At 43.5% G+C, this 72,089-nt stretch overlaps 3 protein-coding genes across 3 annotated transcripts; 1 reads left to right on the forward strand and 2 right to left on the reverse strand.

Annotated features, from left to right (window-relative positions):
* Positions 1-7,935: 7,935 nt before the first annotated feature.
* LOC309559730 (THAP domain-containing protein 5-like) lies at positions 7,936-30,529 on the reverse strand. The gene is made up of 4 exons (XM_082263152.1): positions 30,379-30,529; positions 25,977-26,166; positions 17,196-18,182; positions 7,936-8,465 (listed from the first exon to the last, which is right to left on the reverse strand). Exons 1-4 carry the CDS (start codon positions 30,441-30,443, stop codon positions 8,325-8,327), a joined length of 1,383 nt encoding a protein of 460 aa, XP_082119278.1. The 5' UTR covers positions 30,444-30,529; the 3' UTR covers positions 7,936-8,324.
* Positions 19,365-21,494, reverse strand: LOC309559725 (zinc finger protein 862-like; the record flags this gene model as incomplete). The annotated part of the gene is made up of 1 exon (XM_082263143.1): positions 19,365-21,494. One exon carries the CDS (start codon positions 21,492-21,494, stop codon positions 19,365-19,367), a length of 2,130 nt encoding a protein of 709 aa, XP_082119269.1.
* Positions 30,106-41,481, forward strand: FANCF (FA complementation group F; the record flags this gene model as incomplete). Its single annotated transcript, XM_082263153.1, has 2 exons — positions 30,106-30,115; positions 40,436-41,481. The coding sequence occupies exon 2, from the start codon at positions 40,444-40,446 to the stop codon at positions 41,479-41,481; it is 1,038 nt and encodes a 345-aa protein (XP_082119279.1). The 5' UTR covers positions 30,106-30,115; positions 40,436-40,443.
* Between the last annotated feature and the right edge of the window lie 30,608 nt (positions 41,482-72,089).

Consider the following 72,089-nt stretch of genomic DNA (forward strand, 5'->3'; position numbering starts at 1 on the left):
TGCTAGTCTGATGTGGAAAGTGAAGAGGGTTTTTTTTTCCATACAAATTTTCCCGTACAACAGAATTCTACTTCAGAAGTGATGTCATGTGTTGGATTGTTTTGTATGTGTTCTTTCGTCTCTGAGCATGCCTGGTCTTGCTCTTAAGATTTTTTTCCGTCTAAATCTGTACTAATGAGACGAAAATCGGACGTTGTATTACGGACAACAAAAATTTTATAGCCTGCACATCAGGATTTTGTCAGACGAAAAGTCGGAGTCGGCTGTCGAAAGCACCATACTAACAACCCGAAAATCGGCAGATCGGTCGCCGGACGAAATTTCCCTTCAGATTTTCTTATCGTGTGTACGGGCCTTTAGCCACTGCACCTAAATCAGAAGCCCACTAATGAGTAGGCCAAGATGCAATTTCTGTGTTATCCTAAGACAATACTTTCTTCTGGTGGATACGTTACTACAGATGTGTTGCATGCCTTACAACAAATGTATAAATGGATCAGAGGCGTAACTAGAACCTTCAGAGCCCCAGTGCAAGAAACCATATAGCCCCCCCCCCCCCTCAAAAAAGCATGATTTTTTTATCAGTCATTGGCAGTGGTGGTAGGGGATGGAATCAGTCAGAGGCGGTGGTGGTGGGTCCAGTCAATCAGAAGCAGTGGTGGTGGGATCACTGGCACTTACTTGTTCCATGTCAGTCGTGCCTCCAGTGATGCCTCTCCCAACATTGGGACTGCACACAGCAGAGAGCTCCTCCCCTTCACGCTATTGGCCATCAGCTGACTTTCTCCTCCAGTTTGTCTCATCCCAACATGGCTTCTGTCTGCAGCAGTAGGGGGAACTGCAGCATACCCCTCGCAGCTAAATAAAGTGGCCATCGCCCCCCACACTGGCGGAATTCCAGGACCTGGATGCAAGTGTGTGACCCTGATAGTTCCGCTACTGAAATGGTTTTTGCTTTTTCAACAAGGTCTTCTCTTTATAAGATTTCAATAGTGAACAACTGAGACATTAAAGGGGAAAAATAATTTTATTTTAAAACAAGGATTCAAGTTTTCACAATCAAGCTCAAGTAGTATTGCACATAAATTAATAGCAAATCATGAAAAAAATTATATATAAATCAAAAATGTGTTCTGGATCCTCAGGTTACATTATATTTACTTTACAAAAATCACACTGGACTAGTGGTTAGAGTAATGAGCAGTTTTGAAAAGGATCAGTTCACCCAAAACAATTTTAAATTTTTGGAAGCTTACTAAACCCAGGACCCTGCAATTCACTATATCTGGTCTCCCACAGAGCATGGAAATGCAACTATCTTAGTAAATATCAACTGCTAAATACCTTTTTTTAAATCAGCAATATATAGCAGTCTTGTGACTTCTATCAGTGTCCGGCCAAGCACTGGTTATTGTTAAGAGATCTTCTTCTCTTCTGACTGTCCTATGAGGCTGCATGACCCCTGACTTGGACAGCGCTGATTGGCCCTGTGCTGATCACATGCACCTGCCCAAAAAAATAAAACCCTCTAGCCAATACATAAATTAGGCATGTGCAGAGCTGCAGGCTCTCTATGATCAAAGGGGGGGGGGGGGGGGGGGGATTAGTGAACACTGGAGCAAACATCCTTTTTTCACATAATGCAGAGGATTAACACCATAGGTTCCACAGGGAGTATAACAAGCATGCTATACTGCATATACAGACCAATTTTACTGTTGTGGGTTTAGTAACACTTTAAAGGGCAAGCCCAACTGATAGGTCCGTTGTAGGTGTAGTATAGTGGCTTGAGTCACTTGCTGCATCATTACACATTGATGCATCATTACACATTGATCACAGCTAGCCATGCAAGCATTGATTTCTCTCATTCAGCCTTCTAATAGGTTCCACCATCTATGCTATACAGCATGGATGAAGGACTCTCCCTGCCAGCTATTGGCTTTAGATAGGGCATTCAGGCAGCTGCAGGTGCTGTGGTCAAACAGTAACTGGATGCAGTTGCTGTTCAGATCTCAATTCTCCCACAGCTACTTTAATTTTTCAATCAAGGAACAGGCCCGAAATTGGAGCTATGCATTTTTAGCTTACAACAGATGTCCCTGTCATATTGTTCCTCTATTACGGACTGTCCTCACACCATGTGTTTAAGGACCCCCAACAATCCACCAGCAATTTTGCTTTGCTGATGACATTTTTTACAGCATGTGAAAGTTGGAAGGCAGTACCAACGCAACAAAACCCCAAAACATCCAGGAGGCAGCCTGTCACCAGCTCTGAAAACTGCCTGAACGAGGCCTAAAACAAAAAAAATAAAAATCTTGCTAGGCTAGTGGGAACCCCTCTAAAAAAGGCCATAAAAAATACAAGTGCAGAGAGTCCCTGAGAAATAAATGAAACATTAGGTGAACAAAAAAAAAAAAAAAAAAAGTTTATGTACATTGAGTACCCCGTGGTGGGATCTTGCAGCCTGTCTCCATACCCACAGCAGCAATAAAAAAAAAAAAAATAGACAGAAGAGATTTTTTTTTTTTCTGAAAGCTTAGTGAATGACTAAGTTTTGGTCTCAAGGAGTAGATTTTTAACAGTTAAGCTAGAGATAGGGCGTTGGGAAGGGGTAAAGTTATAGCATGCTTTGAGTTCAAATGCTGGGGTTTAAATTGTACTGAGAAAGTATGAAGGCTGTCAATGCTGACCGATTCTTCTCAAAAATATTTTCCCATTTGTTATTCGGGATTAGTAGGTTTTCCAGTTCCACAACCCAGATAAGTGAACGGCTATAGGTATATTTTAAGGGTTAAGTGTGGGGGGGGGGGGGAATTTATATATATATATATATATATATATATATATATATATATATATATATATATATATATATATATATATATATATATATATATATATATATATATATATATATATATATATATATATATAGTTTACTTGCAGCAGACTTTTCCCTCTAGAGTCTTTGTAGCTGGCAGGGGAGCAGCCAAGGAGACACTATAGAACCTTAACGACAAGTCTGAGCCTGCCGATAAGGCGACATTCAGGCCATGCCTGCACAGGAAAGCGCTAAGTGTGATCCTGTGCGATTCACAATGCATTCAAAACAGTCTAATTGAAATCTGCAGCAGGTGTCAATAAGTTAAATGACACCCCATACGCAGGTAGCAAATGCAGTGAGTTTGCACCCAATGGATCACATGGTATAAAAGTATGCAATACAGTTGCAGTGTTTCTAAAAGTAGTGCATGCACTTTTTTTGGTGCAGTGCGATTTTAGCCCAAATTGAAGTCGCACAGAACTGCATGTTAATCCCATAGGAACGCCTAGTGTGAACCAGCCCTTAACAGATAAATGAAATGCAGAAGTTAATTTAAATATTCACAATGTGAAGATTGAAATTAATAAAAAGAAAAAAAACAAACAAAAACCTACAGATGACGTGTTAATTCAGAATTACATTTGCGATGTCCCTTCCCCTTTTTTGCAGTTTTGTCACAGAACACAGACAGAATATTGTTAATGTGTAGCAAAAAACTTTCATCATCTACTGAAGAAAATACAGTAAGGGGAATTCAGACCAGCTTTAGTCGTCAGATTCCTGATTGGTACTGCAACCAAATGACCATCAATTAGATATAGATAGTGCAAGTTATAGAACAATGGATTTCGGTGTTCCATAAGAAAACACAGACTTACCTAGGAATTAGTACATTTATAAAAAGGACAGAGAATGGATAGCAATCATTCGGAAAGCTTACTGGCTCTGGTTAGGCAGCTCACGTGCAAACAGGGCTACCATCAAATTGGTACCCAGAAAGTCACTGAAAGCCTAAACCAAATAGAAGGCGCTCCAGCCCGAAATAAGAGTCCAAATCGCTTAAAGGAGTTCTATGATCACAGCATACATTTCCATTTTAGAGCATCAGCACTATAATAGCAGTGCAAACAGTTGTTTGTGAAAATCCAATATAAGCCTACTTGAAAATACTCCTCTCATGTTCTAAGTGCTGCCTGTCTGCTGGCCATCTCTCGCAACTTTCTGTAGTCCCTGCATGCTCTGAGGCTTCTCCTCTGCTCAGTTTATAATATCCGAGGACTACACGTCCCATGGTACCTTGCAGCCTGCAAGCAGTGATGTGGTGGGTTTTCTATATGGACTGTGCCTCCTCTCAGCACCTCTAGTTCAGAAGGCAGGCTTTGTGAAATGGGTGAATATTCACAGGGCATAGTGATTTAAAGGGGTTGCAAACAGACTTTTTTTACTGTTAAATGCATTCTATGCATGAAGATAAAAAGCCTGTGTGCAGCAGTTCCCCTCTTACCTGAGGTCCCTCAGCGATGTCCAGGAGATTCTCTCCGATTGGCTGAGACAGCAGCGGTGCCATTGGCTGCCGCGGTTATCAAAGTCAGCTAGCCATTCAGGGGAAAGAAGGGGCGGGGCTGGGTCAGGACTCCATGTCTAAATGGACACAGGGAGCGGTGACTTGGCTCGGGTGCCCCCATAGCAAGCTGCTTGCTGTGGGGGCACTCACCAGGAGGGAGGGGCCAGGACCACAGAAGAGGGACCCCAGAAAAAGAGAATCTGGGTTGCTCTGTGCAAATCCACTGCATCAGAGCAGATAATAGGGAGTAGCCCGTAAATAATTGAAATGCAATTTGAAAATGGACTATATACGATTTAAACTTTTAACTTTAGTTACTCTAATTGGTTCACCATAAAAACAGCCCAAGTTTCAGTAGCCAAAAACCTCCCCTTTCATTGGAAATACAAGAAAGTAATTTACAGACGTACTGTTCATATTATATATAGTATTTTATACCTTTTTTGTAGCCCTGATGAAGGTGGTTTTTGTCTCCCAAAATGCATGAGTCTTATTATGGGCCATTAAAGTGATTTGGAATCTTACAATTTTAGTCTGGTGCTCCTTCTGTTAGTAAATGCTAATGAATATGTAAGATTGTCTAGTATAAAAAGGGAAGATAAATCGATTACCTTACCTAAATAATAAGCAAAAGTAAATCATGAAGCCAAAACAAACGTATCTAGACCCGTGGTCCATTTTCCAGTGGCAGAAATTTGTATAGCTGCCAAGGCTCTGAGTGTCATGATAAAGGAAAGGTTCACCTTTTAAACAAGTTACACTTGTATTTAGGGTGTTACCTGTTCAGACCCTCCCTTCCCTGTGACAGCGGATCTGTGAATGAAGAAATTACAAGTCTAATTTGTCACCGCAGCAGACTGCTTGTAGTTCTCAATGGACTGAGTTACCATCGTAGGTTCATTGACACAGGCTCCTGCAGACAATGTTGGGAAGCTGGAGAAGAGCAATCCCCTGCTCCAGGCTGCAATGCTATGGAAGCTGCGGTGCAAAAAAATAAAATATTGCACATATTTTTCTTGCAAAATATGTGCATTTTTTTCAGAAAGGTGAACTGAGCCTTTAAATTCCAAAACACTATCAAATGAGCTCACAATCCTGTGCTGGAGTTACAATAGCTAATGATACACAGCTCATTAACGCTATAGGATTTACTATACTTATGCAACGGGGGGGGTTAGATTCTGCTGGAAAAGGTAGGGCTCGAGTCCCCTCCTATCTTTACTGCTGCCTGTACCAAGGCTTTTAAAATCTCAGCCCGCCTTCAGAAAGCAAGGAAGATCAGCTCATATAGCAGCAAATAAAATTTGTGGTTGATTCAGATGCATCATTTCAGTACAATCTCGGCACAAATATTGTAAGGTTGGGGCACTGGTTCTATGCAGCACCAATAAGGCAAGCAGGTAAACAGACTGTTTTTATTTAAGTTAAAGCAGGGATTTAAAGTGGTAGTAAAGACTTAATTATGTATACCTACAGGTAAGCCTATAAAAAGGCAGCTGAATTACCTGTAAGTACAGTAAATATCTCCTAAAAAAGGTGCACAGTTTAGGAAATCTTTACTTTAGCAGCTCCAGTGATGTCACCGGCGCATGCGCACTGTTCTCTAAATGGATGGCGCGCTTTCCATAGAGAGCCATGCTGCGACTGACTCCCACGAGCATAAGAGGGAGTGACATTGCGGCTCCACCAATTAAACAGTAGCTGCCCACGAACCCAGAAGAAAGACTGAATGAAGATGAAGACTTGTCAGCGGGGACAGCGCGCCACTGGAGGCCTTTGTTTTCAAGCAGGTTTTTCATAATGTTCTAATTTGTGATAAATACTAGCACATTTTGACACCAATTTGCAGAAGTTTTTTTTTTTTTTTTTTTGTGGGGGGGGGGGGGGGGTTGCGGTTTACTACTGCCGCCTTTTAGTTTCAAAGTTAAGGGTTCATTTCAGGGGCCAGGTTCAGTTTAAAAATGTCAGTTTGGTAATCATCGCGGCTAGATTAGAGGTTGGTAAACCCCCCCCGTTTATTTATTTTTCCTTTTAACCCGAATGCCCCAGTGGCTTCTAGCGCTGAAGCCAAATCCAGCATACCACACAGCACAGGCCAGGTTAAAAAAAAAAAAAAAAAAAAAAAAAAAACAGGGGGGGGGGGGGGGTTAAGGGACCAGGATAACCTTTCCATTAAAGTGATACTAAAGCCAAAAACATTTACCTTTCTGCATTCCTTGCATTAAAGCGTAGCTCCACCCAAAAAGGTGGAAGCTCCGCTTGTTTGCACCCTCCACTACCACATTTGGCCCTTTAGGGTTTTGACAGGTACCCGCTCCCACTTACGGGTAAAAGATTTCTGGCCCCTCCTCCTTCCCCCCCGCTGCCTTCTGGAACACACACACACACACACACACACACACACACGTGTCCCCGGAAGAAGGCAGGACCATTCAGAAAGCGCATTGCGACAGGAAACTGGCTGTAAAGCCTGAAGGCTTCACTGCCGGTTTCCCTTACTTACAATGCCGATGCCTGCACCCAAAGTCAAATGGGGTGTTGACATCACAGGATCCCTGGACAAATATATACATACACACACCCTTTTAAAAAGGTAAAAAGTTTACCATTTCTCTGACCCCCCTCCTCCACCTTCTATGTGCAAGGGAAAGAGGGGAGAATAGATTCAGCAATGTGCATGGCTGTATTCATTCCTCTTTTACACTTTACTCAAGCAATCAAATGCAGTCAGGAGGAAGTGGGGGATGGGGCTAATGCTGGCCACACAGTTTTTTGGACGAGAATGTTCATACGAACATTCGATGAGTGAACAAATGTTCGAAAATTGTCTTTTGCTTTTAAACATTACATTTTAAAATGAATGTAATTTCTGAGCGATAACCACATACCCTTCATGCCCCTTCGAATTTTCCCATCACTGCAGTCAAAAACAGATATCTATTTGCTCCACTAACGATAAGAAAATCAAACAAATTTTTCCTAAATTTTTTCAAAAGAAAATCAATACGTGTATGGCCAGCATAAGTTTCGCTGTGTAATGCTGGCCATACACGTATAGAGATTTTCATTCAAAGAAGTTCTTAAAAACTAAAAATTTCAGATTCTCTAATAGTTAGTGGGATCATATCTATGTTTTCAACTGCAGTGACGGGAAAATTCTCCCGAACATCGAATTTTCAGGCAGTGTATGTGGTTATTGCTCAGAAATAACATTTAATTTTAAAATGAAAGTAATTTTCAAACGACATTTGGCCATTCATTGAATGTTCGTAAGAACATTCTCGTCCAAAAATGTATACATGTATGGCCAGCATTAGTTTATGGAGCACGGCTCCATTGATTTACAGCTCGGGAGTGTGCAGACAGTGTGTCCCCATAGCAAGCCGTTTGCTATGGGGACACACGAAGAAGAGAAGGCAGTGTCCCCACCGGGGAGCCTGAGAAGAGGAGGAGGAGATGACTAGAACATGTTTGCTATTTTAATAAGAAAAATAAATCAAACCCTGCTTCTCTTCAAAAATTACAAATTTTTGGTCAATGTTCCAATGAGTCTGCATCTATAAACAAGACACCGAAACCACAGAGCTCCAATAGTTGCTGTTTGCCACATGTCAAAAATCTAGACCAAAGTGGATTTGTAAAACTATGGAGCAGTTTTCCACAACAATCTGCCAGGTACAGCGTGCAATCTAAATGCTGAACCTGGGTTGGTTTTGTTCCAGTTTTCAAAACTCAAAATCTAAACTTGTTACATTCTCAGCTAGGACTACAGTTTGAAACAAATGCTGGAAAAAGAAAACAATTTGCATGGATATGCAAAAACCTGTTAAACAGCTGTAGTGCTCTGCTCGATCTGAATGGCAGGGCTATCCTGAAGCAGATGGGATAAGGTCAAGCGAAAAACGAAGAACAATTGGGTAACATTTCTGATCACTGTTCAGTAATATGAAAGACTCTCCGGTTATCAGCCTGGAAGGGATATGTATACACCAAGGGTTGGCTGTCTTCTTGACAAACTATTGCAATTGTGTCGCCATCTTCTGGTGCAGCAGAGGGAGCGTTTAGAGATGCCTAGAAAGAAATACAGATCATTAAAATTACTACCACCTACAAAAGTTGAATATCCAAGCAAAATATATGATACCTATGATTTAAAACACCACCACTTTTGTTGGGAAAAAAAAAAACCCCACACACCAGATCCCCCCTTAGGGTGATCTTTATACAGTGCTAGAATTTTAACAAAATGTATTGCAGATTCCTAAGGCCCCTTTCACGTGGGCAATCCGATCTGCCTGTCAGTTTTTCAGGCGGACCTGATCGGATGCTCCATGTATCCCTATGGAGCAGCGGGTGTCAGCGGATACCCGCGCTGCTATCCGATCCTGTCCATGAAATCAGGATGGATGGAAACCCTATTTTCCATCCGTCTGGAGGATCGGATGGGATGAGAAGAGACAGGCAGTCCGTTCTCATCTAATCTCCCTATAGAGGACAGCGGTGATCTGACAGCACCCATCTCTGCACACAGAGCGGAGACTGAGCTGTTATCCGCCTGCTCAGCGGGGATCGGCAAATCGATCCCCCCGCTGCTGAGCAGTACGGACTCCATTAGGTGATGCGCCTGTGTAAAAGGGGCCTGTTATTCTGAAGAAATCATAATTTTTTTTTCATAATTATCAATCAGGTGCAGCACCTGCAGGGCTCTGAGGAAAATTGCAGGGTCTGCATCCCTTTAGAAGTGATTTCCTATTGGGGAATATCTTGCCGAAAAAAAAACAAACAAACACACGACATTTCTGTTGCAGGGGAAGCCTGAAATCTAACTTGTATCTTAAATGCAGACTTCTGGGTAAAATCAGTGAGCCAATCACAAAAGCAGGAAAAAATATATCTGGGAGGGCGTTCTGTACACATTCTGTGTACATAACTTCAGGTTGCCATATTGCATTTTACTGAAAAATTACAGAGCTGCAGACTGAAAAAGAAAGGTATTGAATTCAGACATTGACATTCAGTTACAATATGACTTGGGACACAATTGCATATACACTTTATTTTTATTTGCCTTTTTTTCTCCACAAGAGCGTTATCCTTTAATGATGCAGACATGACTTCCCAAGCCTGGATTTCTAATCAGGTCAACATGCTATTTCTCTTTGCAATAAAAAAAAAATAATTCCCGTCCGTTTACAAAATTTTATTGACAATATAGGCACTTGCGAGGGTCTTCTGCATTGCAAGGGTTTAAGAGTAACTTTTTTGACACACAAACACACACACACCTCTGGGTGATTAGCGTGCATTGCAGGGATTTTAAACTTGTGCTGCAGACTTCTACCCGTTTCTGCAGATATGAATTGGAGTGACTTTTTCGTTATTAAATCTGATGCACTTGCGGTGTCCTAATGAGGAAAGCTGCAGGGTTGTTATCCCTTTACAATAGCCCATTGAGAGTAGCTCACCAAAAATTGGATCTTTAGCCTACCGTTAAATCCATTTCTCTGATGTTCATTGACAGACAGCTCCTGATCTTCTTAACCATTGGGTTATACTGCCCCCCTACAGGAGTAGGATACTAGGCAGAAAAAAAAAAAGCTTGACTACGCCTTTGGGCAGTCCCAGGGGGTATACTCCCACTCTCAGCTTTTAGGCACTCAGAAGTTACAAGCAGTGTCAGAAGAAATCCCAACTCCACAGAGGGGTGGCTGCTGTGTCCATTAATGAACATCAGAAAAATGGCTTTTACGTTAGGACAAAAATCCCATTTTCTCTAGCGTTCATTGATGGACACAGCTCCTGATCTTCTAAACCATTGGGACATCCCAAAGCAGTGTTAAATATGAGGGGTGGGAACAGCAGAAAAAATTCCACAAGGCTAAACCATAGCCAACCAGGTAACATGGAGCTCAAAGAACTAGAGCTCACATGAAAAAAAAACAAAAATACATCCTCAAAGAGGACCAGGTCCTCAAAGAGCAGCCTGCAAAACTTTGCAGCCAAAGGAAGCATCCGCAGATGCGCACAAACTACCAGGTAGCCGCCTTGCAAACCTGCATCACTGACGCCTGATGACGATAGGCCCAGGAGGCATTAAGTGCCCTAGTAGAGTGCGCCATAACAGGGAAAGGAGGAACCTGACCCTTAATTAAAAAAAGGCTTGAAAAACCGTCTGTCTGATCCATCGGGAAATGGTCGCAGAGAAAGCGGACAACCTGTTCCGAGGTCCATCCGTGAGCAAAAATAGTGAGTCTGAATTCCTAAAAGACTCCGTAGCCGCCAGGTACACCCTAATTGCCCAAACCATATCAAAGGAATGCAAGGCAATTTTCCTAGGATGTTTTGGCCTGGGACACAGGGAAGGCAATAAAGGGTCTTTATTCAAATGAAAATCAGAGACAACCTTTGGAAGGACTGAACCACCACTTTATCTCTGAACCACTAAGTAAGGCGAATGACAAGACAACGCCGCTAGCTCCCACACCCTATGTGCAGACGTGATAGAAGGCCACCTTCTGGGATAAACAAGCAGGGGAACCTCCCTAAGATTTTTGAGAGGAGGTTTCTGGAGGACTGAACGCACCAAATTGCGGTCCCAAGGTGGCAATGGAGACCACACCGAAGAAGCCAAGTGTCAGACTCCCTGGCTAAAAGTACGCACTAGAGCTGCACGATTCTAGCCAAAATGAGAATCACGATTTTTTAGCTTGGAATAAAGATCACGATTCTCTGTGTAACAAAAAAAAAAAAAAAATTGGGATAACTTTAATGAATAAAAAAAAAAAAAAGTAACAGTAAAGTCTATTAATTGCGTTTGAAAGACTGCTGTGCAAATACAACAGTGTGACATAAAATATTACAACAATCGCCATTTTATTCTGTAGGGTCTCTGCTAAAAAAATATATAAAATGTTTCGGGGTTCCAAGTACTTTTCTAGCAAAAAAAACAGATTTTAACTTGCAAGCAACAAATGTCAGAAAAAGGTCTAGTCTTAAAGGAGGTTAAACTTCCTTTCTCCCTGGCAGAGGGAAGGAAAAGATACAATGTAATCATTTTGTTTATAGTTACTGGGAGACTAATTGCCCGTTCACATACGAGCGACGCTACTTCGCACCGCGACCTCGGAGCGGCTGCCACGGACTTCATAACATTGAAGTCTATGGCGGTCGCCTCCTGGTCGCCCCAAAGAAGCTCCGGACCCTTTTTCTAAGTCGGAGCGACTTGTGTCGCTCCTATTAGAACGGGTCTGCAGCTTCTCTATGGAAGGCGACCTATGGCGACCTGTGAGGCGACCAGGTCGCCCCAGTGTGAACGGGGACTTAATGCTGATAGGCGTTTTTGTTTGTTTGCAAGAGGCTTTTTTTTTTTTCACAGCTGTTCTCTCTGCTTCCTCACAGCTATGCAAAGAATCGAGCATATGCCAGGTTTAGATCGTCGGGGGGGGGGGGGGTGAATCGAGATCGCGATTTTCATACGATTAATCGTGCAGCTCTAGTACGCACCAAGGAAAAAGGTGGCCAATGGTCGTTGAAAGAAGACCGCCAAAGCTGAGACCTGGCTCTTGATACTAGTACTCATCCCTCATGTTGAACACTGCTTTGGGACATCCCAACGGTTAAGAAGATCAGGAGCTGTGGCCGTCAACGAACGATAGAGATAAAACCCCTAAAAATGTTCCGAAGTTGGAACCAGGACAACCACCCCTTGGCTCAGCAAGTCTTGCACTGCCCAAATGACTGCGTAAGCGGCCTGGGGACAGGCACAAATTGGAGGGAAAAACATTTCCGGACAGTAAGAATGAAACTTTTGTACCTGGACCAGGGAGATCCACAGGTTCAGAAGCCAGCAAAGGCATTCCCCACCCCACATACAGATGAGGGCGCCCCTTCATGCTGGGGGAGTTTTGTTCGCAGAAGCCTGCTCTTGGCTTGCCAGACCAGGTTCGTTCAGATCCGGAGGAGGCCCTGAACCCCCCCACATATACATATACACACACACCAAGAAGGATGGACCACATCTACGACGGGGCTCCTTGCCCTCACTAGCTTGCGGAAGAAAGGTACTCTTCCCCCATGAGACCCTTAATGATGTCATCCAGGGAAGCACCAAACACGCAATACCCTAGGAAGGGGAGATCAGATAAGGCCTTCTTAGAAGTCTGGTCCACAGACCAGCATTTAAGCCCAAAGACCACTGCTGAGACAGACAGCCTCACAATCAGAGGAGCCGCATCCAAAGAGGCATCAGACAAGCTGCAGCCCCTGGACTAACTGGTCCGCCAGCTCAGCAAAAGCAGGGGGGAAAACTGCTTCCCCTCCAGGTCCCGGCCTAAAAGCTTGGCCAACTCAGTCAGTTTGCGACACTAGGGCAATAGTTAAACCAGAATAAGTGCCAAAGCAGCCACAGCGTACATATGGTGGGCCACAGCCTCCGCTTTCCTGTCAGCCGGGTCCTTAAAGGCAGAGGACTCCTCAACTGGAATCGTGCTTGCTTTGTTTAACCTAGAAACCAGAGAGAGTCAACCACAGGGGGACAGTCCACTTTTTAAGCATAAGGGTACCGCATAGGAGGGGGGAGGAGAAAGGAAGGAGGGGGGGAAAAAAAAAAAAAGGGAGGAGGGGGGAAAAAAAGGAAGGAGGGAGGAGGGGGGGGGGAGAAAAGGAAGGAAGGAAGGAAGGAAGGAAGGAAGGAAGGAAGGAAGGAAGGAAGGAAGGAAGGAACGAACGAACGAACGAACAATCAGGCACACGCATGCGGCGATCAAGAAGAGGAAGATCCAGGAGTCAACACCAGGGGATATAGGAGGGGCTCCAACCACCAAAATCACTCCCCATATATGTTTCAGTCATGCCCACTGCTATTAGCAATGAGAAACCACGAGAAAATGGCTGCCGAGGCTACACAAACATGGCCGCAGAATCTGCTGCCCCACATAGCACCTCTCAGCTACAAGAGCCCCGAAAATTACACCAACAGGAAGATGGGCCGTAGCAGCAGCCCCCCACCAGGTACAGCCCCCTCCCAAAAGCCGATTGTACGATTGCCGGTGCCCCCCCCACCCCCAATTGTCAGCTCAGCATCCCAAACCCACCTGAAAAGTTGGTTTTCATGGGGGAAGGGGCGAAGTGTCCGCAGGGAACGCGGCATGGGAAAGAGGAGAACCTGGGGGTCAGACGGTCACAGGAAGGGGCCCACATCCACCCCAAAAGCCTCTAGGGGGAGGGGGGGGGGGGGGGAAGACAGATACTTAACATACCAGGAACAGGGTGGGCACCGCTCAAGACAGAACCTCCTCTCCATCGAAATAGGGGTGGGTTGTGGGGGGGCTGTCAGCCAGGTGGAACACTGCGACTCAGGCTGAGGCCAGGTTGTATGCGACCTTGCAGGCTAGCCCCCGTCCAGTGGGATTATGTCCGGGCCGATCTAGCATGGAGCCGAGACCTGCGTGCGCTGGCCAGACTGGGGCGACCACTGGATTTTAAAAAATGTACAGCACGTCGCCCAGTTCAGCAGATGACTGTGGATTCCCACAGGAAAAAAGAAATAAAAAAAGGGGGAAAAAAAATTTCCATGACCGAAGATCCAGCAAGTAACTAACTAGGTCCTTACTCCTGACCAGGCAGAAAAAAAAAAAAAAAAAGTATACCCTCTGGAACTGCCTATAGGCATAATCAAGCTTTTTTCTGCCTAGTGCCCTACTCCTATAGGGGGCAGTATAACCCAATGTTTAAGATCAGGAGCTGTGTCCGTGAATGAACGATAGAGAAATTAGGTTTTTGATATGGGGGGTTGCTGGTGCCTCAAACCAGAGAGTATGGGACTTTGTGGGCAGGTAGATGGTTTGTACAACCAATGAATCGGATGTGGTATAGGTAAAATAAATAAATAATTTATTACAGAAAAAAATAATATTACAAATTGTAACAAGTATTTGGGTGAACAATGTGCTTGGGGAGAGAGACCCAAGTGTGAAAAAGGTAGAAGTGATTCAAAGGAATCGGTGACAATGGTGCATCTGGTGACATTTTAGAAGGATTTTCACTGTTTTCCAATAGATGTTTAATGGAAGATTATTCCCAGGAAAATCCCCAGTCGCTGACGCGTTTCGGCTCTATCACGGGCCTTTATCAAAGCGTTCAGTCACTCAGTCAGAGTAAATCTATGAGAACAATATACAGGATTATTTAAATCCTCTGAATATGTCATATAACATCATTAAATACTTCAAAACGCTTAGGGGGTACATACACGGGTGTAGCCACTATTCTGCGCAGAACTCTCATCACCGTTCACAGTCACAGCGAGAATCGTATCCTGCATGTAGCCTAGGGGGGGGGGGATTTTGCAATGGTATTAATTTATAGTGTAGCTTGGTACTATCAAGGTGATGAAAAGGCAAGGCAATATCTTGAACTTACAGTTTGGTAAGCTGCTGGGGAGGTAGGGGGGATTTTTTCTTCCCTTTCTTTACCACCAGGTCCTCAGTCTGCGGTATAATAGGCCTGTTTTACAAGTGTGTACCATGGCTATGTATCTATTATTAAAGTGCCAGTAATCCCAAAAGAATGTGGTTTAATTTTTATTTCAGGTGCTTGTAACAGTAAATTCCGTGACTGTGTCATGGTTGACTGATCCACGTTCCAAAGGAACACTTACGTTTTCACAGTAGTCCTTAAAGGCTGGCGCAGGTCTGGTCTGTCCTCTCTCCTCTCCTCTGCTTGAGAGGAGTGAGGGCTGACTCACGTCGCAGTACACGCTGCACGTAAGCGGACTACGAGAGCGTTGACGTGGCACTCGTCTCTGCGCCGAGTGGATGCGCGCGCAGGTGCAGGCCCGTTGTTAGGGACGCTCCTTCAGGCCGCCAGCACAGTGGGAGGGGCCGTCCTCTCCCCGAAAGGGATTGGTTCGTCCCGAGCAGCCCCTACGCGATACACGAAGGGGCTTACCGTGCTGGGTGTGACTGCGGGGACAAAAGGGGAGTTCTGTCTGCAAAAAACAGAGCTGGCATCCGTGTATGCAATGAACACACATATGTCGGTATTGTAACATGGGTTTAAATCCATGAAGATAAACATTCATATGGCATATATCAAAGATGCAATAATGGAAAAACAAAACCAAAATAGGTAATATTATTAGCAGCAGTCATACAGTACCCCACATAAGGTATTGGGGGAGGGGGGGGGGAGGGGACGGTCCTGATCGCTGGGCAATACCCCGGATCATGTTTAGAAGAAATCGGGTTCTGGGCACTACTTTTAAAGGTTATTTAAAAATAAACTGCAGATGTATCAGATTATTATTGCCCCTATATAGGTAGGGACCAAAAGGAGAAGATAAGGAGGGGATGGTGGATACATTAGGTAGGGGGGACTGTTTATTACGCAGATGGATGGATCAATCAGTTTTGCCTGATGCAAAACCCTCAAGAAACGGGCGGAAGCTCTCATTTTCATTGAGTCCAGGTGGTTTAGTCGCCCGAAGGAGTCTGATCCACCTCATTTCCATTTGTAGCAGTCTCTTGTTAAAAAATTAGGTTTTTGATGCAGATGCCTTAATTCTGACTTGTATCTTACGGCAGACTTCTGGGAAAAATCAGTGGGCCAAACACAAGCAGGAAATTACATTCGGGGGGGGGGTTGCCATACTACACTTTTTTTTTTTTTTTTGTAAAATTCAAACAGCACTGCAGATTCAGAGGAAAAGGTAATTTTTAACCCCCACAAAATTGGTGTTGCCCTTTAAATGCTCGATTTGTTCGGGGGGGGGGGGGGGGGGACATTAAAACCCCCCTTTTCTCCATAGCCAACAGTTTGCTAAAGTCCTTGAAATGTTTAGAATTGGGAGTTCATGGGGGGAGGGGAGAGAGAAGATCCCCGCTAGCTGTCAGATAAGGGAATCAGAGGGGATTCAGTGGGGTGCGGAGGTGGGTCCGTTCATAACATGTTACACCTTGAATATGGCTATAACATGTTACAAAAGGTGACTTCTCCTTTAAAGCAGGGGTGGGGAACCTATGGCCTGCAGACCTTATGCGGCCCCCGAAATCATTTGGTCCAGCCCGTCCGAGCTGCTTGGTGTGTCCGTCTAAACTGAGCTGTCAGAACAGAGCCAATGTTTCCTGTATAGTTCCGGCTCCGTCCTGACAGTCCAAGTGAGTCACAGGCGAAGGGATATCAAATGCAGACTGACCGAGATAAAGGAAACATCTCCTCTATATTCCTCCAGCACGGCGCAGCTCCTGAGTCTTTAGCCAGCATTTCCCGCCAGCAGTACCAGCCAGCACTATCAGCCTGAGCCAGCAGTACCCACAGCAGTTCTTTTCAAAACTTACCACCGCAAAGAGTTGACTGCGCTCCAGACAGACCGCAAACCTGGAAAACCAGTTGCGAGTAGCAACATCACCAATACCAGCTAACATCACACACCTCACCATAGAGAAGCAGATCCAGCCATTGCAATAAGGGTGAGTAAATTAAATGTTTGACCAAATATAATAGGCTAATTAAGTAGATTTTGTACGGCCCCCGAATGATGTTATGAACATCCAAATGGCCCTAGGCAGAAAAAGGTTCCCCACCCCTGCTTTAAAGGCACAAGCCAACCAAGCATTTAACTCATGCAATACAGACAGGACCACACTGAATAGGCGCATTCAAAAGCAGGCCAGAGTTGGGCTTTAACAGATTATCCCTAGCAGCACATGGAATATGAACATTACTAATGAATTACTACATTGTGTATGGCCAAGTCCATCCTTCTAATGCCAACCTAAATTAAGCATTACATTTACCACTTACCACTTCCAGGAAATTCAGCTTCTCTTCAGAAATGAGATTTTCATTCTTCAACTGTTCCACCACACCTTCCATGACCTCTATCTTGGAGCAGTGCTTCTGATGTCTCTGCTTAAGAGATCTGACTTTCTGCTGTAGGTTCACCACCACCGACACCAGCTCTGCATTCGTCAATGTTTCAGAGAGTCCACCTGGCTCCTGAGTTGGGTTTAAGCATATCTGCTTGGTTACATCAGAGGTGACTGCTTCTTGACTGTGCTCTGACACAATGGGTACTGTTGAAGGTATGGGTCTGGTTATAGAAGCAGATAAAACGGTTTCGGTCGATGGTGGCAGAGGTGGTAAAGGGCCTGTGGCAAGTGTAGGGCCAACTGTGGCTGTCTGCATAGTTTCCAGATAGGAAATGACATCCTCCGATGACATTGTTACTGGTTCTGGTGTTGGCAGCCCTGCTTCAAAGAATGGCTCTATAGCGATGTTTTCAATGACTAGAGCCCCATTATTAGACACCTCATTCACTTCAAGAAAGGTGGGATCTTCTACTCCTGACTGCAAGACCTGACGGTCATAAAAGTCTCGCTGTAATGTGGCAGAGGCAATGTGCTCCTCTGACAAGATTGTAATGGGTTCGACCAATGGAATTTCATGGGTTTGTTGCTGCCCAGTCACCTGAATAGGTAAAGCTACAGAAGTAAACCCTTGAGGGGGAGCCAATGCCAAGGACAACCCATCAAATGACTCAACAATATGAACCAGTGGTACCAAATTCACAGCACCCATCATTGTTGTGGGATTAGCCAGTGCATCAGGATCTGTGACCAACACCTCCGTTCCATTCACAGACATCTGACCAGCAGCGAAGCTGGGATCTAGGGTAAAGGTCAATGGCTGAGCCTCAATGCCCAAGTGGGAAACGGAAGATATGCAGAGCTCATTGTTTACACTCTGCGCAGAGTTCAGTGTCCTGGTCTTTACTGCATGTGCCTTGTTCTGAAAGACAGAAGGACATGTTAGAATATTTATTACCAACGTTTGTGCAATAATGTGAACAGCTGCAAAAACAGAAATATATAACCGTAAAAATGAAAGAGTGAAAGCAAAAATGGAATCGTATAGTACATCATTTCTACCACCAAATAGTTTTGTTTGTGCACATGCATCGCTCTTATTTTCTTAAAACTGAAGTTTCGTTTTCCATATCTTGCATTTCCTGATTCCTCTCCATCCCCCACATCAACATGCTAGCTAAATTTTTACCCAAAGCCTTTCCAGTTCCATAGCATACCCCATTTTAGATCCAGTGAGGTCATGCCTGGGTCTGTGCAACACAGAAGATCATAGCTGGTGGAGGGCCGGTGTTCTGCCCAAAACTCCCACCATGTTGGATCCAGTGTCTGTACAGCACAAATAATTGGAGATTTGGACCACTTGGTGTTTTAACAGAACAGCGGCAGCCCTTACACTCCAGTACATGCTATAATGAGTGGACATTGTTAATCCGCCCTCTAGTTGTCGCCACCTTGGAGGCGGTCACGTTGTTGGTTACTAGAGGACGGAATAAAAAATGTTTACTCAGTGTGCACAGGAGTGTATACGCTGCTGCCTGCCTGTTCTCCGAAAACATCAAGCGCTCAAAATCTCCAATTATTCCTGGTGTAAAGTCACCAGAAATGACACGATTGGAGTTCTCAGCAGAACACTGCCAGGGTACATGGCTTCCTGAAAATTTACAGCGCCCTGCCTCAGCAGGATGGATGTCAGTCTGGGGAAGGGGCTAATCCTAGGCAGGTTTAATTGCATGTAGACTGTTCTAGGTACCGTACACACGTGATGCTTAGCCATAATAAATTTAAGACTTCAGTCCAATAAATGAATGGGCTGGAGCAGTAAGGCTAAGGAGGAAAGGGGTAGATGATGGTGGACAGTCTCCAGTTTTGGAAAGGGAGGAGATGGATTAGAACAGGGCTTGACAAAATTTGTTTGGAATCTAGGAGCCAGCTAAAAAAGTTAGGAGCCAGTTTTTTTTTTAACAACAAAGCTTTATTTTCAATGATGAAAATAACCGATCTTAAATTTAAACATAAAGACGACTAGAACCAAACATCATAGGCATTTAACTTGTGTAGATAATGAATATATTCTGATGTGACACACCAGCTGTTTAATGCAATGTCATTTTTTTTCACTTGGCTTTTTGTGGCCATGAATATGCCTTGTACTTTTGCAATTAAAGTACCAATGGTCAACGGCCTTTGCAGGATCAAAATCCTTCACTGATGGTCCATTCATGTTGGTCATCAGCAAATCGCCTAAACTTTCTTGCTGCATTAAAGATCTGAACTTATTTTTTACAAAGTTCATTAAGCTGAATCCTCTCTCACAACATGCGGTTGAGACAGGCAACACAGACACTATAGACAACAAATTTCCCAAAACTGGAAATCTGTCTGTGTTGGAGAGTGCCAAATCCAGAAGTTCACTAAGTTTCTTTCCTTTTCCAAGGACTTTAAATTCATACCACTCATTGTGGATTGCATGCATGCATTTATCATGCATTTCAGGCAGTGAGAGTTGTTTCTGGAAATGCTGAGCCAATGTTGTAATGTCATCAACACCATAGTCTTGTAGTGCTTTTCCCGATGGCCAGGCAAAGGTATCAAACACTGCAGTGGAACGTTCAATATTCCTTTGAATGATAAATCGCTCTTCTAGATATTTTACACCACACTGAATCAATTTGTCCTTTTCATGCTGGATCAAAGAAGTTGCAGTATTACTGAGTCCATGCAACTGTACATCTCGATACTGTCCTTTGAGTGATGTTCCAGTTAGAAATCTCTCCTCATACTGTTGTGGCACATCTTTGAGAGATTTTAAAGAAGAAATAGTGTTTTTCACATGCAACTCAATTGTGCTTAAGAAAAGCTCTTCCCTTTGAAATAAAAGGGAGAGGTTCTTAATAATTTCTAGGTAGTCAAGCAGAAAATGGAGCATGTGAACAAATTTAAAATCAGTTAGTTTTTTCAACAAACCATGTGCAACTGCAGAAGCAGTGTCTTTTTCTGCAGCAACACTTTCCAGGTGGACTGTCACACATTTCCAATCTTTGACAAGTGCAGAGAGAGCACTAACTTTGCTTGACACCCATCTTATGTTATGCAAGTACTGAAATTTCTGGATTTTTTCATGAAAACTTTCAGCTACCTGCTTTAGCTGTCGCATTCTCTTGGGTGAATGCTGGTAAAATTGGTACAGCTTCTTTAAAACAGAGTCAAGGTCATCAATGCATTTTCCCTCTTTCACAGAGCTTAATACACTTAAATTTAATCTGTGTGCAACACAGTGAATGCCAATGACATGACTGAGATTTTGACGTACTTTCTGTACCAGTCCATTTTCAGCTCCAATCATGCTTGCAGCACCATCTGTACCAATTCCAATCAGCTGGTTTGAAAAAAGCCAGTCTAAAAGACCATGTGTCTTCAGCTGTTTAGTGATGGTTTCTAAGTACCCATCTGCAGTTGCCATTTCAAGAGGTAGGATTGATAGAAATACTTCTTTGATCCTATTGTTCTTGATGTATCTGACATATAATATTAATTCTTCTACTCCTCCTTTGTCAGTTGATCCATCTAGCATCAAGCTAACATATTTCGCCTCCTTTAGCTCGCAGATGAGTTCTTTCCGGATTACAGTTGCAATATGGGAGATGAATTCCTTGCATCTCTTGTCATTTGCATACTCCTCTCTCACATCAACCCCTAGTTTCCCTGTTAGCTCTAACAAACCTTTAAAGTCTGTATATGGCTTGTTGTTTTTTGCAATATAATAGGCCACATTAAATAGAACTTTCATGTGGTTGAACATCCCTTGGTCCATTTTGTGAATGCATACAGCCAATGGCGTAGCTTCTGGCATGCATTTTTCATGCTGGAGTGACTTTCCATGTTTCTTGAAGGTCTCCAGTTTAAATGGTCCTGAAAACCCTTTCGCAATCTTGGATGTGTGGTCGGCAATGCCAGGGAAGGAGGCACAACACTCACATATGGCTATACCTGTGTTATAGTCATATTTAAGCCATGTGAGTTCTTTGCACCAATCTTGCTTAAACTTCCTTCTGCCATCATTTTGAGGGCGACTTGTTGAAGGGGACTCCTCTGCTGGTTGTTCTTCTCTTGAGCAGTTTGATTCTGCAATAACATTTTGCACTGCACTTTCTGAACAAGAAGTCTTTGCAAAGAAATTTGTCATTCGCAGTTGCTTGGTATCTTCTGACGTCACGCCTTTTGCAGCACGTTTCATTTCTTCTGAATTCACAAACAAAGATGTTTTTGTTGAAATCCCAATAAGTAAAATAGTCTACAAATTATGGTGTGTATATATACTGGAGTTATTTGCTTTTTTTTTTTTTTACACTAGTAATGGCGGCGATCAGCAACTTAGAGCGGGACTGCAATAGTGCGGCATACTATCTGACAATGACACTGGGAGGGAACTAACTGCCACTGACATCTAAAGTGACACTAATACAGTGACCAGTGATAATATACACTGTACTAATGACACTGGGTAGGAAGGGGTTAACACCAGGGGCAATCAAAGGGTTAACTATGTCCCTAGTAGCGTGTAAGGGCTCTTTCACACGGGCGATCCGCCTGTCAGTTTTTTAGGCGGATCTGATCTGATCCTCCATGCAGCTCTATGGGGCAGCGATTGTCAGCGGAGACACCTCCGCTGACACCCGCTGCCATCCGTATCCGATCCTGTCCGTGAAATCTGGACGGATGGAAACCCAATTTTTCCATCCGTCCAGGGATCGGATCGGATGAGAGCGGACAGGCGGTCCGCTCTCATCCGATCCCCCATAGAGAGCAGCGGGAGCTGTGACACCTCCCTCTCCGCACTGCAAGCGGAGACGGAGCTGTCATCCGCCGGCTCAGCAGGGATCGGCGGATCGATCCCTGCTAAGCAGCACGGATCCACCTACGAAGTGTTTACTATGTGTTGCTTTAACTAAGGAATGTGACTGTTTTTATTTCCTGCTTTGCAGGACACAAAACAGCACATCCCTGCTATTAATTTACCAACACAGGTCTCTCTACTGTCATCCGCTCCACCAATTGATAGGCCGCAGTGATGAATCATTGGCCGGGCCCCCTGATTGGCATGTGCTGGAGCTGGAAGTGCCAGATCGCTGCTTGCCCACAGCAGGGATAAATGTAAAAAACACATGGCTGGTGCTCAGAACTGCATGTACTGGGCGTTGGGTGATATAGTTTGCACAACCCTGTGAAAGGAATGGCAGGCACAGCACTTCTAGCCCCCAGCCACAAACCAAACAGCAGAAGGCATGTGGACCATCCCCAGTAGGTCAGAGGCCCAAGGCAGAAACGCAGCATCACAGCCTGTCCATCACTAGGCCATGTAAAGCCTTGTACACACTATCTTTTTTTTTTCATTCATCCCAACAGGTTTAAGGAAAAAAACTAACAGCGCAGGTCTGAGCCACTGTACTAACAATCTGATGTTAGTACAGCGATCTCCCCTGCTGAGCTATTGTGTTGTGACAGGGGGACAGCCATTGGCTGAGAGTGCTGATTTTATAGCATACTCATCTGACAGAAGCCAGCCCAGCTGCCATACACACGGGTCGAAATGGCAGCCAGTTTTTATTGAGCTGGCCGATGTTGCCCGGCATTTGGCCCATGTGTACGGGGCTTGATGGTGTGATGTGCAGGGGCTCACTAGGGAAAAACAGTGCAGCAAGGTTGGGGCGATAGGAGATCCAGTGACCAAGAGTAACATATGCCACCTTATGCCCCTTTCACACGGGCACCTACGCTAAGCAGAATCCGCATGCTCAGTGGGGATCTCTCTGCTGATCCCCCCTGAGCAGGCGGATGACAGGTCCTGTCCGCTCTGCTATGCAGACACAGCCCATTCTCCTCTATGGGGCAATCAGATGGAAACGGACCGTCTGTTCCCATCCGATGCCATCCAATCCGATTCACTGGACGGATGGTAAATAGAACCACCATCCGTCTGTTTTTGGCGGACAGGATCGGATGGCAGCGGCTTGCCACTCCATAGAGACTGAAGGGTCCGATCAGGTCCGCCTGAAAAACTGACAGGCGGACCTGATCAGAAAGCCAGTGTGAAAGGGGCCATCGGCTGTGTGGCAGGGCAGGGAGATGATGAAAAATAATATATATATTTATATATATATATATTTTTTTTCTCCATAAAAGATTCTTATTGTGAACTAGGGATTATAATGCAAAACAAAAGATCAATACATTGCAAGGAGATTACAAAATGCCATTTTTAAAGTAAGGCCCCTTTCACACGGTCCGCATTCCATTGCGGACCGTGCTCTGCTCAGCGGGGATCGATCCGCCAATCCCCGTTGAGCCGGCGGATGACAGCTCCGTCTCCGCACTGGGAGGTGTCAGAGCCCCGCTGCTCTTTATGGGGAATCGGATGAGAGCGGACCACCTGTCTGCTCTCATCCGATCCCCAGGACGGATGGAAAATAGTGTTTCCATCTGTCCGGATTTCACGGATCGGATACGGATGGCAGCGGGTGTCAGCGGAGGTGTCACCGCTGACATCCGCTGCTCCATAGGACTGAATGGGGCATCAGATCAGATCCGCCTAAAAAACTGACAGGCGGATCTGATCGGACCTCCCGTGTGAAAGAACTAAGGGCTCTTTCACACGGCCGCTCCGCTTGTCCGCAAATCATCCTATTTTTTTGCGGATGATTTGCGGACATAATGTAAGTCAATGGGATTGCGGATGTCAGCGGAATACCATCCGCTGACATCCGATTTTCTTCCTTTCAGTTCTGTTCCGTTTTTTGGAATGGAACAGAACCCTATTTTTTCATCCGTTCAAGAAAACGGAAAGGATGCAAAATCGGATGTCAGCGGTGTCATCCGCTGACATCCGCAATGCCATAGACTTACATTATGTCCGCATATCATCCGCAAACGGATGGGATGATATGCCGGCATATGGAGCGGATGACACAAATGTCATCCGCTCCGTGAAAAAAAAAAAAAGTCCCACAGCGGAGAAGAAATCCGGAGTGGCCGTGTGAAAGAAGCCTAACAAAATATGTAGAACACATTATCCTTGAACTTCCATGAGACAACAGTGTAAAATGGGATATAAAAATAAAAATAAAATAATAACCATACTCCCCTGCACACTTACCTTTTAATCAAAGGGCGCCAGATGATGACTGCAAAAACTTCCGTCTCTCCACCTCTAGGGAAGGAGAAAGGCGGGCATTCAGAATAAGCAGTAGAAATTCCTTGCAGCACGGTTAGTTACTGCTTGTTGCAATACTCCCGGCCACCACAAGAGGCCGCCAGTTCCCCATTGGCAGCATCTCCATGAAGAAGGCCCAAAAGCCGGGGACTAAATTTTCGGATACTGCGGTAGTTCGAGCGCTCGGGGGGGGCGCAAAGCGGCGGGACATCTCATGCAGTGCACCCCAGGCGCCAGGTCGCTAATTCTAGTCGCAAATGCGACCTGGCGCCCGGGGATTGTCGAACCCTGGATTAGAACCTGTCAGTTTTTATTGCTGTGCGTCCCTTAAGGAGATCCCCCCCCCCCCTCTTTATTTGTCCTTTTTACCATCATTGGATGTTAAAAAAAAAAAAATTTTGGCTAGTCCCCAGAAAATTTACAGAAGGGAAATCTTCCAATGGGAACACTAGGTCTGGTGACCTGGGGGCCCCAAGGGATTTCCTCACTTCTTGTTTGGCTCCAAACCACGGCTCTTTGCTTGCTTTATCTGGCCGGTGGGCACATTCCTCCCATCGATACCAAACAATAGGACACTATTACGCCACCTAATACCAATCATGGGGCATTGTTTAATCCCACTGACAAAAGGACATTTTCTTCTCCCACTGGCCAGTCTGGCCCACCCTAAAGTTTGAAGGACAGTAATCTGGTCCTTTGTTTAGAAAGTTTGGAGACCCCTGCTCTAGATCTCCCTGCTCATCAGTCCACGGATCACAGCATAGCTGTGCTGGGCATGCACACGCACCCCCTACCCAGAAATGCAACAATCACACAAATATATACATATGCACACACACGATTCTGCGCAGAGCGGCCACCCTGTAGGAGTAAAGCTACAACAAGGCAGTCACTAAGTGGTTAATTTACATAAGCAGTAGAATGCAAATGTCATCCAGATCATCATTGTTGGGGCTTTCTATTCATTTTTGGAGGGAATATGTTATATATATTGGCCACCAACAAATCAGTATAGTAGTGATCTGCTGCTGTAAGGAGAGGCTGGACAAGTCTGCAACAGCGCTGTCCAAGCCTCTGCACCGACAGAAATGTGCTATCACTACTCTCTCAATGTAAACAGTTCACATTCTTTTTTACATGGGTGCTCCTAGGAGCAATCTGTAGAAGCAGCAAACCCAGGATCTGACCGTTTCAGCTTAGTGCTGGATGTTGGCTGTCACTGACAGCCAGTGGTTCCATTCTGAACCCCCGCCAAGAGTCGCCAGTTCCTAGGGACATTTGTAGAGGCATTGGGATGAGTAGCCACTCTCCCAGTGCAGTTTAAAATGACACTGCAAAATCAAGTGGTAAAAAAAAAAAAAAAAAAAAAAAAAAAAAAAAAATCACATCCAGTCTCATACATCATTAGGTAACTTAGCAACTTCACGGTTTTGTATATCTTCATAGATCATAACAAAGGACACGTAATAAGTATATGTATAGCTGCTCCAGGCATGGAAATATACATACTGAAACTCCACCAGATGAGAAGATTGTTGGAACTGCATCATGTTTCAGGTAGCGAACTCCCCATCTGAACTGGAAACAAGATGGTTTGAAGTGTTTGCTGCAAAGATACTGATTCTTGGATGGAAAGAAATTCTCCACATTCATGTTGGCTAGCCATTGCTTGAGGCGCACTTTGTCATGCAAAGGAAACCTACAAGGTGAGAAAGAACATCATAAGGATGTTTACATGACGCACATTTACAGTCTATTCAGTAATAACACTCTGTTTGTGTGGATTCACTACAAATAGAATGGAGGCTGGACCTCAATTTGTAGTGTGGCAGCTTCTGAAGTGCATTGTTCCACTTGATTTATTGCACTTTATTGTATATTTGGACCTTGATGGATTGATCTGATTACCCTATAGAGTAAGTCAGTGTGTTTTTATACATTTTAGCTATGCATTTTAAATAAATACTACACTATGAGATTCCTTTCTCATGTGTGGTGATTCTTCCTGATTGGTGGATACCGTGGGTGAGGAGACCTGCCTAATAACATAGGAACACAGATCAATACTTCCCAGGATTTTCCAACAAGGAGTTATTCCACATTAAGGTGGTTTATGCAGTCCTATAATCTAGACAGCATAGAGTTCGGGTGAGTTTGCAATTTTTCCATTGGGTGGTGGTTATCACCGTAGTGACAGGTCTTAACATTGAACACCAAGAACCATTATATATATATATATTATATATATATATATATATATATATATATATATATATATATATATATATATATATATATATATATATATATATATATATATATATATATATATATATATATATATATATATATATACACATACACACACACACAATTTATGGACTTCTATGTTCAGCCTTCATTGTCTCCCATGATATTGTATTGGTTTTGTGCACTATATCAAGTTTATTTTTAGCACTGCAACCTCATGATAGATTAGAATTAGATTATATACACCCCTTTTTTTTTTTTAAGCAGACACTAAGGAAAAAAAAGTGAAGATCATTACAATTTTGTTCTTCTGTCTCAGTATTTGTGCAGCCTCTCAATTGCTTTTTTTTGGGGGGATAAAAAAAAAAAAAAAACTAACCACTTGCCGTCTGCCCACCATCAAATGACAGCAGAGTGGCTATCGTTCTGGGAGGACATCATATGACTGCGCCCCAGAACGGCCGGTCTCATGCGCCCACAGCCGTGTCGCGTTCCTGGGGCAACGCGCGACCCTGATCTTGGTAAAGAGCCAATGACTTGGCTCTAAACGGTCTCCAGATTTTTCATGCGTTCTGGTATGTTTTTTGTTGACCTTCTGGATGCATGTTTTTTTTTCTTCCCCGTTTTATTTCACTGTACCGAGCCCTGGTCAGTTTTTGATGCCTCATTTCAGTACAGTTCTGTTTCTGGAACTATGCCATTGAAAACCAGATTACCTTTTTGTAAATTTTTGATGCAGGAAGAAAAAAAAAAAAAATCAAAAAAAGCGCACTGTACAGCATTTGGTATGACAAGGCCCTTGGGTCCAGTCCAGTGCGTTTCTGCATCAAATGCATGGAAAGAAGGTTATATGGTTTCCAATGGCATAGTTCACACCAGTGCGGTAAGCTCCAGCTAGAAAAAAAAAAATAAAGTAGAACATGCTGCATTGGAACGTGGCAAAACATCAAATATGATGGAACCACATCAAAAAAGCATTAAATGAGGTGTACAGCCACAGCTCGTTTGACTGTACATCTCCTATGGATCACAGGAGTGCAGAACGTTCTGCAGTGACCCGTTTTCAGCAGTGTAAAGTTCGCTCTTTGCTGACGTCACAGAAGTTGGTCCAGGCACCACGGCAATAGAGTTGGGATCCGCCCACATACTTGGACTGGTGTGTGTGTGTGTGTGTGTGTGTGTGTGTGTGTGTGTGTGTGTGTACACATACATATATACACACAGTGGGTACGGAAAGTATTCAGACCCCCTTAAATTTTTCACTCTTTGTTATATTGCAGCCATTTGCTAAAATCATTTAAGTTCATTCTTCTTCCTCATGAATGTACACATAGCACCCCATACTGACAGAAAAACACAGAATTGTTGACATTGCTGCAGATTTATTAAGAAAGAAAAACTGAAATATCACATGGTCCTAAGTATTCAGACCCTTTGCTGTGACTTGTGCTGATATTTAACTCAGGTGCTTTCCATTTCTTCTGATCATCCTTGAGATGGTTCTACACCTTCATTTGAGTCCAGCTGTGTTTGATTATACTGATTGGACTTGATTAGGAAAGCCACACACCTGTCTATATAAGACCTTCCAGATCACAATGCATGTCAGAGCAAATGAGAATCATGAGGTCAAAGGAACTGCCTGAAGAGCTCAGAGACAGAATTGTGGCAAGGCACAGATCTGGCCAAGGTTACAAAAAGATTTCTGCTGCACTTAAGGTTCCTAAGAGCACAGTGGCCTCCATAATCCTCAAATGGAAGACGTTTGGGACGACCAGAACCCTTCCTAGAGCTGGCCGTCTGGCCAAACTGAGCTATCGGGGGAGAAGAGCCTTGGTGAGAGAGGTAAAGAAGAACCCAAAGATCACTGTGGCTGAGCTCCAGAGATGCAGTCAGGAGATGGGAGAAAGTTGTAGAAAGTCAACCATCACTGCAGCCCTCCACCAGTCGGGGCTTTATGGCAGAGTGGCCCGACGGAAGCCTCTCCTCAGTGTAAGACACATGAAAGCCCGCATGGAGTTTGCTAAAAAACACCTGAAGGACTCCAAGATGGTGAAAAATAAGATTCTCTGGTCTGATGAGACCAAAATATAACTTTTTGGCCTTAATTCTAAGCGGTATGTGTGGAGAAAACCAGGCACTGCTCATCACCTGTCCAATACAGTCCCAACAGTGAAGCATGGTGGTGGCAGCATCATGCTGTGGGGGTGTTTTTCAGCTGCAGGGACAGGACGACTGGTTGCAATCGAGGGAAAGATGAATGCGGCCAAGTACAGGGATATCCTGGACAAAAACCTTCTCCAGAGTGCTCTGGACCTCAGACTGGGCCGAAGGTTTACCTTCCAACAAGACAATGACCCTAAGCACACAGCTAAAATAACGAAGGAGTGGCTTCACAACAACTCCGTGACTGTTCTTGAATGGCCCAGCCAGAGCCCTGACTTAAACCCAATTGAGCATCTCTGGAGAGACCTAAAAATGGCTGTCCACCAACGTTTACCATCCAACCTGACAGAACTGGAGAGGATCTGCAAGGAGGAATGGCAGAGGATCCCCAAATCCAGGTGTGAAAGACTTGTTGCATCTTTCCCAAAAAGACTCCTGGCTGTATTAGATCAAAAGGGGGCTTCTACTAAATACTGAGCAAAGGGTCTGAATACTTAGGACCATGTGATATTTCAGTTTTTCTTTTTTAATAAATCTGCAACAATGTCAACAATTCTGTGTTTTTCTGTCAGTATGGGGTGCTATGTGTACATTCATGAGGAAGAAAAATGAACTTAAATGATTTTAGCAAATGGCTGCAATATAACAAAGAGTGAAACATTTAAGGGGGTCTGAATACTTTCCGTACCCACTGTGTGTGTGTGTGTGTGTGTGTGTGTGTGTGTGTGTGTGTGTACATAAATATATACACACACACATATACATACATATATATATACACACACACACACATACATACATATATATACACACACACACACACACTTTAAAACCATGAAATGCACATTGAACGGATCTGGAGTGTGTTTTTGTGGCGTTATCAGCCGTTAAACTGCATGAAAGATGAAAGCATCTTTATAAGCGCATGATATTTGTAAACACACCTGTGTGAAAGGGCCCAAGTCCCTATAGATCCATATGAAGGTGACCCGGGATGAAAACACATTAAGCGCTGCATTACATTTCATTTAAATGTGCTAAAACCACGATGTGCATTTTCAGAAAGCGCACATTGCATTTTTAAGCAAACAGGTGTGAAGAAATGTAATGGCGACTCAAGTTCCTCCAGTGAGAACAGTCATAGATGAGATTCCCCCTGGAAAAATTAATCTCCTCACTTCCTGTTTTGTCTCTGGGACCGGAAGTGAGGGGATATCCCCAGCAGGACACAGGTGAAGTCTCCATTTTGGAAAAGAATAGCCTTTCAGCTGTGCTGTGAGAGAAGCTATTACCTGCGGTACAAGTGCAGCGCTTTATGGCTCGGGTGACATAGGAATGAGCATGCTGGCAGAGCCTAGAAATGCCCGTCCTCTATAGTGCATTCCTAGCACCTCCCCTCCCCCCATCGCCTCCGGTAAACACAACACGGCACTCCGCCACCAGGCTTCCCGGAGCTGAGAGACGCCGTACCACGTGACCGCCCGCTTCCACTCACTTATAGTAACTTTCTCGTCCTGCCTCCGACCTCCTGCACTCCGGGGCTACGCAGCTCTTAGGCATCGTCTCCTCTTGCTCTAAAATATGACGTCTTCCGCTGCCCTTTGACGTCAACCTATCACGCCAGACTTGCGCGGCCGCCCTAGCACGTTTTTCGCGGCCATTTTGAGTCAGGGCAAGTGTCCTAGTGATTGGGCAACCTGTGGCGTGGAGGGCGGTGACGTCGTTGTGGGGGAATCACACACCGGACATATTTACTAAGGGCAAAAGAAGATGTCTGACCAGGAAGAGCGGGGTGGGTGCACGGGGTAAAGAAGGTGAGTATACTCAGTATAGTATTATAGAGGTGGGATGGAGCACAGAGTTCCTGCAGAGTGTATTTACCAAACAGGCAGGTCTCCCACCTGGACTACATTGGAACCCTCTTCACTTCTCCCTATGTCTCCTCCAATGCAGGGCTTGACAAACTTGCTTTAAATCTAGGAGCCAGCTAGAGAAGTTAGGAGCCAGTTTTTCCCTAACAAACAACCAGGTGGATCATGTGACATGGGGGACCCTCTCCTTTAACCCCTTCACAGCCAGAGCAGTCTTTGTGTTTTTTTTTTTTGTTTTTTGCACATGTTTAACCACTTAAGCCCCAGGCCTATTTTTGACACTTTTTGTTTACAAGTTAAAATCAGTATTTTTTTTTAATAGAAAATGACTTAGAACCCCCAAACATTATATATATATATATATATTTTTTAGCAAAGACTCTGGAGAATAAAATGGCGGTCATTGGAATATTTTTTGTTACGCAGTATTTGCGCAGTGGTCTTTCAAACGCCATTTTTTTGGAAAAATTACGAAAAATCACATTTCACTGCATTTTAAAAAAAGTAAACAGTAAAGTTAGCCCATTTTTTTTGTATATTGTGAAAGATGATGTCACGCCGAGTAAATAGATACCCAACATGTTACGGTTTAAAATTGCGCACACCCGTGGAATGGCGACAAACTACGGTCAATAGAAATCTCCATGTGCGACGCTTTAAAAAATGTTTTAATGGTTACCAGTTTAGAGTTAGAGTGTAGCTTTTTTTTTATATTATTGCCCACTCTCTGGCGTTCGCGGCGATCCCTCACATGTGTGGTTTGAACAGCGATTTCATTCACGGCTCGACTTCCATATACGTTTTCTTTTGTGCGCGAGCTAACGATGACGGGGGCGGCTAACATTTTTTAAAAAAAAATTTCCTATTTATTTATTTTTTTTTTTTTAATTTTAACACAGGTTTAAAAAAAAAAATCTGATCACTTTTATTGCTGTTACAAGCAATGTAAATATCCCTTGTGACAGCAATAGGCAGTGACAGGTACTCTTTATGGAGGGATCAAGGGTCTAAAAGACATCAAACCCCTCCACTGCACTTCCATGTATTCAAAGCACCGAAAACTGCATTTTTGAATACACTCACTTTTTGAATCTGCCGCCTTTAGCAGCAGAGTAACCCGGATGTGACGTCATGGATGCCGCCTCCGGGTTACATCATCGGCGACCCGATCGAAGCCGCATCTGGCTTTGATTGGGACTCCATCCAGCCGGTGGACGTGTCGGCTGGGTGCTCGGGTCTCCCGGTGGGATGGGAGACCCGGGCACAGCCACGGTGGGAGGGGGGGGTCATCCCCTCCCGCTCGCCAGGCTAACGATCGAGTGGTTCCCGAGCCGCATCGGTCGTTACCGACGGAAAGCCGACTGCCGGCTCTAAACAACGGTACCGGGATGATGCCTCTAGCTAGAGGCATCACCCCGGTATAACACCGCAAAGTCAGCCGACGTAGGGGTACGTCACTTTGCGGTAAGTGGTTAACCGCTTCCATAACGGGCCAATCATGGCATTTCTCTCATACATGTCAAAATCATCTTTTTTTTTTTATGCTAGAAAAAAAATATATATATATATACGCACACACACACATTATCTCACAAAAGTGAGTACACCCCTCACATTTTTGTAAATATTGTATTATATCTTCTCATGTGACAACACTGAAGAAATGACACTTTTCTACAATGTAAAGTAGTGAGTGTGCAGCTTGTATAACAGTGTAAATTTGCTGTCCCCCCCCCTCAAAATAACTCAACACACAGCCAAAAATGTCTAAACCGCTGGCAACAAAAGTGAGTACACGAATAGCTCTAATGCGCCAACACTAGTGCAGCAAATATAGGGGCGCAACAAAGTAGGGGAACAATGTGCCACATCCTGAAAACTGTCAAGAATAGGAAAAAATAGAAATGGACTTTCTAGGCACAATAGAATTAGAATAAAAAACTTTTATTGTTGATTGACATAAAATTAGGGAAGGGAACCCCCTACAAAGGGAGATGATGATTGGACAAAATACATAAAATGCATAACAAAATACACCTTGCCAATAAGGCATGAGCATAACAAAGTGGTTTACAATAATTGCATAATATGAACAAAGTGGTAGAGGAGGATGCTATACGTTACATCCTACATGACTCGAGAACGATGTCAAGGATAACGCAGAGCGTCCTCTGGTGTGATTGGTACAACTTAGCACATAAGGGAAGGTTCATGTAGCCAGGTGCCCTACATGTTTCGCTTAAAATTTTCAAGCTTCTTCCGGAGCTACTGGTATACAAGTTCCCTGTAAAGGCAGATGTATATTCACAGTGGCCAAGATTTTAAACAAAAAAGGTAGAGAAATTGAGCGTGTACGGGGGATGATCTGCTGAGGTAAGTCTGATGAATGATATTGCTGTAGACCGGTTAGACAAAGTATTTGTCTTAGTAAAGACAAGGGCCAAATGGCGGTAACCAATAAGGAACGAAGTCAAAATTAAAGGGCTTGATCCGGGATAAAACGAATCCCTCTGATAGAGAAAAGCATGCAGTATATCATCAGTAGACAGCCTCATACCGCATCAGATCCCCCGGATGGGGATAAACCACCAGTTGGTGGTTTATCCCCATCCGGGGGATCTGATCTGATGCTGTATGAGGCTGTCTACTGATGATATACTGCATGCTTTTCTCTATCAGAGGGATTCGTTTTATCCCGGATCAAGCCCTTTAATTTTGACTTCGTTCCTTATTGGTTACCGCCATTTGGCCCTTGTCTTTACTAAGACAAATACTTTGTCTAACCCGTCTACAGCAATATCATTCACCAGACTTACCTCAGCAGATCATCCCCCGTACACGCTCAATTTTTTCTACCTTTTTTGTTTAAAATCTTGGCCACTGTGAATATACATCTGCCTTTACAGGGAACTTGTATACCAGTAGCTCTGGAAGAAGCTTGAAATTTTAAGCGAAACATGTAGGGCACCTGGCTACATGAACCTTCCCTTATGTGCTAAGTTGTACCAATCACACCAGAGGACGCTCTGCGTTATCCTTGACATCGTTCTCGAGTCATGTAGGATGTAACGTATAGCATCCTCCTCTACCACTTTGTTCATATTATGCAATTATTGTAAACCACTTTGTTATGCTCATGCCTTATTGGCAAGGTGTATTTTGTCCAATCATCATCTCCCTTTGTAGGGGGTTCCCTTCCCTAATTTTATGTCAATCAACAATAAAAGTTTTTTATTCTAATTCTATTGTGCCTAGAAAGTCCATTTCTATTTTTTCCTATTCTTGAAAAGTGAGTACACCCCTTAGTGAAAATGTCCAAATTAGACTTAATTAGCCATTTTTCCTCCCCGGTGTCATATGACTCGTTAGTGTTACAAGGTCTCAGGTGTGAATGGGGAGCAAGTGTGTTGAATTTGGTGTTATTGCGCTCACTCTTTCATACTGGTCACTGGAAGTTCAACATGGCACCTAATGGCAAAGAACTCTCTGAGGATCTAAGAAGAAGAATTGTTGCTTTACATAAAGATGGCCTAGGCTATACGACCATTGCAAAGACCCTGAAAGTGAGCTGCAGCATGGTGGCCAAGACCATACAGTGGTTTAACAGGACAGGTTTCACTCAGAACAGGCCTCACTATGGTTGACCAAAGAAGTTGTTGAGTGCATGTGCTTAGCGCCATATCCAGAAGTTGTGTTTGGGAAATAGACGTATGAGTGCTGCCAGCATTGCTGCAGAGGTTGAAGGGGTGGGGGGTCAGCCCGTCAGTGCTCAGACCAAACGCCGCACACTGCATCAAATTGGTCTGCATGGCTGTCATCCCAAAAGGAAGCCTCTTCTAAAGATGATGCACAAGAAAGCCTGCAAACAGTTTGCTGAAGACAAGGAGACTGGAACCATGTCCTGTGGTGTGACGAGACCAAGATAAACTTATTTGGTTCAGATGGTGTCGAGCGTGTATGGCGGCAACCAGCTGAGGAGTACAAAGACAAGTGTGTCTTGCCTACAGTTAAGCATGGTGGTGGGAGTGTCATGGTCTGGGGCTGCATGAGTGCTGTTGGCACTGGGAAGCTACAGTTCATTGAGGGAACCATGAATGCCAACATGTACTGTGACATACTGAAGCAGAGCACGATGCCCTCTCTTCAGAGACTGGGCCACAGGCCAGTATGTTAACATGATAACGATCCCAAGCACACCTCCAAGACGACCAGTGCCTGGGTAAAGGCTATGGACTGGGTAGCCATGTCTCCAGACCTAAAGCCTATTGAGCATCTGTGGGGCATCTTCAAATGGAAGGTAGAAGAACACAAGGTCTCTCACATCCTTCAGCTCTGTGATGTCGTCATGGAGGAGTGGAAGAGGACTCTAGTGGCAATCTGTAAAGCTCTGGTGAACTCCATGATCAAGAGGGTTAAAGCAGTGCTGGAAAATAACGGTGACCACACAAAATATTGACACTTTGAACCCAACTTAGAGGTGTTTATTAGGGGTGTACTCCCTTTTGTTGCTAGCGGGTTAAACGTAAGGGGACAGCAAATTTACACTGTTATACAAACTGTACACCCACTGCTTTACATTGTAGCAAAGTTTAATTTCTTCAGTGTTGTCACATGAAAAGATTAAATAATTACAAAAATGTGAGGGGTGTACTCACTTTTGTGAAATACTGTGTGTGTGTGTATGTATATATATATATATATATATATATATTAGCAGAGACCCTAGGGAATAAAATGGCGGTCATTGCAATTTTTTTTATGTCACGCAGCAATTTGTCAAGCGCGATTTTTTGGGGGGGGGGAAAAACACTTTCATGAATTGCAAAAAAATTAAACGATGATGTTATGCTTAGTAAACAGATACCTAACATGTCAGGCTTTAAATTTTCGCACACTCGTGGAATGGTGCTAGAGCTGCACAATTCTGGATAAAATGAAAATTTACGGGTTTTTTGCTTACAATAAAGATCATGATTCTTGGCGTAACATCATCCTTCACATTATACAAAAAAATTAGGCTAACTTTACAGTTTAGGGTTTTTTTTTATTCATTAAAGTGTATTTTTTTCCCCAAAAAATGCTTTTGAAAGACCGCTGCGCAAATACAGTGGGACATAAAATATTGCAACGACCGCCATTTTATTCTCTAGGGTCTCTGCTAATAAAATATATACACTGAACAAAATTATAAACACACTCTTGTTTTTGCACCCATTTTTCATGAGCTGAACTCAAAGATTTAAGACTTTTTCTATGTACACAAAAGGCCGATTTCTCTTACATATTGTTCACAAATCTGTGTTAGTGAGCACTTCTCCTTTGCCAAGATAATCCATCCACCTCACAGGTGTGGCATATCAAGAGTGGACAGCATGATTATTGTACAGGTGTGCCTTAGGCTGGCCACAATAAAGGCCACTCTAAAATGTGCAGTTTTACTGTATTGGGGGGGGGGGGTCTGAAAACCAGTCAGTATCTGGTGTGACCACCATTTGCCTAATGCAGTGCAACACATCTCCTTCACATAGAGTTGATCAGGTTGTTGATTGTGGCCTGTGGAATGATGGTCCACTCCTCTTCAATGGCTGTGCAAAGTTTCTGGATATTGGCAGGACCTGGAACACGCTGTCTTATACGCCGATCCAGAGCATCCCAAACATGCTCAAAGGATGACATGTCGGGTGAATATGCTGGCCATGCAAGAACTGGGATGTTTTCAGCTTTCAGGAATTGTGCACAGATCCTTGCAACATGGGGCCATGCATTATCATGCTGCAACATGAGGTGATGGTCATGGATGAATAGCACAACAATGGGCCTCAGGATCTCGTCACGGTATCTCTGTACATTCTAAATGCCATCAATAAAATGCACCTGTAATCGTTGTCCATAACATACGCTTGCCCATACCATAACCCCACCACCACCATGGGCCACTCAATCCACAACGTTGACATCAGCAGACTGCTCACCCACGGGACCCTATACACGCTGTCTGCCATCTGCCCTGTACAGTGAAAACCCGGATTCATCCGTGAAGAGAACACCTCTCCAGAGTGCCAGACGACATTGAATGTGAGCATTTGCCCACTTAAGTCAGTTACGACGACGGACTGCAGTCAGGTCGGGACCCCGATGAAGACAACGAGCATGCAGATGAGCTTCCCTGAGATGGTTTCTGACAGTTTGTGCAGAAATTCTTTGGTTATGCAAACCGATTGTTGCAGCAGCTGTCCCGGTGGCTGGTCTCAGACGATCTTGGAGGTGAAGATGCTGGATGTGGAGGTCCTGGGCTGGTGTCGTTTCTCGTGGTTGTGAGACCAGTTGGATGTACTTCCAAGTTCTCTGAAACTCCTTTGAAGGTGGCCTATGGTAGAGAAATGAACATTCAATTCATGGGCAACAGCTCTGGTGAACATTCCTGCAGTCAGCATGCCAATTGCACGTTCCCTCAAAACCTGTGGCATTGGGGTGTGTTATTAAACTGAACATTTTAGAGTGGCCTTTATTGTGGTCAGCCTAAGGCACACCTGTGCAATATTCATGCTGTCTAATCAGCATCTTGATATGCCACACCTGTGAGGTAGATGAATTATCTCGGCAAAGGAGAAGTGCTCACTAACAGATTTGTGAGCAATATTTGAGAGAAATAGGCCTTTTGTGTACATAGAAAAAGTCTTAGATCTTTGAGTTCAGCTCATGAAAATTGGGGACAAAAACAAAAGTGTAACGTTTATAATTTTGTTTAGTATACAATGTTTGAGGGTTCTAAGTAATTTTCTAGCAAAAAATACTGATTTAACTTGTAAGCAACATGTGTCAGAAAAAGGCTTAGTCTTTAGGTGGTTGAACTGCCCTCATTTGCAGATGAAGTTCATACCTTTGATCTAAAAGAACCAAATGATACAATGTTTCCTTTTATCTGAGCAATGTTGTGATAAACTTTGCCAGCTGCCTTTTTTTTTTTGTCAGCTGTGAGCAGAGAACGGCTCTGCACTTGTTTACCATGAATTGAGAAAATGCCAGAATAAGATCATGAAGGGGGGTTGAATCGAGAACGCAATTTATTTTAACGATTAATCGTGCAGCTCTAAATGGCGCCAAACTTTGGTACTTAAAAATCTCCATAGGCTACGCTTTAAAACCTTTTACAGGTTGCCAGTTTAGAGTTACAGAGGTAGTCTTGTGCTAGAATTATTTCTGTCACTCTATCGTTCGTGGCGATACCTCACATATGTGGTTTGAATGTCATTTACATAAGCTGATGCAACCTACGTAGGCGTTTGCTTCTGCGTGCGAGCACCAGGGGATGGGGGTGCTTTAAAAAAAAAAAAAAATATATATATATATATATATATATATATATATATATATATATATATATATATATATTAAAAAAATATTTCTCTCTCACACTTTCTCTTTCAATTTTCTTTTTTTTTTTGTTTTTGATCACTTTTATTCCTATTACAAGGAATGTAAACATCCCTTGTAATGGGAATAGGGCACGACAGGTCCTCTTTATGGAGAGATCTGGGGTCTATAAGAAAGCCTGAGAATAAAAAAAAAAAAGCGATCTCAGCCTTTGCAGCTAAACACACAGCATTGTTTACAAGTTCCAGGATTGGATGTGATGTCATAACAACGTGCCTGGCCTCCCAACAGTCAAAGAGGTCTCCGGGGACGATCTGGTCCTCGGTTAGCTCTATAATAAACTTCTGCCACTGGGGGATTCCTTTTTCTCCGGCTTGCCGATCGCACGGGCGAGCCAGTAGAAGCACTGGAGTGCAGCGGGGGGGGGGGGGGGGGTTGTGGGAACATCCTCTCCCTCCGCCTGTAAAAACAATAAAGTGGCTGAAAAGCCACTATGATTGTTTCTACTGTGCAGAAAAAAAAGATATCTGAATGATGCCTGTAGCAGCACCCATCATTCAGTTATCACCCACTGAAAGCCCAGGACATCATATGACAATCAGCAGTATGGAAGTGGTTAAAAAATAAATTTAGCTCTGAACTTTACATAAAAATCCGAAACATATATTTTCTGAAAGCAGACACCCTAAAGAATACAATTGTGGTAGTTCCAATTTTTTATATCACGTGATATTACAACAAAATTTCAGTTAAATAAACACATTTAGGTCAGTTTCACACTTATGGGAATTGGATTTTTTTGCAGTCTGTGCCCCCATTAGGGAGATTTACCCTCTCTATTTGTGCTGTTTACTATTATCATTAAAATTAAAAGAAGAAATCCAAATTTGTGGGTTGTCCCCAGAAAAGTAATCAAGGGGAAATCTTCCAATGGGGACACTAGTTCTGGGGACACAAGGGTTCCAAAGGAATTCCCTTGATTTTCAGGGATTTCCTCTTACCCCCTGTTTGGCTATGGGACAGGAAGTCAATGGAAATGGGACACACATGGTGAAAAAAAATCTGACAAGGGTTATAACCCTCCTTTACTCTTACCAAAATAAAAACAAAACGTTTTTTGCCTTTAGTTCTACTTTAAGGTTTTTGAATGCATTAGGGTGAAAAACTTCCTGTGCTGCAGCTCCCCAGTCCCATTTTTCCTGCCCGAGCCCGATCCAATCTGATCCAGTGATGTGTACGAGTGTAGCGGCTCCAGCCGCTGTCACTTTCCTCATTGCACAGATTGATAGCAGCAGGAGCCATTCTCCCACTTCTGTCTATCTAAAGCTGTGAAGCGGGGCTCAGGAGCAAGCCCACACGGGTGCCCCCATGGAAAGTGGCTCTCCTTGGGGGCATCCGATGAAGAGGAGGGGCCTGGAGCGCCGGGAGGGGACCCCAGAAGAAGAGGTTTGGGGCTGCTCTGCGCAAAACAATTGCACAGAGCAGGTAAGTATAGGCATGTTTGGTTTTCATTTTTTTTTTTTTTTCTTAAATCGAATGTTTACAACCACTTTAAATTTACAATTTTAAAAAAAATATATATTTTTTGCCACATAGGGGACAAAAAGTCCTCTATGTGATGATTTTTTTTGGTGACAGGTTCTCTCTTTAGTAAAACATCCAGGGTCTAAAAGACCCTACATGTCTCCCCTGTGCTCCACTGAATGTAATGCAATGCACATCGCACTGCATTACATTCTTTCCTGGCCTTGATGGCCTAGGAAAATGTCAACTGGGACCCGGAAGGGACATCACACGTGTGATGTCACTTCCAGGTCAACAACTAGAAGGGGAGGAGAGTTGGTCCGTCCTGCTTCCTCCCCTCTACCCAGCGGCATCTGCTATGAAGGTGCTGGGCCCGCAGATCGGCAAAAGGAGCTTGGGATACATAGCAGAAGGGGGGGTGCGGGGAGCATTTCGGCAGCAGCCTAGGCATCCGGATGAAACTTCTTGTCACCATTGCGACCTGGCGCCTGGGGTTTTTTTGAGCCCTGCTCTAATGTATAGACTGCTATAAAAATATTGACCTACTGAGGGCCCTATCACACCAGCTGCGTCCTGTGGGAGAAATGGTAGTTAACTGTGTGCTTCCCATATCCAGTAGTATTGGGATTTCTCTTTTTGCTTTCGACACCTAAATGGGGCAGCAGTAGAGCATTGGAAAATTGAATGTGTATAGCAGGGGAGGGTGGCAGCTAGATGAGCCCAAGTTCACTTTCATTATGATCCTGTGCCAGATTATGTTGCTGATATCTCTCTCTGCTTTAGGCAACACAATGGCGGGAAAGCTGACGAGCATGCTGGAGAACTTAGATCATTTTGTTGACATGCTTGCTTTGTCTTCTACTGTCGACGTGAAAGACTGGGATGTCTTAATTGTGCAACGTGCACTTGAGTGGGCAAGTTATTTTCAGCAAGTTTACCATCGCTTTAAGGATAACGATCCCATCAGAAATGTCATCGAAGAACATCTTGCAGCAAAGAATGAAGAGCTTTATGTTACCTTTAAAAATTACAGAGACATAACTTTTAGAGACCTTGCAAAGGGCAAGGCTGTGTTTTGCATGGCACTCCTCCACAACAGTGCAGTTAGCACTCTCGTCTTCAAGCATTTGGTTGAGCGTCTACAAGATTCTGGCTCCGAGAAGGTTGATTCTCTTTCTTTAAATCACACGCTATCTCAGAAAATTGCTTCTGACCTTTTCCTGTCACTCCCTTTTGCTTGTGAACGATCACAGGAGCCTTTGGAGGACCCTGTGTTAGTTACACAAGCAGACATCCTTGGAGGCAGCCTGCAAAGAAGACTGAAGAAATTGGAAGATAACCAGAAATCGTCTGCAGTGTCAGATGTCCTAGGCAAGCTTCCTCAACCCCTTGTGTACCACCTGATAGCAGTTGTGTTATCTAATGGCAATGCAGGTGCTAACCATCAGGACCAATTGCATGACCTAATTCTAGACTGGATGCTGTCAAACGATGCTGCATGGACTGGATTCTGTAGTAATGTTAACCATAAGGTCTTAGCCAGATTGAGTTCTAGGTTTTTTAAGTTCAGGCAGACCTATCTAGATTACCTAGTCAAACTGGGTAATGGGATGGAACAAGACCTTACTTTTGGAATGTGGGCTAGCAACACTCCTAAACTGTCTTTCCATGAATTTTTTGAACATTTTAAATGCCTCTTAAGCGGACCTCAGGACCTTAAAGAATGTACGTTATCTAGACTTCAGAGATTGAAACAACAGGATGGTGACTACGAAGTATCTGGAATCAGTATATGGACTGATATATTAAATGAATTAAACAAATCCTAGCATTTTATATGCATGCTGTTTATGATATTAATATATTTTTTAAGTTAATGAAAATTATGTTTATGTTTACTTTTTGGCTGATCTGTTATCCTTTCATCATTTGTTTTTAGCTATAGATCAGACTTTGTTCTGCAAGGGTATATGCCTGATAGTTGTTCTTTACACTAGGTTCACACCTATGTATTTTTTTAGTGTGTTTTGCAGTTTGCAGAAACACACACTACAGTCCATTTAACATGGTTTTCTATGGTACACGCTCACATCTATGCGTTTTTCAGCGGCTGTGTTTTTGAAAAGGGTCAGGGACTTTTTTATCCCACGGTAGATTGCGTTTTGCATGTAATAGACTTCAAAGGGCCCACACCAAAAATGCAAATGTTGCGATTTTACATGCATTTTTTTTCTCCATAACAAACTGTGAAAAGCAGGTTGTTAAAGAGCAGGCGGCCGACATGTCCTTAACAACCGATGAGTCATCAGCTGTCAGCGGGTTTTCCCTCTGACAGCTGAATGTAAAAAAGAATTGCTGCCAATAAAAAAAAAAGATAAAAATTCATGGGGCCCCCCCCCTAATTCATGGCAGGCCCTTCAGGTCTGGTATGGAATTTAAGGGGAATCCCACAGCAATTTTTTTCTAAAAAGGGCGCTGTGTCCCCCCAAAATCCATTCTAGACCCCTATCTAAAAATGTAGGTCAGGAAAGGGAGAGGGATAGCGACCCTCCTGAACCATACTAGGCCCCATGCTCTCAACATGGGGGGGGGGGGGGGAGTGCTTTCGGGTACCTTCTTTATAGGGACAAGGGCCTCTTCCCCACAACCCTGGCCGATGGTTGTGAGGCTCTTCAGGGGGGCTTATCTGAATCTGGAAGCCCCCATTTACATGGGAGCCCGCAGATCCCGACCCTCCCTCTATGTAAATGACTATAGGGTCATTCACCAAAAAAAAGGTATAGTGTAAAAAATGATGGTAGGCAGTTTTTGACAATTCCTTTATTGTTATTCCCTGAAGAAAACCATCTTTTCCACCTGCTGCCACTGCCGAAAAAAAAAAAAAAAAAAATGTTCTGCTCCTGCTGTCTAACAGTTCCTAAATAACTAAGGAGCGGAGTCACCCGCTGATGTCATCGGTGACCCCGCCTCCCTGTTACGTTGTCGGCCTAGCATGCCCCTGGCTGATGACGTTGCAAGGGGGCAGGGCCACCCGGTTACATCATCGGGTGGCCTGCCCCTTAATAATTTAAGAACTGTCAGAGGGCGGAGCTGACAGTCAGTGGGAGTGGACGTGGTTTATATATATTTTTTTGGCGTGATTGACAATGGATTTACTTCGGCGGACATGTTTTTGTTTTTAATAAAGGAATCCTCAAAAACTGCCTACTGTCATTTTTTACACTACACTTTTTTTTTTTTGGTAAATGAGTAAAGGTACTATGTACCCCATACTCATTCACATGGGAGGCTGGGATCTGGGGGCCCCCTTGTTAAAGGGGGATTCCAGATTCTGATAAGCCCCCCGGCCGCAGACCTCCACAACCACCAGCCAGGGTTGTGAGGAAGAGGTCCTTTTCCCCCTGCCCCAAGGCATCCCCCAATGCTGAGGGCATGAGGCCTGGTATGGTTTTTATTGCCGGGAATTTTTTTACATTCAACCCACTGACAGCTGATGACTCATCGGTTGTTAAGGACGCAGCGGCCGCCCACTCCTTGACAACCAGGTATGCACAGTTAAAAAAATTATAAAAAAACCAGCATGCAAAAACGCATCAAAATCACGTGTTCTCAAACGTGCCGGAAAACCATACCAACTGCAACCGCATTGATGTGGCCTGGATTATTTTCCAAATGTACATAAGACCTGGATACTAATATTTATAGGTCAATGTAATCCAGGGAATATCTGATTGGGGGATCAGAAAGGATTTTTTTTCCCCTGCTGGAGCAAATTCGATCATGCTTTGCTGGGGGGTATATTGACTCCTGGATCAACTGGAGGTATAGGATTGTGTATATGGGATTGTATGTTTCTTTTTTTTTAATTGGTTGAACTAGATGGTCTTTTTTTCAACCAGACTATGTAAGATGTGAACCTAGGGTTAAAGTGGTTGTAAATCCTTACATATTCCCAGTGAAGTAACTTGCCCCAGATGATACACAGAGATTAAAGAAATCTTCCTACACAAGTTATATCTATTCATCTGCAGTCTTCTCTTTACATCCGTTCAAAGTTCTGAATTTATAAAGCTTATCTGAGAGTTCAGAAAGAAATGGACGAAGAGCTGGAGTCACACTCTGCAGAGCTTAGTGAGGAGAACTCTGAGAGCTGATTGGAGGGATGAGACACCCCCCCCACCTCCACACAGTTTACAGAAACCGAGCTGAGGGTGTCTTATCTGCTAAAGATCCCTCCTCTGTCACCATTTTTCTTTTGGTGTCAGGAAAACTTGTCAGAAGTGACTCATGCAGATAAAGGAATGGCAAAGCAGACAGAGATGCCACTTAGGCCCCTTTCACACATGCAGACCATTCAGATCCGCCTGTCAGTTTTTCAGGCGGATCTGAACAGACGCCCCATGCATCTCTATGGGGCAGCGGATGTCAGCGGAGACATGTGCGCTGACATCCGATCCTGTCCGTCAAATCCGGACGAATGGAAACCCTATTTTCCATCTGTCTGGTGAATCGGATGAGAACGAACAGGCGGTCCGTTCTCATCCGATTCCCCCATAGAGGACAGCAGGGATCTGACGCCTCCGTCTCCGCACAAAGAGCTGTCATCCGCCATCCAGCAGAAAACGGAACGGACAGGTGTGAAAGGGGCCTTAGGGGGAAATTTACTAAAACTGAAGCTCGGAATCTGGTGCAGCTGTACATGGTAGCTAATCAGCTTCTAACTTCAGCTTGTTCAATTAAGCTTTGACAATAAAACCTGGAAGCTGATTGGTTTCTATGCAGAGCTGCACCAAATGATGCACTCTCAAGGTTTAGTGCTCTTATTTGAGACAATTACACATTATAGAGGGATATGCTTTGTTCATATTTATTTCCTGAGGTTTACAACCACTTTAAAGGATCAGTCTACTGTAAAGTTATATTTCTGCTATTGGATCCAGCTGGGCTTAGTCAGGGCCAGACTTTTTATGTATTGCATTCTCCAGCAGTGAGATCATCCTGCCATATTTTCCTATCCAGATGGGAATTTGGGGTATTTGCCTACCTTGGATACAGCACCCTGACAAGAAATTACTTTAAGTTGTTGACAAATATAAAAAAGATGAATCTTTAGCGGTATGCAAAGTATGTTCAAATTTTCCATTCAAAGAACAAGGGGCTGAAGTATAACTTTCTTCAGCAAGCTTTGTTGCACAATCAGTACATCTTGCATGCCTACACCTGAAGGACCTTCCTCTAACACGTTTCACCCTTATGGGCTTAGTCATTGAGGAGCCTGGAGGGTGAAACTGCTCTACTATTCCTGATGCAAACAGCTGCCAATTGAAGAGTGAGACCCAACCTATCTCTGTATATAATTTGGGAAGAAAACTAGCAGTATTCAGATAACCTAAAAAAACAGGTGTATAATGCACACAGATTACAGGCAACAATTCCTTTTATGATGCAAAGCAACATTCAGAATACATATTCTTGTCTGAAATCTTACCATTCCCAAGATCCAAACTTATGTTGTGCACATTCTGGGAGCTGGTGCCTGGAACCCATTCCCCCTCCATATAAGCACTACTGTATATAAGGATAAAAGGGCCACAAGCTTTATTGCACAAACAGTACAGTACAAAATGTCAAAATTAAGAGCAGAAAAAATATAAAAGTTCTAAACCTTTTCTGCTCTCCAAAACTGAAAAAAAAAATACTAGACTTCAAATGTAAAGCTGAAATCTAGTCAATTATAAAAGACACAAAATAATGCAGCTCTGTAAACATTATTACACAATTAAATTTATTTTTCAAATTCAAGCAATATAAATAGATTAATTTTACTTGTCATTAGTCTTTTATTGGAAGCCCTGTACTGCAGAGCTCAGAGAGAGGGAGGGGGAGGGAGAAGTAGCACAAGGAGCCAATCAGGTGGGCTGCAGAGCAAAACTCATGCAGGAGGGGGCAGGGTGAGAGACAGTCTGCTGCTTCTCTTTGTGTATCCCAGTGAGTTCAATATAATTGTTTTGGCGCCAAATAGAGCTTTTATTTTGGTGATATTTATTAACTGGGTATTTTATGTAGCACAATCCTAGTGTAGGATTCTAGGCTAATTTAGTTTTTGACTCCTCCTTCTCAAAGGAGCAGTGATTGTTTGGTCTGTTCAGGGTTTCATAGGCTGGGGTTTGACTGTTTCCCCCTGCTTCTGGAAGAGGTTTCCAGAATATGGGGTCGGGAGGGTCAAATAACCAGCCTGAATAATTATCATGTGCTAGCCAATCCCGGGAGGATGTTGACTAGAACAGTGGTTCTCATCTCCGGTCCTCAGGACCCACTAACAGGCCAGATTTTGAGTATCACCTTGGGGAGATGCAGACTAGAATACTGCAATCGCTGAGCAGCAAAATATATCACCTGTAATGTATTTTAGTTACCTTGCAAACCTGGCATGTTAGTGGGTCCTGAGGCCCGGACTTGAGAACCACTGGCCTAGAAGGTGACTGGGCAGGTGATAAATAGCTTGGAGCCCTGGAAAGATTGCTTGTCATGGAGGGTTCCAAAGCCTCTGGGGCTACTGCCTCCCGAGGCAGCCTGTGGACTGTCAAAGAACTTGGTGTTCTTTGAGCAGTGGTATGGGGAAAAACAGTAGGCATCTGTGGTTTTGGCTGATGAGTTTTCGAGGGCCAACCCCCTTCCTCAGAGCTAAGAAAGTAAAGGTTTCACTTTCTTGGCTCTGAGAAAGAGGGTTCACCCTTGAAAACGCGTCAGTTAAAACCAAGGACGCCTCCTGTTCTTCCCATACCACTGGTAGAATGCAGAAGCTCTGAAAGGGACTGGTTCCATTTGTTGTAAAATGAGTACTTAACAAAAAAATTCTCAATGAGCATATTTTTATCCACTTTAAAACTGGAAGATTTTACCCCCTTCCTGACCAGGCCATATTTTGCGATTCGGCACTGCGTTACTTTAAGGGACAATTGCGTGGTCGTGCAACGCTGTACCCACATAAAATTTATGTCCTTTTTTTCCCACAAATAGAGCTTTCTTTTGGCGGTATTTGATCACCTGTGCGATTTTATTTTTTTTTAAATTTTTGAAAAAAAGAGCGAATTTTTTTTAAAAAAACAATACTTTTCACATTCTGCTATATAACATTCCCCCCAAAAAAATGTATAAATCAAACTTTTTTAACATTTTAGGCCAATTTGTTTTCTGCTACATATTTTTGGTAAAAAAAATCGCAATAAGCGTATTTTGATTCGTTTTGCGCAAAAGTTATTGCGTTTACTAACTACTGGAAAGATTTGTCATTTTTTATTGTTTTTTTTTTTTTTTTTTTACTAGTAATGGCGGCGATCTGCAATTTTTTTGCAGGACTGCGACATTGACAGATTGGACCCCTAACTGACATTTTTGACACTTTTGGGGGGACCAGTGACATTTCTACAGTAATCAGTGCTAAAAATATGCACTGTTACTGTAATAATGACACTGGCAGGGAAGGGGTTAACACTGTTGGTGATCAAGGGGTTAAATGTATGCCTCATGCTTACTGACATGTATCGGGGGAGGGGGTTCTGTGACAGAGACAGATATCGCAGGTTCAGCTATGCTGAATCCTGTGATCTCTCCCTGTCTGTCACAGAAAAGATCCGCCCGCTTTGGCGGTAATCACCGCCTCTCCTCCTCCGGCCCAACTCCCGATGTGTCTAAACATAGGAGGTTAAACCCAGAGGTTGAGAATGGTGCACCAGATGCATTAAATGTAAAAGTCATACAGAGATGAAGTAGGACGTATTGCAGTTCATGTATTGGTCACATACAATGGGAGGATGGAGAAAAGAGGGTTAATGCATAGCTCCCAACTGTCCCTGATTTCGAGGGACTGCCCCTCATTTGGAACAAAGTCTATCAAAAAGTGTTTTACAGTACTAAACCTTTCATCCAATTTCTAAATTGCTGCACTTGTAAATTCCAAAAGCCATTATAAAGGAAGAGTAGTGGTAAAAAAAAGCAACTGTGGATTTAACCAATCATGTTTTTGTACATCTCTCCTTTAAGGAGAGCATTGCAGGGGGGGGGTGTCCTATGCCTACATACATTTGCTAATAGATGTCCCTCATTCCCATCTTAGAAAGTTGTGAGTTCTGACAAAGTTGGGAGAAATGTTAACGTGCAGGATATTGGAGATGTACATGTTAATATACAAGTCACATTGAGATAGTATGTGAAGGTGTGGGGGGCATGAAATTATTAATGAAAATGATCCATGTGTCCCTTAAACAGAATGATTCTGCAGCTGATGATTATTCTGTTTCTACTCACAACTACTCAATCTCTCTCCTTCCCCTGTTGTAAGGGGAAGGGGAGGGATCAACACTGTAGACAATACCTTGTAATCATTGTGATGACTAGGGATGGGCCGAACTATCTCCCTTTCGGTTCGCACCAGAGCTTTCGAACATCGCGAGAGTTTGGAACCGAATAACAAACCCCATTGAAGTCTATGGTACCTGAACTGGAAAAATTTAGAAGTGCTAATTTTGAAGGCTTATTCACAAGTAATTGGGCACACAATGATTATGGGGTTTCGGGTATGGCCCTGGGGGACATGTATCAATGAAAAAATTAGTTTGTAAAAAAAAAAAAACAATTTTTAAATGAGCATTGATTTACTGATGCTCAAAGTGAAAGCATAAAAATAAGAAATAACAAAAAAATTAAAAATTCCGTTCAATATAGTGCCTGGGTGGTCCCCTTAGTCTGTAAAGTGGCACACATGTACTGTATATAGAAGCTGCTACAGCAATAATTGCATTTATAAAGCAAAAAAAAAACATTTTCGCTGAAAGCTTTCTTTATTTTCTAAACCGCTTGGGGAGCCAGTGTGTATGATAAGGCCACAATGTAGTGCGCCGGGAACAAGATTAGATATTTTTTGGATACATTCTGGTGTCTCTTCTACAGACTTTGGATAGAAGTATTCTAGGACAATATCCCCCGGACAATATCCCCCCTCTAACCCTATGTCCAGGGGGATATTTTCCAGGGGGATATTGTTCCGGGGGATATTGTCCTGATACCAGAAGTAACAGGTGTGGAAAAATTGTTTTTTGTGTGTTGGAGGTGCCTTCACATATGTGGTGTAACCCTATAAAGGTACTCTTGATAAAAGTAAGAATTGCCTTGCTTTCAAAAATTTTAATGATATGCACCTGTCAAACAGGTGTGGAAAAATTAATCTTTGGGTGTCAGGTGCCTTTATACTGTAAACCTATAGAGGTACACTTGATGAAAGCAAAAATTGCCTTGCTGTCAAAAATTTCAATCATATGCACCTGTCAAACATGTGCAGAAAAATTGGTCTTGGGGTGTTAATTGTGCCCAGGAAACCTACACCAAAATATTTCTTCCAGATGCAATCAACAACCACAACGCTAGGCAGCCTAGAAGTCTTGCAGAGATTCCACATAAGCACCAAATAAGCGTTATCGGCATCAGGGGCTTCATAGCTGCTGGTAATCCACAACTAATTTATTTTGATAAATGTCAGCCGGTCCACTGAGTCTGTGGACAGACGCACTCTGTTATTAGTAACAAAACTTCCAGCAGCACTGAATGCCATTTGGAAAGCATGCTGGATGCAGTGCAGTCCAGCAGCTCAGTTGAATACTGGGCAAGTTCTGGCCAGTGGTCTATTCTCATGACCCAGTAACCCAGTGGATTGTCATCTGGAAAGCTTTTCAACTCAGTTTTCGGCCCTAGATAATCGTCCACCATATTATTCAGACATGCCTGATGGGATGTTAGAGCTAACAGCCCTGGGTGCCGAGGATTAAAAAAAATTGTGAAATGCATCACTCAGACGGCCCCCTTCTCCACTGCTCCTCTCTTGACCAACAGAAGACTCAAAACTGTGTTTTCCATGACACTGTAACCTACCAGAGTTGGGAAGAGCATTAGATTAGATTTCATCTTCTGCTACCTCTGTGGGGACAGGATGAGTTCTGAGACTTTCCCCTTGTAATGGTAGTCAAGGAGGGTTGCCAACCAATAGTGATCCTTCTCCTTGAAGCCACATATTCTTGGGTCCTTTTGCAGGCTTTAAAGCCTAGTAAAAGCCAGGAAATTAATTTATTAGGTAACCCAAAGCATAAGTATTTCACTATAAAGCTTCAAAGCCCTAGGACTTAGAAGCGAAAAGAGGAATAGTTATGCTTCAAAGTCCTTAGTAACTTCATTTCCTGACAATGTGGTTAGTTAAATACAGAAAGGAAAACCTGGTTTTCCACACCACTTGCTAATCAGAGCAACCGAAAAAGCATGTACAGGGCTTTGAATAATAGTTAGGGGGCATGGGCAAGGCAGTACAATTTCCCAATGTAAGCTACAGACTCCCTATTCGGTCTGAATGGTCACATGAAGGCTAGTGTAAAAAGTTTTTTTTAAAACAAGAGAGGGAAATTTACAGTTGTCATTGCTCATAAAATGTATATGGCCTACACCTTTACGCTAACATTTATGCTAAGGATGTAGTAAAAATGCTACATTTTTCTATGGTGCATGGTAGGCCCTCTTTATAGTTTACAGTCTTTTTTCCCCCTTGGACGATGACACAAGTGTGTATTCTAGGTTTTCAACAGCGTAAAGCGTTCCTCTATAATTTAGAACTGTTCTATAATTTCTTGTTTGTCACAGCTGCTCCCAGTCACCTGTAATTAGCTGATTACTATAATCATGCTTTAGCGTTCTTAATAGATACTAATTAAATTAAAACTGTTTGTGAGTAGCTATTGTTTCCTTATTATACGATGTGCTGTACAGACAGAACAATATTTTCGAAAACTCATAAATTTAGATGTTTATCTTTTTTCATTATTCTTTAATGTGGATCCTTGTTGAGGTAAATAATGATACAATGAGTAAAAAGTATGGTGAAAGAATTGTGGAAACCTGTTGGACATCTGGGTGTTATAGAGCCGATCCGTCAATCTTCTCAATGAGAAAAATTATTTCCCCTGCCGTTTCCCAAAGGTAATGTGGTCCTGTGTCAATTGCCCTCCTAAGTTGAATAATGCAACTCCTGTGGCCCCCGGTTGTCATTGACCCGCTTCCTGGGTGTGCTTCATTTAGTTGCTCCAGACTCATGACACGATGCAGCAGAGAGTGATGTTGACATCATAGTATCAGCTACTGTAGGTGGTCAACTGGTAGTTAAAGTGTCTGTAAAATGTTTATTTTTAATGCTTTTGGATAGAGCAGTCCTGGTCCTCCTCACTTTGGGTCCCCCGTCGGCACTAGTTCCTCCCTCCTGCTAAGCGCCCCCCATAGGAAGCCGCTTGCTATGGGGGCACTCATGCTGGCTCTATCCTGAGCTGCTCTGTGTATGGCCACAGACACACATATCGCAGCTCGGGACCCATCCTCAGCACTCTGCTCACTGGCTGTAATTAACAGCAGCAGGGGCCAATGACTCCTGCTGCTGCCTCAATGTCCAGTGAGGAGAGAGAGCAAGGGAGCACTCCTGGATCAAGATCAGGCTCAGATAAGTATAAGAGGCTGGGGGGAAGCTGCAAACAGAAGGTTTATCAATTACTTTAAAAAAAAAAAACCTCTACCTTTACAACCACTTTAGGTGTACATCTATGCGAAGAGCCATGTTCACACACAGGGAATGTACAGATGTTCCGTAGAGGCAGTCCCATTCATGTCTGTTGAGACACAGCGGCTGCACGAACACAGCAGCGCATGTTGTCTGCAGGGACATGCACCTACATCTGCACAGCTGTCAGATTGAGACCAGTGTTGCTGCACCCCAATAGACATGAATATGACTGCCTGCACGGAACACCTGTGTATCTCATGCAAGCAAACACGGTCCTTCCCCTGGATTTACGTTTGAGGGTAACTCCAATTTCATGGGGAAAACAGTAAGCAAAAAATAAATAATGTAGCATATACAATTGTGACTCAAGTCATATTGTAAGTGCATGTTTTTAAAAATGACCTTTCCTTTTCAATCTGCAGTGCTGAAATGTTCGGTAAAATGCAATTCAATATGGCTACCTGGAGGCGTTCTGTACACAGATGGTGTACAGAACGTCCCCTAAAAATATAATCTACTACTGGAGTGATTGGCCGACTGATTTCCCTTGAAGTCTGCACTAAGATACAAGTCAGATTTCCTCCCGTGCAGCAAAAATGTCCTTTTTGGTGAGATACTGCCATAGGGAAATCACATCTAAAGGGATGCAGGCCCTGCCACCTATCTCAATAATGCCCTGCAGGTGCAGCAGCTGATTGATAATTATAAAACCGCTCCCATATAGATTCGTTTTGCACATGGAAACAAACAAACAGCTATTCCTTCAGAATAACAGAAGGTAAGAGTCTGCAACAAAGTTTGTTAAAATCCTTGCAATGTACATAGATCATCCAGAGAGGGATGTTTTTTTCAACAAAAATGGAATTACTCTTTAATCATGTAAGAACCCCCCCACGTACATATACTGCGGCAGGGCGGCCCTTAAGCTCAAAATCAAAGTACCTGTACATGATTTTTTTTTTTCAGCTCTAGGGCGCACGTGTGCACTGCTGGAGCCCTGCTATGAATGGACAGAGAGGGAGCCAATCAGCAGGTCCAGTGGATTCTATGTCTGCCGGAAACCCAGCGATCGTGATGAGAGAGGTAGAACGGCGGTCTGCCTATGTAAACAAGGCTGATCGCAGTTCTGCTAGTAAGGAAGACTGAGATCCTGTGTTTCTGCTAAGCAGGAACACAAATCTCTGTCTTTCTTCAATTAAACCATCCCCCACACAGTAAGAAAGCACTCCCAGGGAACATATTTAACCTTTTGATTGCCCCTGATGTTAATCCCTTCCCTGCCAGTGTCATTAGTACAGTGACAGTGCATATTTTTAGCACTGATCACTGTATTGGTGTCACTGGTCCCCTAAAAGTGTCAAAAGTGCCAGTTAGGTGTCCGATTTGTCCGCAACAATGCCGCAGTCCCGCTAACAATCGCTATTCACCACCATTACTAGTAAAAAAAAAAAAAAAAACGTCCAAAAATCTATCCCATAGTTTATATACGCTTATTGGGATTTTTTTTACCAAAACATCTAGCAGAATTTATATTGGCCTAAATTAATGAAGAAATTTGATTTTTTACATTTTTTTTATATTATTGGATATGTTTTAGAGAAAGTGAAAAGTAGTGGTTGCTTTTTTTTGTTTATAGCGTAAAAAATAAAAAACCGCAGAGGTGATCAAAAACCACCAAAATAAATCACTATTTGTGGGAAAATAAGGACATCAATTTTATTTGGGTACAGCGTCACACGACAGCGCAATTGTCAGTTAAAGCAACGCAGTGCCATATCAAAAAAAATGGCCTGGCCAGGAAGGGGGTGAACCTTCCGAAGCTGAAGTGGTTAAGAACTGCCCTGTGAAGCAGACCTTGGTGTGAAAGCGGTAATGGAGTTGAGATTAATGAATTTCAGATGCCTTAGAAGAAGCGTCTCTCTTTGTAGAATTGGTGTGGGATTTGATTACACACAGTCATCAAAGACTTTAGAGTGACTCAGAAACATTCATTAGGTATCAAAGGTCATACAAATACACAAGCTTTCCATAGAAAATGACATTTAATGGTGTGTAATATAACCCATTATGTGTTTGATGTTTTCATGTTTTTTTCAATAAAACCACTTTTGTAAATCATTAATGGGTAAGTGTTATCATTGCTGTTTCTCAATACATGGTTAGGTTGTATAAGCAACAATCTTTGCTATAGATTCAGAATGTGTACCTGGAAAATATTTTAACACCTTTTCAGCTATGTACCCAATTTTAGTCTTTTAGGAAAAATTAAACACCAAGATGTTTTCTTTCTTCATTTTTTCCGTCTTTGTCCTTTGGGGAGTTTTCCCTTCACTTCCTGTCACGCAAATACAGAAAACAGGAAGTGAGCAGAAATCTCTCTAAAATCTGTAAGCAAATCCCCTTTAGACACTTGACACCTGTAATAGGTTTCCCCTTTGGGAGACGCCCCCTCATTATTTGATTTGGTGACTTTGTTGAATTTAATATAAATATATGCACATCACTAATTAGAATACATGCATGGTAAGCAGGCTCTCCCACAAGCCATTATATAGAAGAAAGAGATAGCATTGCTGCACAAAAAAACTTTTATTAGAAAAAAGTTAAAAACTTTGTGCACTCATCCAAATCATTTGGTGGAGGGGGGGATTATGGTGTGGGGTTGTTTTTCCAGTGGTTGGCCTTGGCCCCTTACTTCCAGTGAAGGGAACTCTTAAGGCGTCAGCATACCAAGACATTTTGGACAATTTCATGCCCCCAACTTTGTGGGATCAGTTTGGGGATTGCCCCTTCCTGTTCCAACATGACTTCACACCAGTGCACAAAGGTCCATAAAGACATGGATGAGCAAGGTTGGGGTGGAGGAACTTGACTGGCTTGCACAGAGCCCTGACCTCTACCCGATAGAACACCTTTGGGATGCTACACGCCAGACCTTCTCATCCAACATCAGTGCCTGACCTCACAACTGCAATGCTGGAAGAATGGTCAAACATTCCCATAGACACACTCCTAAACCTTGTGGACAGCCTTCCCAGAAGAGTTGAACCTGGTATAGCTGCAAATGGTGGGCCAGCTCAATATTGAAACCTATGGACTAAGACTGGGATACCATTAAAGTTCATGTGTGTGTAAATAAAGGCAGGCGTCCCAGTATTTTTGGTAATATATTATATACAGTATCTCACAAAAATGAGTACACTCCTCACATTTTTGTAAATATTTTACTATATTTTTTCATGTGACATCACTGAAGAAATGACAATTTGCTACAATGTAAAGTAGTGAGTGTACAGTTGGTATAACAGTGTAAATTTGCTGTCCCCTCAAAATAACTCAACACACAGCCATTAATGTCTAAACCCCTGGCAACAAAAGTGAGTACACCCCTAAGTAAAAATGTACAAATTGGGCCCAATTAGCCATTTGCCCTCCTCGGTGTCATGTGACTCATTAGTGTTACAAGGTCTCAGGTGTGAATGGGAAGCAGGTGTCTTAAATTTGGTGTTATCGCTCTCTCTCTTTTATGCTGGTCACTGGAAGTTCAACATGGCACCTCATGGCAAAGAACTCTCTGAGGATCTGAAAAAAAGAATTGTTGCTCTACATAAAGATGTTCTAGGCTATAAGAAGATTGAAACCAAAGCCATACAGCGGTTTAACAGGACAGGTTCCACTCAGAACACGCCTCGCCATGGTTGACCAAAGGAGTTGAGGGCACGTGCTTAGCGTCATATGGGAAATAGACGTATGAGTGCTGCCAGCATTGCTGCAGAGGTTAAAGGGATGGGGGCTGAGCCTGTCAGTGCTCAAACCACTGCATCAAATTGGTCTGCATGGCTGTCATACCAGAAGGAAGCCTCTTCTAAAGATGATGCACAAGAAAGCCCACAAACAGTTTGCTGAAGACAAGCAGACTAAGGACATGATTAAAGGAGTAGTGGTGCGCTTCAAGGATCAGCTCTCATGGATCTCTATTTGGGTTGGTCGCAGTGGTGTGTGTAAATCTTGATTTGAAGGTGCTCGGCGTGATAAATATAACATTTATATTCCAAAAAAATTAGGTAATGAAAGTGCAGGTGTGTCAATCAAATCAATGCGTGTGTCTATAAATACATAGATCAATAAATATCAAGGTTTTTCTTAAAATAAATAAATATTTGAATACGGTGTATGTTTTCGATGTGTGTATCAATAGATGAATAGATAAATAAATAAATATCAGAATACTACTTCTTTGCCAGTGACATCAATAAATAAAATATATAAATCCGGTGTTAGTCTTCAATCTAATTCATAAACAGTAAAACAAATTTATATATGTGCTCAAAGTAAAGTGCTACATGCAATTTCTATTAAAACAGTGCTAGAAGAGATATCTGTGAATAGTTCGATTGCAATCCTTCAAATACCAATATTAACTGAGATAGTCCAAAAGAAAAAAATATTTTAAATATATATATAGAGAAAATCCAAAAAAGCTCGTGTGAATACGTTCCTCGCTTATATCCGTGCTTCACTCATGCAATTAAGTGACTGTGATCTCCTTCACCTTGTGTGTCACCTCTGAGTGCTCTAGCCTCTCACCTTATAGGCAAGATCAATATGCCTTTGGTATCTATCCAAGCTCAACGATAGACTCAATTTCTCTCAATCCGGATCCTTTCTCTCTTAATGGAGCTGCTTTCTTGGATTCCTATAAGTGTTTGTCTTGATCGTTTTTCTAGTACTATCCTCCTTGTCCGGTCTTTAGTGTGCCTCAGAGACAAAGACTATTCATGGTGCAGTATATCCAACTCATTTATTAAAATATAAAGATTTGCACTTACAATTTGGGCATGATAATTCAGCATGTAAACAAAAAACCAGCCGCCGCTGTGGAGATCGGGCTCCGTTGTAACGTCACTTCTGGCTCCTCCTACGCGTTACGTCACGAGGTCACGTGACTTCCTCAGGGAGTGACCTCGTGACGTAACGCGTAGGAGGAGCCGGAAGTGACGTTACAACGGAGCCCGATCTCCACAGCGGCGGCTGGTTTTTTGTTTACATGCTGAATTATCATGCCCAAATTGTAAGTGCAAATCTTTATATTTTAATAAATGAGTTGGATATACTGCACCATGAATAGTCTTTGTCTCTGAGGCACACTAAAGACCGGACAAGGAGGATAGTACTAGAAAAACGATCAAGACAAACACTTATAGGAATCCAAGAAAGCAGCTCCATTAAGAGAGAAAGGATCCGGATTGAGAGAAATTGAGTCTATCGTTGAGCTTGGATAGATACCAAAGGCATATTGATCTTGCCTATAAGGTGAGAGGCTAGAGCACTCAGAGGTGACACACAAGGTGAAGGAGATCACAGTCACTTAATTGCATGAGTGAAGCACGGATATAAGCGAGGAACGTATTCACACAAGCTTTTTTGGATTTTCTCTATATATATATATTTAAAATATTTTTTTCTTTTGGACTATCTCAGTTAATATTGGTATTTGAAGGATTGCAATCGAACTATTCACAGATATCTCTTCTAGCACTGTTTTAATAGAAATTGCATGTAGCACTTTACTTTGAGCACATATATAAATTTGTTTTACTGTTTATGAATTAGATTGAAGACTAACACCGGATTTATATATTTTATTTATTGATGTCACTGGCAAAGAAGTAGTATTCTGATATTTATTTATTTATCTATTCATCTATTGATACACACATCGAAAACATACACCGTATTCAAATATTTATTTATTTTAAGAAAAACCTTGATATTTATTGATCTATGTATTTATAGACACACGCATTGATTTGATTGACACACCTGCACTTTCATTACCTAATTTTTTTGGAATATAAATGTTATATTTATCACGCCGAGCACCTTCAAATCAAGATTTACACACACCACTGCGACCAACCCAAATAGAGATCCATGAGAGCTGATCCTTGAAGCGCACCACTACTCCTTTAATTATATCATTTACTGCTTTAGTATCAGTCCCAGTGGCGCTGCAGCAGGGATCCTCTTGCCACCTCAGATAGCGCAGGGATCACACACACCCCTTGATAGACTAAGGACATGGATTACTGGAACCATGTCCTGTGGTCTGATGAGACCAAGATAAACTTATTTGGTTCAGATGGTGTCAAGCGTGTGTGGTGATAAGTACAAAGACAAGAGTGTCTTGCCTACAGTCAAGCATGGTGGTGGGAGTGTCATGATCTGGGGCTGCATGAGTGCTGCCGGCACCAGGGAGCTACAGTTCTTGGGAGAAGCATGAATGCCAACATGTACTGTGATATACTGAAGAAGAGCATGATCCCCTCCCTTTGGAGACTGGGCTGCAGGGTTGCTGTAACTGGATGGTGCACCTAGCTATACAAAAATTTATGGAAGTATGTGCCCCCCGGGAAAAATCCCCAGAATGCAAGCAGTCTGTATTCCAAGCACTCGTCCTTGGGTTCAGCAGCTGTCAGCCTTTCATTGAGTTTGACAAGCTGCCAACAGCAGGCTTGATGGGGCACCTGTGCCCTCTGCCCACACCTAACCACCAGAGCCTCATGCTTCGGGAGTAAATGCCCAGTGTCATCCACTGACAGCAACCATGTGGCCTGCAGTTGCTGCCATGTTAGAAAGTAACTAAAACAGAGTTGAGAAAAGACGTTTCAGAGGTTCTCGACTTCTCAATAATTCACAAAGCAGAAGCACTTAAGATTTTCTTTCTGGAGAGGGAGATAATGGGATAACTTTCCAAGTCAGTGAACACAGCACTTTGAGTTGTTTAGTTGTGTCTTGTAATCACTGCAAGGCATACTTCTTTCTTTCTATTAGTACACGTAAAACAAGTCTGAGCATCTTGTTCTTACGATTTCTGACATTCTTTCTTCACAGAAAGTTAATTTTGTCATCTTAGAGCCAAAGGGTCTTCTTTCAGGAGCTTATTCCCAGTGTTTTTGAACAACTTAAAAATATTTGACTTATGTTTGAACACTTTAGGGCGGCCATACACGGTTCGAATGCTTGCCAGTTCAGTAGGAATGAGCCAAGATTCGAACTATTGATGGGCAGGCTGAATGTATCAAGTTGATCGAGCATCTACTATAGCCTCTAGCGATGTTCAAAGAAAGAGGGTGTTGGGCGCTTCTAACCAAAAAGAATAGGAGGAGGAAGTCCACCGCAATAGGAAGGCACGGGAGGTGTCCCCCAATTCTTAACATGCACTGTCCGAAATGGCCGGGTACAAGGCAGCACTGGCGGGAAACTCCGGGAATTCCGCTGGCAAGAATGAGAGGAAAAGCAGGCGCCACTGTATTAAGCCAAAGAGTTTTATTGCACACGAAAACAAGTAGTAACTTACATTAAAGTTCAAGTCAGTCCATATAGGAAACGTGTGTATATCCAACATATAATGGTTTTATGAACCTTTATTTTGAGGTCATGAACATTAAGTATTTATTGATTTTTCTTTTGTTGATAATTTTCTTCCTTTTTCCTCCTTTTTTTCTTTTGCTTATTCTTTTTATGTTCCTTTTATATGTATATCTTTGTTATGGTAGAATATGTCAATGCATCTGCCATGGATGACGCATATATTTATATATATATCAGCATGTTTTTATAATATGTTTAAAGTATGTAGTTGTTCCTTCATAATTGTTTTTTAAAAGAAGCCCCAGTTCCTGCAGCCCATTAGTATGATCACGAGTGCCGTGTGTGCACACCGGTTTGGCTGGCCATCTCCGCTGTGTATCACTCCGCTTTGTGTACATTTCCATGACAACCGATCGTAGGCTGCCCTACATAAACCCGACTCCAGGTGGCGGCCACTCACGCTTGAGAAAGGAGCCGAGTACGCATGCTCCGAAACGCGTTGCGTCATTTCCGGTAGCCTGCGTTCCATTGCGGCTTCCGGCGAAACCAGCTCCTCGGACCCACTTCCTATGACGTCACTTCCGGGCTGGTGGACGGCCGGACAGTGCGACTAGAGGTGCTCCTATATGGACTGACTTGAACTTTAATGTAAGTTACTACTTGTTTTCGTGTGCAATAAAACTCTTTGGCTTAATACAGTGGCGCCTGCTTTTCCTCTCATAGCCTCTAGCGATAATCACTGTCTTCTCCCGGTGGGAATGGATTCCCCCACCCGCTCCCACCCCTGTGAGAGTTTTGTTTCTTGTAGCTTATTTTTTGTATTTTGTGTATTTTGTATTTTGTGTTGTGTTTTGGGGGCCCCCGCCCCCACCCCTGTGAGAGTTTTGTTTCTTGTAGCTTATTTTTTGTATTTTGTGTATTTTGTATTTTGTGTTGTGTTTTGGGGGCCCCCACCCCGTGAGAGTTTTGTTTCTTGTAGCTTGTGTCTTGTGTTTTTTTGTAGCTCAAAGCTGAACACCTGTCTCTCCAAAAAGCACATGAGCTACTTTTTAGGTAACTAAAAATTACAAAAAGGTGCGCTCAGCTGCAAATATGTGAAATCAAAAACTGCTGCAATCAAACAATCCGTGAATAGCGAGGAGAAAAAGGCATTGGGGTTGATTTACTAAAGGCAAATCCACTGTGCACTGCAGGTGCACTTGGAAGTGCAGTCGCCGTAGACCTAAGGAGAAGATCTGAAATGAGGGGAAGCTCTGCTGATTTCTATCATCCAATCATGTGCAAGCAAAAATGCTGTTTTTTATTTTCCTTGCATGCCCCCCTCAGATGTACAGCGACTGCACTTCCATATAAAAATAATAAATGCACTTACATCGCCCCCCCCTTAGATGTACAGCGACTGTACTTACATATAAATATAATAATTGCACTTACATTGAGGACAATTAATTCAAGAGATATGGGAAAAATGCTTACACGGCCGCCTGCAGTTGACGTCACTTTGCTAGCTCCAATCCAACGCATTTCTTCTCAGAAGGCATCGACTGGGATAAAGACTTGGGAAGAGCCTTCATCCCAGTCAATGCCTTTGGAGAGGAAACATGTTGGATTGGAGCTAGCAAAGTGACGTCAACTAGCACGGACCGCATTGCAGGCGGCCATGCAACATTTATCACTTATCTAGTGACGCTTTGCCATTTGAACATTCACTATTGTTTGATTTTGCTTACTGCACATTGTTTATTGCATCTGGTACCTAATCAATTTTAGGATAATATCTCAAATGTCTACAGCAGCAAGAAAAAGTATGTGAACCCTTTGAATTGATATGGATTTCTGCACAAATTGGTCATAAAATGTGATCTGATCATCATCTAAGTCACAACAATAGACAATCACAGTCTGCTAAAACTAATAACACGCAAATAATGAAATGTTGCCATGTTTTTATTGAACACACCATGTAAACATTCACAGTGCAGGTGGAAAAAGTATGTGAACCCTTGGATTTAATAACTGGTTGAACCTCCTTTGGCAGCAATAACTTCAACCAAAGGTTTCCTGTAGTTGCAGATCAGACATGCACAACGGTCAGGAGTAATTCTTGACCATTCCTCATTACAGAACTGTTTCAGTTCAGCAATATTCTTGGGATGTCTGGTGTGAATCGCTTTCTTGAGGTCATGCCACAGCATCTCAATCAGGTTGAGATCAGGACTGAGACTGGGCCACTTCAGGCGTATTTTCTTCTGTTTAAGCCATTCTGTTGTTAAATTTACTTCTATGCTTTGGGTCATTGTCCTGTTGCAACACACATCTTCTGTTGAGCTTCAGCTGGTAGACAGATGGCTTTAAGTTCTCCTGCAAAATGTCTTGATCAACTTGGGAATTAATTTTTCCTTCGATGATAGCAATTTGTCCAGGCCCTGACGCAGCAAAGCAGCCCCAAACCATGATGCCCCCACCACCATACTTCACAGTTGGGATGAGGTTTTGATGTTGGTGTGCTGTGCCTCTTTTTTGCCACACATAGTGTTGTGTGTTTCTTCCAAACAACCCAACTTTGGTTTCATCTGTCCACAGATTATTTTGCCAGTACTGCTGTGGAACATCCAGGTGCTCTTGTGCAAACTGTAAACGTCCAGCAATGTTTTGTTTGGACAGCAGTGGCTTCCTCTGCAGTATCCTCCCATTAAATCCATTCTTGTTTAGTGTTTTACATATTGTAAATTCGCTAACAGGGATATTAGCATTTGCCAGTGACTTTTGTAAGTCTTTAGCTGACACTCTAGGATTCTTCTTCACCTCATTGAGCAGTCTGCGCTGTGCTCTTGCAGTCATCTTTACAGGACGGCCACTCCTAGGGAGAGTAGCAGCAGTGCTGACCTTTCTCCATTTATAGACAATTTGTCTTACCGTGGACTGATGAACAGCAAGGCTTTTGGAGATACATTTATAACCCTTTCCAGCTTTATGCAAGTCAACAATTCTTAATCGTAGGTCTTCTGAGAGCTCTTTTGTGCGAGGCATCATTCACATCAGGCAATGCTTCTTGTGAAAAGCAAACCAAGAACTGGTGTGTGTTTTTATAGGGCAGGGCAGCTGTAACCAACACCTCCAATCTCATCTCATCTCATTGATTGGACTCCAGTTGGCTGACATCTCACTCCAATTAGCTCTTGGAGATGTCATTATTCTATGGGTTCACATACTTTTTCCACCTGCACTGTGAATGTTTACATGGTGTGTTCAATAAAAACATGGCAACATTTCATTCTTTGTGTGTTATTAGTTTAAGCAGACTGTGATTGTCTATTGTTTTGACTTAGATGATGATCAGATCACATTTTATGACCAATTTTTGCAGAAATCCATATCATTCCAAAGGGTTCACATACTTTTTCTTGCAGCTGTATGTGTATGTCAAAAGCAGCACATCTGAATTTACAACCTGTTTTTCTCCTCACTATTTAAGGAGTGTTTTTTGATTTCACATATTTTAACCTTTTTGTATTGTTTAGTTGCCTAAAAAGTAGCTTGTGTGCTTTCTGGAGAAACAGGTGTTCATCTACAAGTGATAGGATGCTCACAAGGGCTATTGAATACAATGGGTTTTTGTTTGTTGAGCATTTTTGAGCACATGTAAAAAAACTAAAAATAGACTTCTAAAAATGACTGTGTACACTTGCAAAGATGCTCAAAAAACCTCACATAAAAACTCACAAAAAATTTCTCTGGTCAGATATGAATGCAGTCTTGGGTTTCATTCAGGCAGAAGCTGACACCCATCGTGTGTGCAGGCTCCCTTGGTTATTGCGCCTGCATCCTCCCCAGGCTGCATGCAGGCAGCCTATAGAGCAGTGATGATGAACCTTGGCACTCCAGATGTTTTGGAACTATATTTCCCATGATGCTAATGCAGTCTGCAGTGTAGTTGAGCATCATGGGAAATGTAGTTCCAAAACATCTGGGGTGTTAAGGTTCGCCATCACTGCTATAGAGGTAGATGCAGACACAGCGGCTGTATGGACATGAAATTTGACTTGTAGGTAGGAGCGGGTGCACTGGACCTTTCTTGGACCTGTGCACTGGTGTGCAGTCATGTTGGAACAGGAAGGGGCCATCCCCAAACTGTTCTCACAAAGTTGGGAGAATGAAACAACCCCACACCATAATCCCCCCTCCACCAAATGAATTGGACCAGTGCACAAAGCAAGGTCCATAACGACATAGATGAGCAAGTATGGGATAGAGGAACTTGACTGGTCTGCACAGAGCCCTGATCTCCCCCCAATAGAACACCTTTGGGATGAATTAGAGCAAAGACTTTGAGCCAAGCCTTCTTGTCCAACATCAGTGTCTGACCTCACAAATGTGCTTCTGGAAGAATGGTCAAATATTCCCATAGACACACTCCTAAACCTTGTGGACAGCCTTCCCAGAAGAGTTGAAGCTGTTATAGCTACAAAGGGTGGGCCAACTCAATCTTGAACCCTACGGACTAAGACTGGGGTGCTATTGAAGTTCATGTGCGTATAAATGGAGGTGTCCCAATACTTTTGGTAATATAGTGTATGTGAAAAATATTTGTGTTTGTACCCGTAGAAGGCCCCAGAAAATAAATTAGATCAAACCCTGATCTACCTACTTTATCTTTTATGTTCTGGCTGCAGTCTGTACTGTCATGGCTGACCAATTCGCCTATGTTCATGCAGTAAATCTTGTTTGTCCATATTCGCCAAAGGCTACTTATTGTTCCAGGTCACAATGCATGCCTTGTCATTTCCTCTGTGTCGCATCAGTGATGTTGTAAGCTCTTTGTTACTTGCTCTACCTGTATGTGTCTATGTCAGATCAAATTACTATTTAGCTATCACGTACCTGGTGAAGACTGGAATGTTGTGGAGGCCTCTCTTGCTCCTCCTGTCTGACACTCCTGAAGGTGGGAACATAGAGTGTAAGGCAAGGAGTGGCACGAGTGCCGTAGCGGCTAGCTGGTAGTGTTCACTCCGTAGGTGGGTACAGCTGGTAGTTGCAGTCCTTGGAACAGGGTGCAGTGGCAGCTTGGCACCAAAGCGTGGGAGCAGTAGCCAGCAGAAACCGGGCAGTGAGGTACAGAATCAGCAAGCAAGCAAGTCCAGAAGATAAGCCAAGGTCGATAACAGCCGGGCAGCGCGGTACAAGGTAAGCAGGCAGATCAGATCCGTTTAAGCAAGCCAAGGTCAGGATAGTAAGCAACAGAGCAGAAGCACGGGCAGAGGCAAAGTCCAAAGGCAGGCCGGGTCATACACAGGTGAGAAGTAACAACAGATCAGGTCTCAGAACCACGGGAACAAGCTGAAGACCATTCAGCAACTGCTCACAGTATTAGAGCAGTTTAAATAGGCCACTGGGAGCCAAATGCTAATTGGTGAGTGCAGGTGTGCAATGTGCACGGGTGTGAGTGAAAGTCCGTACTGGCCTTCTGGTGGAGGAAATCCGGTTTACCTTACATTGCCCCCCCCCCTAATGGGCAGCCTCCAGATGCCCATCTGAGACATCTTCGCAGGATGAGCTTGGAAAAAGGTTTTCACCAGTCTTGGGGCATGAACATTAGCTTCAGGCTCCCACGAGTTTTCCTCAGGACCATAACCTTTCCACTTGATTAAATATTGGGTACCTCCTCTCCCTTTCCTACAATCCACAATGGCCTCAATTTCATACTCCTCTTCATCGTCAATCATGATTGGTGCTGGAGGGTCCGGATTACGGGCAGGAAAGGGATCTGGTACAGCAGGCTTTAGCAGGGAAACATGAAAAACTGGGTGAATCTTGTACTTCTCAGGTAGAAAAAGTTCATAAGCTGTCGGATTTATCATTCTTTTTACAGCAAATGGACCGATGTACTTGGGGGCCAATTTCTTGGAAGGACAGGCCATCTTCAAATTAGTGGTTGATAACCAAACCCTGTCCCCTGGCTTGAGATCCAGATCACCCCTTCTCTTTTTATCAAAGTATTTATTTTTATCTTGTTGAGCCTTGGCAATAGCTTCCTGCAGAAGTTTATTGTTGCTTTGTAGAAACCTCAGTCGCTCCTGAACCGCTGGAACAGGTGAATCAAAGACAGCATCAGGTAAAAAAGAAGGATTGAATCCGAAGTTCGCAAAGAATGGAGTTTGACCAGTAGCCGAGTGGACAGAATCATTGTAAGTGAACTCTGCTAGAGGAAGGAGCGAAGCCCAATCATCCTGTGAGAAAGAAGAAAAACACCGAAGGTATTGCTTTAGGGTCTGGTTGGTTCGTTCCGTCTGACCATTCGTCTGGGGATGATATGCTGAAGAAAACCATTTCTCAATCTTAAGTGCCTTACAAAGTTCTTTCCAGAATTTGGACGTAAACTGGACTCCTCGGTCAGACGTTATGCTCCGAGGAACCCCATGCAACCGCACTATTTCTTTGACAAATGCTTTTGCAGTCTCTGGAGCAGATGGTGTTCCAATCATTGGTACAAAGTGTGCCATCTTTGATAGCCTATCAATGATCACAAAAATAGAAGTAAAGTTTTCAGATACTGGGAGCTCGACAATAAAGTCCATATTAATCATTTCCCAGGGCTTGGTAGGAATGGGCAAAGGCCTTAATAGGCCCCAAGCTTTAGTCTTGTCTCCTTTGCTTCAGATACAGGTTTCACAAGTCTTCACGTAATCCTGGCAATCTGCCCTCAGGCTAGGCCACCAAAAGGACCGTTGTAAAAGTTCCAGAGTCTTGCGCATCCCAAAATGCCCTGCCAAAGGGTGGTCATGGCACAAATTTAAGACTGACTGGCGAAGACTTGAAGGTACAAAAACTTGTTGCTCATGGATGAACAATCCATCCCGTTCTTGCAATTGTGAATCACATGGTGGACCTTCCTCCTCTGATGCTTGTTTGAGCTGTGACACAAAATCTCCTTGCAGTAACAGAAAATTTTGCGAGGATAGGATGGTGTCAGGTTGAGTAGCTTCCTTTTCTTCCAGAAACATACGTGACAGGGCGTCAGGTTTCCCATTCTTAGAACCAGGTCTGTAGGTTATGTAAAATGAGAATCTTGAAAAAAATAAGGCCCACCTGGCCTGACGGGGTCTTAGACGCTTAGCTGTACGGAGATACTCTAAATTTTTGTGATCCGTGAAAATCAGGATTGGATGACTTGCTCCCTCAAGCAGATCACGCCATTCCTCCAGAGCGGACTTGATGGCGAGTAACTCACGGTCTCCCACATCATAATTTCTCTCTGATGGACTGAGTTTTCTTGAGAAGAAAGCCACGGGATGTAGAAGAGACTTAGCGCCTTGTCGCTGAGATACGATAGCACCAACTGCATTTTCCGAGGCATCGACTTCCAGGACATAAGGTAATGCAGGATCAGGATGTTGCAGAATTGGTGCTGATGTAAAGAGAGCTTTTAATTTATCAAAGGCAAGTTGCGCTGCCGGAGTCCACTGAAATCGGGTGTTTTGTATAGTAAGCTGTGTGATGGGGCTGATGATAGCTGAGAAGTTCTTGATAAATTTACGATAAAAGTTAGCAAATCCAACAAATCTCTGGACTCCTTTTCGATCTGCTGGCACTGGCCACTCAAGAATGGCACTAACTTTTTGTGGGTCCATTGCAATGCCTGATGTTGCGATAATAAGCCCCAGAAACTGGATTGTTTCTTTCTCAAATTCACACTTCTCAGCCTTTGTGTATAACCGATGTTCCCGGAGACGGTTGAGGACCTTTTTCACGTGCAGCCGGTGTTCTTCAATGGAAGGGGAGAATATGAGTATGTCATCAAGGTACACAATCATAAAAAGGTCAAGGAAGTCCCTAAAGATATCATTGACGAAATGCTGGAACATTGCTGGGGCATTACACAGTCCAAAGGGCATGACTAAATACTCAAAATGCCCAAAGCGGGACCGGAAAGCTGTTTTCCATTCATCCCCCTTCCGGATCCTTACTAGGTTATATGCACCTCAAAGGTCAAGCTTTGTGAACACTTTCGCTGTTCTGAACCGCTGGAAAAGTTCTGGAACAAGAGGAAGAGGGTATCTGTTTTTAATTGTTATTTTGTTTAGCTCTCTATAGTCCACACAGGGTCTCAGGGTGTGATCCTTCTTTTCAACAAAAAATATTCCAGCCCCAGCAGGGGATGTGGATGGACGGATGAATCCCCTTTCTAGGTTCTCATTAATGTATAGGCGCAATGTCTCAAGCTCAAGTTCTGATAGGGGAAAAATACATCCAAATGGAATCTCGGCCCCGGGTAACAGTTCAATTGGGCAATCGTACGCCCGATGGGGCGGTAAGGTCTCAGCATTCTTCCTATCAAAAACATCTAAGAAATCATGGTAAGTTAATGGAACATATTGTGAAACTGAAGTCTCTGGTTGCATTTCCATAAGGGGGGCCGAGGTGGTGACCGTATTAGGAAAACAGTGTTGCTGGCAGTAGGTAGAATTTGCCAGATTTTTCTGCCCTCCTCTCTCGGATTCTGCGATCAAGCTGAATAGCAAGCTGGATCAAGTTTGAGAGCGTAGTTGGTGGATCTATTCTGGCAAGTTCATCTTTAAGAGCCTCTGAAAGACCCAAACGAAACTGGTACTGCAAGGCTGCATCATTCCAGTGTAATGTTCCGGTACCTTTGGTACCCTAAATTACACTTTCCACAAGTGTATGCGCCCCACCATTTACTTTTGGAAAGGTGCGCATACACCTTTAAGACTGGAGCTGTCATCACCCAGCGCCGGACTAGATGGCTATTTAAAGCGCCGGTTCTCACTCACATGTGTTCGTTCAAACACCCTTACCTGGATGCTAACCTTGCTTGAAGCTTCCATGCTTGCAAGCTTACTTCGCTGACGGAACCTCGCTGCGCTGATCCCTGTATCCCGCTACTGGATCATCCGCCTCTCCTGAACCACCCTTCGGCTGTATCGCTAATAGTGCTAAGTACCCCGCAGGGGAATTCTCTATAAACTTATACTAAGCTTACACTATCTAGCTCTGCATAGTAAAGACTGTTTATCACATCTGCATAACTAGATTGCTAGCTCTTGAGACTACTGCTACTTTTCTGCACTGGGTTGATCTCTTTTGTATGTCCACCTGCTATTCTATCATCTGCTATCATACAACATTGCTAAACCTTCCTGCATCCATCTGCTACTGTCTCACCTTCAAGTGTCTATCACCTACCACCTCCACTCAACCTATCCCTCAACCTTCATCATTGTGTTACCACATACATAAAGTCACTCTAGGAACCAGCTTGCTAATTGTGTGTATTTACTGGCTGAAATAAGACCTTCCACACATGATGAGTCATTGAGGTTGGGAATGGTATCTCAGCATATCTCTTACATGACTACTGATGTGGAACTATTTCTGCAGCTGAAAATCCACACCATATAAAAACGCAGGAGCGTTACAGATTGAACGAACCAAAAAATGGATTCAGCAGAAATAACCACTCAGGTGACACAATTAAAACAGCAAGTATCTGCGTTAATACACGCACTTGCTGAATTAAAAGAAGACAATCAGGCTCTGTCGCAGCAGGTAATTAGACTGACACAACTTACCTCTGCTCAGTCCCCTGAACCCAAGATAAATCCCCCTTTGGTATTTACAGGCGATCGCAAAAAATTTCGCGAATTTAAAAACGCATGTGAGTTACTTTTTTTGCTAAAACCTCGTACCTACCTTACTGATCACATTAAGGTTTGTACTATTATTTCTTACCTATCAAGCGATCCTCGAGCCTGGGCAGATTCTCTTTTTGAGAAAAACGACCAGCTTCTCAACTCCTATGCCTTGTTCCTGGCAGAGCTCACTAGCCTATATGATGACCCCAATAGGCAGAGTACTGCTGATCTTCAGTTAAGATCCTTGAAACAAGGAAGCAGGCCTGTAGAAGACTTTGTCGCAGAGTTCAAGAGATGGACCCTTGATTCAGAATGGAATGATGCATCTCTGAAAACCCAATTTAGGCTTGGCCTATCAGAAGCCGTTAAGGACGAGCTCGCCCGAGCGGATCTGCCAAAAACCCTGGATGCATTAATACAACTCAGTATTACCATAGATAGAAGACTACGAGAAAGAAAGGCTGAAAAGATGGGAATGCCATTATCCGTTTCCTCTCGGAGTCTGGCCGTTCCTATGGAGGTAGGAACCATACGCCCACCGCTATCAACTATGGAAAAAGCCAAAAGACGAAATGAAAATCTCTGCTTGTACTGTGCATCCCCGGATCACAAGATAAACGTCTGTCCCCTAGTCAACAAAAAGAAGGGTGAGTGTTCACATGTCTCTCTAGGAGGATTGACAACTTCATTCACTAACCCCTACATTTCTGTTTTTTTGACATTACAGTGGGACCAGAACAGGATTACTACTAAGGCCATGATTGACACAGGATCTTGTGGAAATTATATGGATATATGTTTTGCTGCTTTAAATAAAATTCCTATTATTTCTAAACTCAAACCTGTCTCAGTAAGTCTTATTACCGGTGTTCCGTTATCCTCTGGTCCGATCACCGATCAGACACAAGCACTTCTAGTCACTATTAACGAGTCTCATAGGGAGACTTCTACCTTCGATTTAATACCTTCACCCCACTTTCCCATTGTGTTGGGACTTCCCTGGTTGCACACACACCAACCAACCATAGATTGGAAGAAACGGTCCTTGACCTTCCCTTCTTGTTATTGCGAGGAAACGTGTAACCTCCCGTTTTCCGGGAAGATTCTGTCTGTGGTGACAGATGAGATTGCACCACTATGTTATCAGGATCTTTCTGAGGTTTTTCTTGAGAAAAATGCTCAAACATTACCTCCTCATCGAGACTATGATTGTAGCATTGATCTACTCCCAAATAGCAAATTGCCGTTCTGTCATGTTTATCCTCTTTCACAGGATGAACTTGCCCATCTCAAAACCTATTTGGATGAGAACTTGGAAAAAGGTTTTATTAGACCTTCCACTTCTTCCACAGCAGCAGGACTCTTTTTTGTTCGCAATAAAGATTCAAGTCTCAGACCTATCATCGACTACAGGAAATTGAATGCTATCACAATAAAAGATCGCTATCCTCTACCGCTTATCCCTGAGCTCATTGAGCAGGTGCGTGGAGCTACCTATTTTTCAAAATTAGACCTGAAAGGAGCATACAATCTCATTCGAATCCGTGATGGACACGAATGGAAGACTGCATTCAGAACTAGATACGGATTGTTCGAATATCTTGTGATGCCATTCGGCCTATGCAATGCCCCTGCAGTTTTCCAACAATTTATAAACGATATTTTTAAAGACTTACTAGATGTCTGTGTTGTGGTATATCTGGACGATATACTTATATATTCACGGACCCTGTCTGAACACATAAGACATGTAAGACTTGTATTATCGAGATTGCTTGCACATAATCTTTATGTGAAGCTGAAGAAATGCTTGTTCCATAAAGATGAGGTACTCTTTCTAGGCTACATCATATCCAAAACAGGAATCAAGATGGACATGAGTAAAATATCCTGCATTCAGGATTGGCCTACACCAACTACACGCAAGGCGCTACAGCGATTCCTGGGATTCTCAAATTTCTACAGGAAGTTCATAAAAAACTTTTCTGCTATTGTGAGACCCCTCACACAGCTCACTAGCATAAAAATACCATTTAAATGGTCAGAAGAGTGCGCATGCGCGCGGCGCCGATTCAGGACATGATCTGACCGAGCTCCGCGCAACCCGCCGTCTTCACAGCTAAAACAGGCGGTAGAAGCTGGAGATCGGACCCACGGGCAGCAGCGGAGCATAGGCGAGGGTGAGATGCACCGCAGGAACCCAGGAGGGAGCAAAAAAAAGCAGTCCACGCCGGCATATCCTCCCGGCAAACAGCGCCTGTCGTCTCCAAGCCAGCCTCAGCCTTCACAGCGATCCAAGATGGCCGCGACCCGCGGCTCGGCTGCACGAGGCGGCCCGCTTCACAACAGCAGCGCCAAGCCACCAGCCTCCCCGAAGCTGGGGACCACCACTACAGCATCCCCCAGCGGAGCGGGGCACCCATCACCTGTGATCTCCGGGATGGCAGAGGTGAGAGATCCCTTCTCCTCCCAAGGGACCGGATCCCAATCCTCACAGGCCACATCCCATGGCTTCTCCCCATACCAGGCCTCACTAGATGGGGAGGTAGAGGGGGTTCCTTCCCCGACATCTTCCTTGGACAGACAGATGGCGGACATCGCGGAGTTAGCCCTGAGCCAGGGCAGCTCTGCAGCCCTCCCCCCTCCTCCCCAGCCCTCATATTCTGGGGACTCTGTGCTCATTGCCAGATTTTCGGCCCTGCTGCAACAGGAGCTTTCCAAGGCCTGTGCCACCATTGCTGCAGGCATGAAGGGGGACTTTCAGGAAATTGGAGGAAGGCTGGAATCTATAGAATCTAAAATGGATGGGACTGTTAAAAGAGTTAACCAAAATCATAAGCTGATTGTCACACTTCAGGATCAATTGGTTGAAGCCCAGGCAAAAATTGAGGATCTTGAAAACAGATCTCGCAGATATAATTTTCGAATCAGAGGCCTTCCTGAGTCGGTTACTGATCTTGAACCGGCTATCCACACTCTAATGACTGATCTCATTCCGGAAGTCTCCCCGCACCACCTGGAGCTTGATCGCTTCCATCGGGCCCTGACGGCACCGCGCTCTGATGGGTTGCCACGTGATGTCATTGTGAAACCCCATTTTTATAGGATCAAGGAAAAAGTCATGGCAGCAGCCCGCTACCGCAATGATGTCACTCTACTCGACCACCCCGTGCAGTTGTTCGCCGACATATCTCAGGCAACTATACAAAAAAGACGCACTCTGAATCCGCTACTGACTCATCTGATTAACCGCCAGATTAAGTATCGCTGGTCTTATCCTTTCAGACTGTCTTTTTCATTTAAGGGGAGATCCTACTCCTTCTCCAATTTTCATGAGGGCGAGGATGTCCTTCTGGATCTGGGCATCATTTCACGGGATGCCCCCCCGGCCAGGTCCCCGCGGGGATCCCCGGAGGAGCCTTCGCGACCACTGTCGCCTTTGTGGTCACAGCCGGCCAAGAGGGGTAATACTAAGTCACGCACCCCGCCGTGAGACGCTGCGGCCAAGTTGCTTCACTTTGCTTGTTTTTTTTTGATTGGGGACCAACATGTTTTGTTTTTTTTTATGTCCTCATCTGCCTTCTGTTTTTGGCTGAACCCTGACTGTGGACTAGGCTAAACGGCTGTTGATCTGTCAGCCCCACTACACCGGAGAGTTCCTGCTGTAAGCCCTCACTGAGAACTTAGGCTCCCTGAACTCGAGGGTTTCCACTCTACTTCTTTTTGATGGGGGACCAACTTTGGATTTCAATGATCTCCGGACACTGCTGTTGGGACATAGACGCTACGTCCTCCCCACCCTGTGAGATGTAGAGCTACGACTCCT

The sequence above is a fragment of the Pelophylax lessonae genome (assembly GCF_965119305.1).
Source record: "Pelophylax lessonae genome assembly, chromosome: 7".
Lineage (NCBI taxonomy): Eukaryota > Metazoa > Chordata > Amphibia > Anura > Ranidae > Pelophylax > Pelophylax lessonae.

Coding starts and splice junctions, on each gene's coding strand:
- LOC309559730 (XM_082263152.1), bottom strand. CDS start 30,443: ATGCCTAAGAGCTGCGTAGCCCCGGAGTGCAGGAGGTCGGAGGCAGGA. Junction 18,183..25,976: donor TCTCATCTGGTGGAGTTTCA/GTATGTATATTT, acceptor TCTGTCTTTCAG/AACAAGGCACATGCAGTAAA. Junction 8,466..17,195: donor AGCTGAATTTCCTGGAAGTG/GTAAGTGGTAAA, acceptor ATTTCTTTCTAG/GCATCTCTAAACGCTCCCTC.